Consider the following 64,239-nt stretch of genomic DNA (forward strand, 5'->3'; position numbering starts at 1 on the left):
AATTGGAGTTCATTAGGTCCACCAACTAAGCTCACCTTCTTCGATGCGCAAGCAGGATTTACCAGACATAGTTCAACAACTTCGGACAGGGATTTGGAAGGTTATATGGGGTCAAATTGAGTGGAGTTTTCTCCTACAAGTCCATTAAGAAGTCTAGTTTTGGGAAATACCTTCAGATTGGGCACAGGAGTTCATTAGGTATTTCAACTAATTCACCCCTCTTCGGTGCACAGATTCAAAACTAACACTGACAATGCTCTCAAGTGAGGGGCCTCATCGACAATGTCCATGGGCTTGGGTTCCAACACCAAATCATCAACCAAAAGGGTCTACAAGAAACAAGCTAAGATCGAATCAAGGTCCAACTTTAAGGTGTAACATTTAAACTAACCCTTCTTTACCCAAAATAGATAGGGTGCCCTGGCTAGGTTTGGGCTGGATTTCACATTCTCCCCCCCTTAAAATAATTTCGTCCTCGAAATTGGGAGAGTGCTTGGTTTCAAAAAGGCAGGGGTACTTTCCTATTATCCTGGCTTCCTTTTCCCAAAGTCCACGGAAAACAAATAACAATAAGTCTTTTGTAAGAAAACAAGGAGTAAATCTGACATGCTTTGAAATCAATCGAAAGTATGATCTTGGCTCCATGAAGATTTCACAAGGATCATAGCAAAGATTAATATGAAGATCATAAAACTTTAAGAATGAAAGGAGATTGTAGAAGAGATGGTTGTGAGGATCAATATGTTGCAAGGATGCGACATCTACTTCATCATCTCAATCTTAAAGAATAAATCATGGAAAGAGTAGATCAATACAACACAAGAGAGATTACAATTCTTTGATTGAAGAATAGGAGATGAAAAGCTTGAAGTCTTGAAACAATTAGAAGGAATAACAAATCATGAAGATCACACTTGATTTCTCTTCGAAATCATCATGTGGAGAATTCACAAGGTTATATAGTGTATGGAGATCCATTCTAGAACAACAGGGATAGAAGGATCAGTCATGGGAATGATTTAAGATCATCCTCCTATCAAAGGGAATGTAAGGCACAAGGAGAAACCGTGGAGAGAATAGATCAGCTTTGGGGTAAACTTCTACCAAACGAAACTAGGCAATTTGTACAGCAGAGAATAAATCGAACAATGCATATGGTATGTATGCATTCGGTACAATAGCAAGGTTAGGAATAGGTGGGATCTCACATCTAGACTCTTCCCTATTCATTGGTTTGATGGAATAACTTCTCTGAACTAACACAGAGAATAATGTGATAAAAATTAGGGTTTAGAGGAGGGACCTAGCATCCTTTATATAGGCAAACCTGTTAGATCTTCCATTAAGATATAACGGTCCCTATTAGCCCACACTAGTTAGTCCATATAAGAGTTTTAGTAACCATATATTACCCATATAAGACCAATAAAGAAACCAAATCAAAGTGTAACACAATCAATGAAGCCCATCTTATGTGAAATATTTAATTAATATTCTAACACTTTGAATCTAAGTGACCCGTGATAGGAGTAGGTGGCTAGTGGGTATCTAAAAGTCGGTTGAGAGTCGTGAGGAGACACAAACCTATTGGTGTATCATTCATGGTAAGGTTGCATATGGTATGGGATCGAGGGGCACCCAAAAGGCAATTAAGAGTAGTGAGAGAACACGAGAGGCGTAACAACTTTCTTCCCAACAAGAGGTTTGATTTTAGTGAAATGATTCCAAACACTTAATGCACTAGGGGGATTTGAAGACACCTCAGGTGCACTAGATTGATTGTATCTCCTTAGAGCTTGGCTAAGGATTCTTTACCCATGTCTAAGTCAAACTTAGGCTTTGTTGATTTGGATTTGTGTTTGATTCTTTACCCATGTCTGAATCAGACTTAGGCTTTGTTGATTTGGATTTGTGTTTGCTTCACCTGGACTGGATGTTGGTTGACTTGAATTTCCCCCCATTAGTACCTATACAAATTCAAAAATCCACGAAAGACAATAAGCATCATAACCAAAACATGAGAGCAAAAACAATGTTGTAGTACAATAATAAAATTGAAGATGATTTGATGGATTCATAAGGTGGGTCTCTCCACGAGTCCCTATTACATAACAAAATATAATCATAAAAAGAAGTTAAGTGTTACTTACTCAAGGAGTTAAACATTCTTACACTTACTCATAAATCAGTCAGCAACATTGGTGAAGTAATTATAATGTTTGAATTCATCACTGGAATGGCAACTTAAGAATGGACAAAGACCACAATTGCAGCGGAAGATTACTGAGACCCATTTTCTTTTGGGAAGTAAAAAACCCTTTTGGGTTATGGAGTGCAGAGGCACTTAAAGAAGATTTGGTGAACTAGCTGCAAAAATTGAATTCAAGCAATTATTTGGTTCAGTTGTTCTGGAAGCGTATGAATCAGAAATGGGTAAAGATTAAAGGTAGTTGAGGATTAAAGAATGATTGTTCAATGAGGTTATTTGATATGGGTGTCAAAGTAGAACAGTTAGGAATCATTGAGTGTAGAAGCCATAAATTGAAGACGACCAATGCCCAACATGCTACTAAAAGCTTCTCAAAGGATTTCTTAAAAGAAATTAGTTGTCTAGTAAAAGTGAGGTTCTCATCACCCAGGTGTTTGTTTCAACATTTAACAATGACTCACGTAAAGGTAAGTGAGATTCTATTCTAGTTCTTTTTCAAATATAAAATTTTTGTAAAGCTTAGAATCATACACCACATGTAATTCCAATTAAAGCAGGTACATACACATCACACACTCAAGGCACCATTCACAAACTCTTATGGTATGACCATTTTTTCTTTTGCTAAATTCCCAACCAAAATTTGAAATAAATAATTTGGGTTGATATGGTGTCATTGTCACACCGCACCCAACCGGATCCGGTTATACCCGAATACTCGTGGGGGTGATACATCTCAAGACTTAGGTTCAATGACAATTCCATACAAATATATGATATAACATAATCAAAAGACAAGAATAAATAAAGTTCAATTATCCAATTCCAAAATTTGAAAAATATCGATTACAATCATCCAAGATTCAAATCCAAAAGTTAAATATCGGAGTTCAAAGAAGAAAGAGTGTTTGCAGCAGAATAACCAAGGAAATTTTCTAATGGAAAGCAACTCCATAAGAACAATCCTGACACGAGCATGAAGCATCATGTGAGGCCACATCTCCATCAATCCCTATTTATTCTCCCCTCTCTTCTCCTCGCTTATTCTTTTATTCCCTCATTTTTTTTTTTTTGTTTGTTTGAGGTTTTTTTTGAAAAAAAAATCTTTTTGGTTTTCAAAAATCAAAATATTATTTCTAATTAAAAACTAACTCTTCATCCCTATTTATTCTCTTATCCCTCTCCCTCCCTTTTTTCCTATTTATTCCCCCCCTAGCGTGGCTTGTTTGGAAAACTCTCCCTTGTCTCTTTCTCTTTCTCATTTATTCTTGTTTCTTTTTTCTCTTTTTTTTTTTTTTTTTTTTTTTTGTTTCTTTTTTCTTCTTGCAATTTTTGTTTTTGTTTTGTATTGTGAATAAATGTCTTGTTAGTGGTACTACTACCATGATTTGCTCTCTTACCTTTTTTGGTTACATCTCCTCCATGATTTTGGTTGCATTTAACTTTTTTTTTGGGATCCTCCATGGGAGTGGCCCCCCCGGCCTCAGGGTCCCCAGGCGGTCCCCATAACTTGTAGAAAATTCTAAAGAACATATACAAATAAAAGAATGAGTTCCACAAAACTCAGTAGGTAAACTAACATTCATGTCATGCATTCAACCACAATTTCCACATCATGTCCACAAGATGATAATGTAAGTAATAAAATTAATATAATAATTGCATGATTATGATATTATGCTACTAACTCTATCATGAGGTCTCTATGGTAGACACAATTAAGTAGAACACCAATCTCCTTTGGGTGATCTCAATCACTCTCCCTCAACAAAAGAAGTTTATTAGGTTATTCGTGGTTGTTGGGTAAAGTCCGTCAAGCCATATTTTGGGTTATAAGTCACCACTCTCTCACATTACCGTTTGGTTTGAGATTTGGCACGTGTCAATGTTATACCTAGGCCCAATGCAAGGTCCTTTGGTCACGTACTACATATGGTCTGGATATCTCCCCTCATGCCTAGCGCCCTTTTTGGTTCGATACCTTTCCACCTATGAATGTATCCTCAATGGGAGGCATCTGTTGGATTACATTCATTAACCCAATGGTCATCCACATATAATGAATAGAATACTCTCCATGTCCTCTCACAGGTTGGTTCCCGGTTTTGAGCACCCAGGAGCTCTTATCTATTGTATGCAACCCTACCAATCTATGATGACAGTGGGTCTGCTTGACACACGGGACCCATCCACTAACATCACGAGTTAACCTGCTTCAATACCCTACTGGAAAGGTAGTAGCACTCATAAGGATACCTAGCCCAACACTTCTAGACACCTAGCATTCATGTACTTAGGTCTAGATGCAATCACATAAGGTCACTAGGGTAATGGGCGAACCCACAACCCCAGCTGGTAAAATAGAATAAGAGGAATAACCTCATTCAATGTCATTCATTCTCATACATTCTCATATTAATAATATAAGATTCAAAAGAAAGAATAATACACAATCATGTAACCTTACCTTCCATTCGCGCAAAGTCACACACAAGCATATCATGATAGATATTAATTTAAAGCAATTTATATCATCAATAGAATGAAAATAGTAATGCATAAGCATATGAGACATAGTTAGTCATTCCTCACCTTTCGATTTGATTTTTGTTCTTCGAAGTCACAAATTCGCTCACAAGTGTCAATGGTTATACTCAAAATAAACCTAATCATGGAATAGAATTAATAGATATTAATTAGAAGTCAAATGGGTTTCAAAAGCTATCCCAAAATCATCCCACAAAAACCCAATCAGTCATATGGGTTCAAACTCGTCGTTCTCAACCTAGTTTCGGCGAAAAGTCATTATTTCACCACCAATTCGAAATCGAATCAAAACAAAACTTTGGAAATGTCTAATTGGCAGTAATAGGGTTCTAAAGGTACCATCAATTTGACCCAATTTGTTCTAAATCAAAAAGGCCCAAATTTGACTCTCGCGAGTGCCCATGGGCGTCTCTAAGAGCCAAAACACGAAATCGTTTGCAACAATTCGCACAAACTACTCACAAAATAGAGGGAAGCATAAATGCAACTATTTATGAGCATTCATTATACCTAACATGCTTCAACTATTGAAATCCAACATTCAATGTGAAGAAACCCCACAAACCTATGTTTAAAGAAGAGGGTTTGAAGTATTCTTACCTTTTCCAATGTTCTTGCGACGATCCTGGTCACAACGCGCCTTCGAGTGGATGGAATCCACTCTTCTCTTGATTTCTCCTCTTCCCCAAGCCTCAGCCCCACTCTAGCATTAGAAAATGCGTTTAGAGGTGAGTTGAAACATAAAATAGGGTTTTTAAACCCGAATTCCTGAAAATGCCTCAAATTGGGCAATGGGCGGATTGAACCACCGTTCAACCGGCCGTTCAACCAGCCAATTGACCGGTCCATGCTTTCCCCACATCCGGGGTCCAATTCCTTGATTCTTGGCTTGACTGAAAGGTCTTTTGATTATCTACGTTTGGATATATTTACCTCGTTGATCAGACTCTCCATTGTCGGTCTACGGACATGCCAAAATCGTCTTTTAACACCATCGTGGTTGATCTTCTCTCTCCTCTTAAACTTTAGGAGAGATGTCGAGTCATCACAGGGTTTGTCCACAAGCATTAGGTCCACTTTTGAATCTTCAAGCTCAACTTGATTGCCCACAGTTCAGGCCTATTCGAGGCCCGGGTTCGCAGTCTTGAAATTATGGGTTAATGGGTTAGAAATTCGGGGGATTTCACAATCACTATCTTCCATTAAAAAAAATTAGAAAGCTAGCCACCAAGTATTTCTTCGAACCAGCATCTTCAAGAGAATATTTCTTAACCAAAGCATCCCATATCGAATAAGCATATTCTAATGAACTATACACATGGCATATAAGTCATTAGATAATGCATTCAAAATTCGCTTCTTGCATTGGTAGTCCTCTTGACTCCAAGCCACCCTTTTGCCCTCGTTTACAGGATCAATACTTCTTTTTGGCATGGGTTCCATCAAGGCAAATTGCACCCCAATTTGGGCTAGGGCAAACAACATCATTTTCCTCCACCGTTTGAAGTTTTGATCTCCAAACTGTTCGATTTAGTCAAACTCAATGACAATCCTCATCTTACCCAAATTCGGGATAAGATCTGTCACTGTCGGTATTACATTGGTGGGGATTGAATCTTGGGTAGCAAAGAATGGATATTCCATACCATCAAGACCAACGGATGTGTTGTCTCCTTGTTTGTTGACATTTTTTTCAATGGTATTGTTAGAAGGATCTCCTCTGTTGTTAACTCCATCAACAACCTCAATGTTGTTGATCTCACCTTTGTTGAAGCTTTCATCTCCAATTTGCCATTGGATCTTTCAGAAATCAATTACTTAAACTTGTTGGGTAATTGTATTGCAAATTCTTTAAAAAAAAATAATGCAATAATGGAATTTCAATACAATTGAAAAAGAAGATCTTTAGCTATGCAAAGAACTTGATGTCGAACCACCAACGAACAAAGTTGAGTCACACCTTAAGTGTTGCCTTTAAGGTAATTGATATACCTTACTACCAGGGGTTCTTCGTACCACCACCTCTAAGATAAATCAACCTCCAACTAGAAGATGAAGTAGTTCTTCTAGTCCCTTCAAGGAGCCAAAAGCTATAGCACAACACTAAGACAAATTCAAAGAAAATAACTTTGTAAAGTAATAAGCAACCAATAATGCAAGTGTGAGGAATGTATATGTTGCACACCATATACAAGGAAGAGGTTAGGTTTATATAGGCCCAAACCACACCTTACACCCCTTGAGATTCTCAAGGTAATGAATTGGGTCATTGAACCATAATCACTCACTTCCTCACAAAGGGGAGAATCAATAGATTTGTCACTTCTCCACTAATGAGAATAAACCACCTTGACCTAACCTCCCCACTAAATGGAGAATTAATTGTCATATTCACCTCTTTTGCGTGAATTGGATTTAATCCATACAATAGCCTTTGCCCCACTCATAGTAATGGCCATGAATGGTCTTAAAGGTGCAATAAGAATTTAAGGTCAATGGCTTGAATTTGAGTAAATTCCACCCTACAAGTATGCCTACCTCATCACCATGATCAAGGCCTTTAAGATTCTCATATCAATTGTAATTGATATTCATAACTACCTCACACCCCATGATCAATGTCATGAAGAGCCTCATAATCAAGGTCATGAAGGGCCTCCTCGTTTACTCAATGATGTTTCATTACCATCATTCACTCATAGGACCCACACACTAACAAAACAATTAAAATAAAAGAAATGCAAAAACTAAGTTTGAAACTTAATATAAAATAAATCTAATAAAAACCTAACAATTACTGTATATCTTGCCATGAGCTCAGTTATTAAAACATGTGCAAATCAACTAAAGTGCAAAAATCTGTGCTACTACATTTCTTTTCAATGATTAATCCCCAACATTTTTAAAATTGTCACACAAAGATGATATATGTTGATGAATGGGTTGCTACAAATTCCACGTATTGAAGAAGAGGGACCACACTCCTTGTGCAAAGCTGCATTTAATAAAAATATGATCTGCAGTGGCTTTCTCTTCATTACACAGAGTACATATGACATGTACTTGGAGCCTCTGTCTAGCAACAAGTCTAAAGTAGGGAGTCTTTTGTGTATCATTTTCCAAATTAAATGCTGGACTCTAGGTGAAAATGGCAAGTGCCAAAGACGCAGCCACATTTTTCCTTTATCACAAGTGTTCTCCTTAGAGATCAATCTCTAAGCAGAGGAAACTGAGAACATCCCATTCAAAAGAGAACTCTTCAAGGTCAATGCAAAGATACTTGGGAATCCCTTACCTAGGGGATCTTCTTACACAAGAACTCAATAAAGTAAACAAAAGTTACAAAACAACTTTAAATAGCGAGGTGAGTGAAGAAAGCAAGCCTCGGCTTAGGCTGTTGAGTTTCCCTGTTTGAGAGAGCTCCTTGGCCTAGGCTCTGGACGCAAGACAGTGAAAGGTACAATTCACACTCGCATGTTGTTGTCGTCTCCATCTCAGTCTCATTCCTTCGTTCCGTCAGTACAGGTATACAATAAAATACCTGCCTCGAAGTTCCATCAGTTGAGTGCCATTAGTCAGTGTTCTCAAATCCTAGATCCCATTGCAATGACATATTTTGTTTCAGGCATTTGCTCATATAATCTCACTAAGGAAGGGGCCATTTTCATTGTTAACGTGCCAACTGTTAAAATGAGATCCATTTGTCTAGGATTCAATCTTGGTACCAGTCATAATGATCAAAGTCAGATTGTGAGCCTATTAATAAAGCAAATTCAATAAAACAACAACTGGTACCATAGTGAAGAGGCCATAAACTGGAGAGTCTTGACCAATTTGAAAGATCATTCGATGTAGCTGAGAGTTTGCAAACATATTCATCCTCTTGTCTGCATAAAGGGATGTGAATGCTTGGAATTTTTGCTGATAAATTAGGGGGCCATAAGGATTCAATCATGTTTGTTTTTCTAGGTTAGAGTATCTTGGTTTATGAACTGTGAGACAGAGGTAAGGGGCTTCATTAGCTAGGGGAAATGGGGCATGAAGAGCTAGAATACTTGAGATCTAGTGATCAGTCCAAGGGTTAATTGTCCTACCATTACCCACAATCTTTGGAATGCCCTCCTTCATAAGGTCCCTAGCTTTAATGAGAGATTTCCAACCCCATGAAGATGATGGACTGGCAGAGGTTTGTAAGAAGTGGACTGATTTGAAGTACTTTTCTTTCACTAATTTTCCCCAAAGAGATTGACTGGGATTGAGGAGTTCCCATGCCTTCCGAGACAAGAAAAGCAAAGTTCATTGCTTCCAAACTTTTTAACTTTAGAAAAGAAATTTCTATTGGCTGTTTCCAAGTGCTAAAGTGTTGCTTTTGGGAGGACAAAGCATTACATGTAGTGACTTGGCATGGCAGAGGAAGTAGATTGAATGGAGATTGCCTTCCTTGCCAAACTGAGTAACCTAGCTTAACGTGCCTGCAATTTGTTTGTTACTCTCTGAACTAAGTTGTCACAGTGTTTTTTCTTCAGTTTACCACTAATCAAAGGAATGCCTAGATATAATCCAGCTCTGTAGTAGGAGTGATATGAAAGTGAGTTGGCAGTTGTATTTTGAGCTGATTTGGAGTATTGGGGCTGTTGTTTGCTCTAGTGTTCTGCACATTGAGTTGTCTCGAGAGTTGACAACTATTGCATGATAATATCTTCGCAACGACTTGCCTCTTTGTGACTTGCCTTCCCAAACAAGATGAGATCATCCTCTAATACCAAATGGGAGATGCTCTCACAACTTCTTAAGACAGTTTAATTCCTTTGATCTTCTTCTCTACTCTTGCCTTCTCAAGATGACCCGATAAGAGTTCAGCACATAGAATGAAGATGTAAGAGGATAGAGGATTTCCTTGTCTAAGACCCCTCAAGGATTTGAATGGTTGAGATGGAGAGCCATTAATGAGGATGGAATACCGGGTGGTTGAATAGAAAACATGACCCACTTAATCCAACAGGGAGGGAAGCCAAATGCCTAAAGAGTTTTCTCAATAAACTTCCATTCTAATCTGCAATATGTCTTGCTCATATCCAACTTGAAAGCCATTAAACCAACTTCGTTTTCTTGCTTGCTTTGATCTTGTACTTCCGTTCTTGAGCTATCAGAATATTATTTTGTATATCTCTTCCTTTGATGAAACTATTTTGATTGGAAGAGATGATTTTAGAAGGATAAGTTTGACTCTATTGACCATTATTTTTTAGATTATTTTGTAACTCACTTTATGAAGGTTAATTGGTATGTATTCTCCTACTGATGAAGGCATTTCAACTTTGAAAATGAGAGATATGTAGGTGTGATCCACTCCTGAAGAGAAGGTAGACGAATTGAAGATATTCATAACATAAGCAATAGATCTTTCTACAGATCTCCCAAGAGAAATGATAAAAACTGCTTGACCAACCATCAAGTCTTGGAGATTTAAGGCTACTAATGTTCAAGATTGCACTCTTGATTGCATTCTCAAATAAAGGAGCAATGAGAAAATTACAGTCTTCTAGGACTCTATCTCTAGTCAGATCAAAGTAGGATTCACAAAGATGTGAATTTGCTGTTTAGCAAATTGATATGAAGTGCTTCACGAAGGCTACTTTAATTTGATTTGAGGGTTGAAAAATCACAACCTTCAAAATTGATTCTCTGTTTCTGGATCTTCTTTCATGGTGCCTAGCTTTTTGTTGCCACACTTTGTCTTTCTGATTGAGAGTTAATCTCAGCTTAGCTAATAGGTGAGACTATATTGAATATATCCCAATCTTCTGAAGCTAAGTTCAGATGGGATATTGAGAAGAGTCTGAATGCTAGATATGATATGTTACTGCTTGACATTTAAGTTCTCAACCACTTATTTATTCCAAAATTTGGTTTGTAGACTCCCCTGTTTTCAACTTGGAGGGGAAGTCCATGAAAACATCCATCTCCAGGAAAGCAAGGCGGGCTCAAAGTGAGGTCTGTGGTTATGTGAGAGGTTTGTTGTGCAAACTGATTTGCAATTTCCATATTATCACAAGGTGGGACCAACTATTCAGAGTTCGAGGCATCAGTCAAAGTCCTAAATATAGGATGAAACAGATGAGGGAAAGGGTGGGATTTCTTTGCCTTGGTTTATAGGATGATCTATATCTAAAGCTTGGGCCAACTAAAAGAAAGTGGGTGCAGTTCATGAAACCTTTTCTTGGGGTATAATGCATTTGGTGGTGGACTGGTAAGATTATGGAGTTTAGTGGATCACTGGACAATGATCTTTCCCATGATGAAATCATCGTAAATATGACTCGCATCAACTAGCAGGTTTGATCTTCACGAAGGAATTGTTGATTTAGGCAAGAGAAGGTTAACAATTAGTATGAGGACTTTTTGCTGCTATGTTGGTCAACAAATCAAAGGAAGTTCTGAATGGACAATTCATATTTTTATGGCCCACTCTTTAAGCAAGTAGAGCAGATGGATGAAGGAAGGAACTCATAAGTGAAGTAGACAATAACACTAATATGGGTAGGAGAAATTTCAAAAAGAACTATAAGTAACAAGGTCTTGATTGAGGAGGACCCAACACGAGCAGTTGGGGTGTTATTTAGGCATTTAATGCACAAGACCCAAAGGAGACAGGAGAATTTTATTACCAAGCTTAAGGATAGACTGGGACATTGGATGACTGAGGAATCACAAACTCACTCTGAAATATGTTCTCATTTCTCATCTCTCTTTTCTTCTTCCTCTCCCCACCCTCCTCAGGAGTTTCTTTCAAGTACTCCTCCATGCATTACAACACTAGACAATTCATCTCTTTGCTCCCCTTTCTCACCTGAGGAAATTAAAAGAACCCTTTTCCAAATGAAGGGCACAAAAGCCCTAGGTTTTGATGGTCTTCCTGCTAGGTTTTACCAAAGACACTAGGACATTATTGGTTCGGACATTATCCATGGTGTGCAACATTTCTTCATAGGGAGTCATATGCTTAAGAGCCTTAACAAAACAATCATCTCCCTTATTCCTAAATGGCACCACCCCCAGGATGTATCCCATTTCAGACCCATCAGTCTATGCACCACTCCCTACAAAGTCATAGCAAAATGTTTGGCTAATCATCTTAAACCTATTTTGAGGTCCATCATTAGCCAGACTTAGAGTGCCTTTGTCCCATGAAGAGCCATTACAAATAATATTTATTTGGCCTATGAGTACCTCCATTTTCTTAAAAAATCAAAATCAATCACAGGGTTACATGGCTCTCAAAATGGATTTATGCAAGGCCTATGACATACTAGAGTGGTCATTTATTGAATATACTTTGAAACATTTGGGATTTGCTGATTTGTGGGTCTAGTGGGTTATGTAGTGCATCACCATTGTGAAGTTTCATATCAAAATCAATGGTGCTCTCTCTAGGAAAATTGTGCCTCACCGTGGTATTATGCAAGGATGCCCATTGAGTCCTTATATTTTCATCTTATACCATGAGATTTATCCCAAAGACTCACCTCTAATAAAGGCATTCCCATGCTTTCAGGCATCTTAATTGCTCGAAATGGTCCTGAACTTAATCATTTATTTTTTGCAAATGATTATATGTTGTTTTCCCCAACTTCAGTCTCTAATGCCTCACAGATAAATGTCCTCCTTCAGGACTTTGAATTAGTTTCGGGGCTACATATCAATCCAGAGAAATCTGCTATCCTTTTTAGTTCTAGAACCCCACAATCTTTGCGTGAGGATATAGTCTCTACCTTGGACATCAAGGAAGCCCACTCCCATGGGACATACCTAGGTCTCCCTTCCTCCATTCGGAAATCTAAGATCCAGATTTTTTCCTTTGTTCTTGATAGACTAATCTCCAAGTTAACTAGTTGGAAAGGGAAATTGCTTTCTCAAGCGGGGAAGGAAATTCTTATTAAAGGGGTGGTTTTTGCCCTACCAATTTATGCCATGTCTTGTTTCCTCATCCACAATGAACTATGCAACCAGATGAATCAAAAAATTCAGCAATTTTGGTGGAAAGATGACCATGGGAAAGGCCTCTTTTGGATCAAGTGGGAAACTCTTTGTAAAGGTAAGAGCGAGGGTGGCCTAGGTTTTAGGGATGTCCAGTGCTTTAACAAAGCCTTTCTGGCACAAGTTATGCATGCAAAATACATCAAAGACACCCCTTTTCTTGAACGCATTGCTTCCTCTTATAGCTCTTGGGGATGGCGAAGCATACTTGTGGGGAAGGAGGTCCTCAAACAAGGTTTGGTTAAACAAGTGGGTAATGGGGCTACCATTAACATTTACAAGGATCCTTGGCTACCTTCATTGCCTTTTAAAGGTATTTCCTCTCCTCCCCTAGGCCACAACCCAATGTGGGTTTAGAATCTTATTGGGTGGCCTAAAGTACAATAGGATATCCCATCATTACAATCCCTCTTCACACCCAATGAAGTCAATGCTATTTTGACAATCCCCATCCTTTCTAGTGACTCCCTTGATAGATGAATTTGGTACAAAAACAAAAATGGTGTTTTTTTTGTTAGATCTGCTTATTTCGAATGCTTGGCTATGACAGACTCTCAAGGTAATATTGCTTCAACATCCTCTTCCTCTAAATTTTGGAAACAAATATGGCACATCCCCACCCTCCCCAAAATCAAACATTTCTTGTGGAGATCATCTCATAAAGCAATTGTGACAAGCAATTCTTTATTTGTTAGACATATCATTTCAGCTCATTTATGTTTGGTTTGCAGATGTGGGAAGGAAAGTGCTTGTCATGCCTTATTTTTTTGCTCTCATGCAAAATGTTGCTGGGAACTCTCTCCTTTGCGCATTGACACATCAGAATTTAGAGGAAGTCATATTCATGATTGGATGGCTTTTATCCACACAAAATTTAAGGATTGCAATGATTTGCATAGTCAACCAAATTTGGAGTGCTTTAGCTTGGAGTATTTGGAACACTAGAAATGCTTATCTCTTTTGTGGTATTGATGCTTCGGTTTCTTGTACTATGAATCACTTTTCTTTTTGTGTGCAGATTTACAAAATCTCAACATAAGGATTGGCAATGACAGCGGAAGGCAACCGATTGCTTTAATTCTTCCTATGGAAGATGTTAGATATTTTTAGGTATCTATGGATGGTTCTTGGGATGGGGACACAAGCAAGGGTGGTTGGAGTTGCATTTTATGGGATTCAACTGGCATCTTTGTATTAGCACAATGTTTTGATTGCTTGGGTAGCTCGGCAACAATTCTTGAGCTCCAAGCTATTAAAGATGGCTTACTTCTTGGGCGGACTTTAGGAGTTTCCAATCTCCAAGTAAATTCAGATTTCCTGCCAACAATTTTGGTACTTCAAGGTGCTCATAGTTCCTTAGATTGGATTTGTCCTAGTTTAGTTTTTGAGATTTTTGCAACTCTCCCTAGAGTTCAACTATGTTCATTATAATTTCATCAACCGGTCATGTAATAGATTTGCTGATTTCCTTGTTAAGGGAGCCCGTCGTTTTCTCTCTTTCTAGTTCATGGTGGAATGTCCCACCTATTTTCATGATTGATCATTCATTGTTATTGTCCAGGTCTCCTAGCTTAAACTCTTTTATTTAATTAAGCTTTTCCCCTTTGACCAAAAAGAAAATGCCCAGGACCATCAAGCCGGCCATCAGATCAGATTTTCGGTCAAAATTTCAATCTTGACCTTTGAAATTCAACAATCGAGATTCAATTTCAACCGATATTTTGGATCTGACGGTCCGAAATCTCGGCTTGACGGTCATGCGCATTACATGACCCAAGCAAAATTAGTTATTTAAATGCTATTGGACCTTCAGGAGATTCTATTTTGGGACCTATCCCACCTAAGAGAAAAGGACATGCAGGATGTCTTTTTATGAAAAAACATCCAATGCAGATTTCCAACTGGGAAAGGTATCAGACATCCTCACACCTAAACAACAGCTTCAGAGGAAAAAGAAAAGGCACCATTGCAACTGACCAATAGTGGATGAAAAGGTCTGAGACCTACCAGAATAAGTAGTAGCTGAAAACGAAACGTGCATACGAATGGAAAGGTCTGCATCCCAGTGGACCAAAGGAATGTAGACTAAGTTACTCAATTCTAAAGATCAAGGTCTCCAGCTCCCTAACTTCCAGACAAAGGAAGCAAAAGGCCAAATAATCTCAGCGCGCATGTCCAATAATGCCTCAGAAAGGAATTAAAAACCCAGGCGCTTTGAAAACCATACGTAGCAACAATGACTAAGGCATAAAATCCAAGCAAACTTATCCGGAAATGCACCAATTAGAGAAGATCAACTGAAGGTGCAATGGTACAGAGCAACCTCGGCAAGGATGCACATGGCATATGGGTTTCCCCATGCAATCTTACCCCAGCAATCTTTGCTAAGAGATTATTCCATACCTCAACCTCAGGCTACAACCATGATCCACTGACAACTGCGCCGTTCTCTAATAAAGCAATAGTTGCAAAGCCAATACATAAAACAAGGAAAAAATAATTAAACAAATCAACTATACCAGACCAAACAGCTTACAAATAAAAATGAGTCAAAAAGCTTATGAAACAGGGTTCCCCTTCTGATTCTACAGAAGTTTCCAACACCTTTAGCTCAGTACTTGCTTCTTATCCATGTTACCATGATTTATAACATTAGCAACAGTACAACAAAATCAACCACATGCTTTAAATGCTAATCAACTATACAAAAAGCGTTAAACCCACAACTAATCAACCAATCTGATAATATAATTCAGAACTAGTCTGCTTCAAGCTCAGCAGCAAACTGCTCCAATCGAGCCTCATCGTCAGCTCGATCACGAACCAAAGCATGATTGACAGATCCATCATCTAAACTGGCATGTATTTGTCTCCCAGCGAACCTATAGAGCCAGCAATGTGAGGGAAAAATCAGGCAGATTCAGAGTTACAGTGAAAATGGAGGACCATAAAAACAGAGTGAACTCTATTACCATCATTTCCCTTTCAAAAATGAAAATTGTTCAGTTATATAACCGTATGTATGTCATTAAACGATGCTTGTCTAGTGTAACAAAAATTTCAGGTTAACAATACGTAAATCATGTATTTAGTAAAACTGTGACTTGCAATTGTAGAGTATACAGAGTTAAAAACAAAAAAACAAAAAACAAAAAAAAAAAAAGGTTAAATTCATCAAATAGTATAAATTAATGAAATAGAAAAGTTCCCAATGCATGTTTGAGCATGTCTTCCACTCAGGTTATTATATGATGAAATAAGTGACCTGGATGAATAACCAAAATTCCCACTCTAACTTCAAAGGGCTGGAAATCCTAAGGATTTCAGCCCATCCAAAATTACAACTCTTTCTCAGAAGATACAGTTGATTGTGTTAACCCGGTCTTCTTTCAATGGTAGAGGTAACTCTCCAAATGAGTGTTGCCCTTATGTATAACAATGGGTTGCAAATGTGCTGCCATGGATGTGTGAAATTCTGATTTACAATGAAAAAGAGGGAACAAAAATGCATCTTGCCTTTGGCTACAAAATGAGCACAATTCTCCAAATGAGTCCAAAGAGTCTGGCTTGCCTCCCACAGGTCTTAAGGAAGCTTAATTAAATCAGGATTGACAGAAATCACTGTATAGGTGCTTCCTAACATAAGACGAGAAGTCGGGGAGAAAGATGACCCAGATTGCTGTAATTGAGGTCAAGTAAGAGATGGAGAAATGATTGTACTCCAACAGAAGCACTTTAATATGATCATAGCTGTTAACAGAAACACCCACAATTGCACTGAACTGGCTCATGTCAAACACACATGGCACGCCTCCAAAATAGTTCATAACAGAAAACTTGAAATTTTGGAACAGTCAAAGAAAATATAGAGAAGATTCCCTAGATGTTAAAATCCACATATGCTTCCTTCACTTTGCAAGAAAATCAGATACAGCGCTAGTGGTTATTAGATACCATGCAAAATTTTATGTCAAGAATATGTCAAGAATAGGTCCGAGCTGTCTCAAGTATGCCCTACTGAAGTCTCTTTTGGACTCAAAAAAAATGGCCTACAGTTTAGAAGATAACCAAAGCATTTTGCCATGAAAGTCATTTTTCCTTTCATCAGACATTAATGGATTATGTAAATCTTTTTCACCTGCACTATGGTTTGTCAGTCATTTGTCCATGCAAGTTATAACGTCCTAATGGGAAAATAAAATAAAATATATTTTGGATTGGGCTTAACTCTCTTTTCAGGGATGTTTTATTAATAGGTACCTTAAAAGAAATGGTGAGAAAGGACATCCACAACTTAGCCTTGTATCTACTATGGGCCTCAAACAGAGCCAATTGGAAAGCAAGAATACATGTAGCTGACACCATTTAGTTGGGACAAGGCTTCTTGTTGCTGCTGTTGTTGTTGTTCATTAATAGGTAGATTATTTACTAAAAATGGGGATGTTAATGCTATTGTGTTGATAGATGACACACGAGTAGGGATTAATACCAATTTAGAATCATGGAAAGAAACTTTTGAATCAAAAGGCTTTAAACTAAGTAGAACGAAAACAGAACATCTAGTCTGTAACTTTGGTCTTGATTGGGTGGATGATGAGGTGGTGAAACTTGATGAGGAGATTCCTCAAAGCAATTGTTTTAGGTATCTTGGCTCAATCATAAACAAAAAAAATGTGATATAGAGGATGTTGTTTCCCAAAGAATTAAAGCAGGGTGGATAAAGGAGAAGTATGTCCGGGGTCTTGTGCACTCGAAGTATTCCTTCAAAGCTCAAATGAAAATTCTATAAGACCATTGTACAACCAGCTATAATGTATGTGGCGGAGTGTTGGGCTATTAAGAAGTATCATATAGATAACTCAGTGTAGCTGAAATGAGGATGCTAAGATGGATGAGTGGAAAAACTAGGAAGGACAAAATAAGGAATGATCATGATAGAGCTGGTCTAGGAGTAGCTCCGATAGTGAGAAATTGTGAGAATGTTGTTTGAGATAGCACAGTCACATTCCACAAAGGCACGTAAATGCATGTATGGAGAAGCAATTTAATCTAGATTGAAGGAATTATAAGAGCTAGGAGCAGACCTAAGATAACCTTAAGAGAAGTGCTCAGACAGGATATGCATAGCTTAGGCCTTATATCTAATATGGCATGTTTAGCTTAGGCCTTATATCTAGTATGGCCTTAAACAAAGCTGATTGGAAGGCAAGAATCCATGTAGTCGACCCCATTTAGTTGGGCCAAGGCTTGTTGTCGTTGTTTTATTCACTAAAAATGGGAATCTGGCTGGGATATTTTCTTGGGAGATGAGAGAAATTAAATGAGTCCAGAAAGCATTTGAATCAACTAGTCAGCTTGGTATTTGATTGCCTCTTTTTTGCCAATTGTACTTGACATTTGCTCATGTTGTTTCTATTTGATTGCCTATGTAAAAATGTGAACTAATCAAAGTTGTGTTGCAAGCATAAATGTTATTGTGTAAGAATGGCTGTGATGCATGATTCAGATGCTACTACTTTCAGGTTACATGCAACACCCTGGTTCAACATAAGAACTAACACAATGAACAAGAGAGGAACTCTGATGTTGCTGAATAACAATAAACTTTATGCGTTTCTAGCCCCATATGAACAGTGTTTAGTGATCAACAAAATTTTGAAATGCAAAGAAGTTCAAGCTCAGGTGTTAAGGGAGAGAAACTACCATCTTCCATTCATCAACTCTATGCAACTCTGAGCATCCTTTCTATCCTTAAATCTGACCAATACAACACCCTGAGGATGATTCTCACACACCTGCAACCCAAAGCACAAGAAATTTGTAAACAACATTAGGAGTATTAATTCGGTTGATTATAACTTAATAGCAATAAATGGCACAAAAAAAAGGGTATTAAAAACAAAACTACCTACTACAAATTAGATCACATTACATAAAAACTCTCCGTTAGCCATGGTTTAGAGGATCTGGATCAAGGGATGGATCACTACCAGCCAAGCCCAATCTAATCCAACAAGAATCAATTTGACCTTGATCGACCACATTAGGAATTCAGGGTAATCCACTAGCTGATTGAGATCCATAGCAGTATCAACAGATCCTGTAAACCATGCAGACAGCAATTCCTGATTCTGCTAGCCTGAGAGGAACAATCCACAGCTTACACATGTCATATGTCCATCGGTTCACAGCAAAAAAGTATTTTTACAATGTCCACTTTATCTCATTTCTAAGAATTAATCCCACTGGTACCAATTTAATTGATTGCTTTTCTCTTTTCCTTTACGGTTGCCACTCACCCCACCTCCAAACCAACCACTACTCCAAAAAGAGAAAGAGGAGAAAGGAAAGGGGAAATGAGAAATGGGAGCACTTTGTCAATAGATTAAGCATATAACAAAGTAACAGGAAGCAAAGTACAAAAAAGTATCCCCATAAACCATGGAAGGACCAAACAGAAACCAAACCAAGCACCTCAACTCAAAAGGTAATGTTGCACACAGAGTACAGGTGGTGCATGTGTTGCATTGTCATTGTTGTCAATACAGTGTCCACTGTGCATCACAGCGCAATCAAGTTCAGTCAAAAGAGCAGCAGTACAGATGGCAGCCACAAGTACAGAGGATACAGGCAGCATGCAAATCAAGGTGTACTAGCACAGCTAAATAGAGAAACACCGGCAATGCAGAAAATGCATTCGCAGAATCTGGACATGCGGCAGCATGACAGAGCTATTAAAGATGGCTTATGAATATGCATAATAAATCTGACAGGCATACTGTGATTGGCTTTATATGTTGCAACATCCTATGCAGTCTGGCATGATGAATGTGCCAGAGTACAGGATCGCAATTTAACATGTTTATATAGAGCATAGCATTCATACGTGATTTGACAGTGTAAAGAAGTGCACTGGTGAGTTTTCTTTCCACTGTTTCTGGGAGATATAGCAATGCCACTGGGTGACGAGTTACACGAGTCTTGACAACTGAGTGCTGGAGCAGCTCGGATTATGCAATAACAGTGATGCCTTGTTTACTGTTTCTTTAGTTCTTAACTAGGATTGCTAAGACTTCAAAATGTTGCATCATTGATTCATAGTAAAATAATCAATAGTGCAGCATTTTATTAGATATTCCATTGTTAAGGAAACTAAAGGAGAAGTCATGTTATTTCATAGTCAAGGCATGCACCAAGTCAGTTTTGCTAAGGTCCTAGGTGCTCGAGCCACCCACATGTAGTCTAAGTGCTTATGTCCCAGAAACAGTGGAAAGAAGAGGGGAAAAGGGTGGGTGGGTTTTTAAGATGCACCACTGCCAGCATGGTAAGAGGCATGGTTCAAGTTTTGAGCCAGATGGGCCAAATTTTCAGTTTAAATCTCGGTTTCTTATATCCCAGGTTTCAACAAGCTTCAACAAGTTTTTCACTTTAAACATTCAAGTGGTTTCAACCAATAAATGCCAAGTTATGACCAATTGCAGCCAACCCAATTTCAGCAGTTTCGACAAGTTTTGGTAGTGTCAACCAGTTTTGATGGTTTCTACCAACCCATCACATGTCGAGTTTTACCCCAAAATCCCTTTGTTTAGCCATATATTCAACACATCTCACCCATATCTCAGTCTCTGGCTGGTCAAAACCAAGAACTTAATCCTTGGTAAGAGAGGCAGACTTATCATCAACAGTCATAGATGTGAGATCTGTTGCTGCAACCACCACATTTCCCACCAGCAACATCAAGAGGAAACAAACCACTACGTTTGGATTCTCATTTGTTAAGATCGTAACTGAACTCTTTAGACATCATACAATGCGAGGCATTTATAAGTAAAATATTTTGAATTTTTAGTTTACATATCAGTCTCCCTCATAATTACAACTTAAAGGGAATATATCTTATATTAATATCTAACAGCCTTATTGCCTCAGTTCTCAGTACAAGAATACTTAGTTGCCTAGGCACCAATGAAGAGCCTGGACTTGCCTTGGTGCCATATGACAACTTTTGCCATATGAATGCTCAATGTTCTTTCTATTTATATACCTCCTTAAAGATGATAGACAATAGCAAGATTCTTTTGTGTATTCATCATGCTCCTAGAAGGGTTAGCTTAATGAATACCTTTATTGAGTCCACTGGACCAAGCTTTGTACATTCTTCTTCAATGTCAGCCCCCAGTTCTGAATGCAGATTGGGATCAGACTGCATACACAGAACAATGTGAATCCAAGACACTAGACTCAATCAGAGTTTGGAGATAAGAATCCAAAGGAGCCTACTCAGGTACTACTCTGGAAAACGATAAACTTCGACAAGAAAACTCTACATGTTATGACCACAAATTTTAAGGTTAAGAAGTGCTTACCCTCATTTCAGAAACTGTAAACATATAACGGAGAACAACAGTAGCTGGAATTGAAACTTTCGCATCATCACGGCCACCTGAAGGAGTGGGAAACATTCATAGTTACAGGAGTGAATTAGCCAAGATTGTGAAAATGAGCCCAGGCTTCAGAATGACAGAAGAATCACAGAAAACAGAAAAGCCACCAAAAAACTAACAAACATTAAGCCATCCATATGATTTGTCCCAGTGTACAAGAATATCCACAGAATAGGATTAGCACAAATATTGCTCATCTATAGCCCTACTCCTAATAAAATGAACTGTCTGGACCAGAAAAACTCACTTGATATGAAGTATTGAATTATGTTCTTTGAAATTGTATTTGAGGCTAGTTTAAGCAATTGAGTCACAGAATGAAACATTTTGATCCCAAGGTTGATCTCTATAGCTAAACCTCAGTGATAATCCTTGCTTGTTTCATCACCAAAACAATATCATCAGCAAAAAGCATACACAAAGTAGATCTTAAGTGTGTTTGGTTTGAAATCCAAGATATTTGGAGACAACTAAACCTTATAGCTAATCCTTGATGTAAGCCAAACGCAATGGGTATCCAATCTTCCTTGACCCCAACAATCTTAAACTACTCACTTTATTAGGGCAGGACGGTACCTTTCATCACTTTTATCAGTTTTTGGCTTTATCTAACAACCCTCCCCTCCCCCCTCTTTCCCAAGGGGGAAAAAATTAAAACACACACAAACCCAAAACGCATGGGAGGTATTTTATCCCAATTGAGTTTGTAAGGCTGATAAGCCTTCATATGGGCCCCAACCATGGGATGTACTGGTTAGATTGATTAACTGATATTTTTGTTGTTTTTAAAGCTTCTTAGACTGTGCCTTCATGTCTCGTGGGAAGATTGCTGCTGGAGTCCCTTTTTGGTGCTAGAGGTTTGAAACTTTGGCTCCTTGATTGATGGTTGGACAGTACTATGAAGCCAATCAACCAAGCAAGCACTGACTAGGGAAGCCAGTGACTCATGTAGGAAATCAAACCCCACCACCACCTTCTTTCCCCCTATTGGAATTTTACTTTGTTTGAAGCTCCGCTGCATCATTCAAAGAATCCTTACCCTAACCTGTTCACCTTCAATCGTAGCCATCCCACAAATAGGATGATCTGCTGATTCTTGGAGCAAGTCTTTAGCACCTAATCCTACCACTCAATCCAGATCTCAATCCCAAGGTCCTCTCTATCCACAAGTTCCACCAAACCCAGACTTCAGCCTAAAAACCTAAATACCAAGAAACCCTAGATCTCCCAAACCAGCCATCAGGAATCAACAAAACTTCCTACACTTGTCCCCCTACCTGAGAAACCTGCAAACCAAATCCCAACTTAATCCCCTCAGAGTAACCTAGGAACCAGCAACTTCTTGAAAATCTAAGATCTTGAAACCCTAAAATCAAGAAACCTTATATATCTTAACTACCAAGTATTACCTATACCTAAAGCCCTAAGACCAACCTAAGTTACAGCCTGATCCCATCTCCGAAAACCCTAATTTCCCATCTCAAGTATTTACCCCATATCACCTCATCTCAAGTATTTACCCCATATCATCTCATCTCAAGAAACCAACTCCTAGTTTTTAATTCACGGATCTTTGATTCCTATACCCATATCAATCCACTAGGCTTCATCTTCTATTACTTAACATTCAACCACTTACCAACTATAGTTTCAAAGTAAAACCTAAACACCCCGTTTGAGATCACCCATAGGCATCCAATACAATAAAGATGAACTGCCCTATTAACCTAGTCTTTAGTCCCATCTTAGTTGGCCAAATAAAGATGTTTGGCGTCGACCCTCATCAAATTGAGGCTAGACCACCTTAATAACGTCCACATACCTGCTTGAAACACTTTACAGTGCTTGCCAAATTAACTCCTATCATGAACAATATCTAGAGCAATAAAGACCCTATGAAGATCCTTGTAGGAATCTCTAAATCTTTCCATAAGCCCCTCAAACCAGAAAGCTCCTGTGCATCTTCAATGCATTAAGAAGGGTTGACAAGGATGGACAGATCTAGAGTTTAGGTGGTCAGATAGGGCCAAAATTGGGATTGAAGGTGAGAGGGATGAAGAGGAACTTAAGGCTAAAATATGGAGCTACACAGGGGATAGATTAGGGAGCTATGGTTGAACTAGGGTTTAGGTCCAAGAGAGAATGTGCACCTAGGATTAGGGTTTTAGAAAAGAAATCAAAAGCTGTTGAGGATGGGACTAAGAAGGGCTTCTAATAGTACCTGTTTAGGACCTAGATTGGAGCCTTGCTGGAGCTGGAATGTTGCTGTAGATGACGATGGTTGACGGCTGTCTCCTACAGCACTGTCAAGGATCTGAGCTGGACTTGCTTAGAACCTTACTAGGATTGATTCTTCAAACTAATTGAGAGAATCAGACTTCTACTACTTGAATCCTCAAACGAATTGACCAGTTTATCACTAAACACACACACACACACACACACACACACAGTGCTTGAATGGGAAACATTACTACTCAATAATCAGCACTGTTCTCTCCCCATATAGTGGAGGGGTCTTATTTATACATAATTTACTAGAGTCCTACTATGTTCTAACTCAAAATTAGAAAAAACTAGCTCAAAGTAGAAACTAATAAACTCAGTCTGGGAAACATAAAACTGAACTAAGAACATGTTGCCCTTATAACTTGGTCAAAATTTACATTAAATAAATTTTTGTACTTAGAGACTAGATTCTCAATTTTTTTGCCCATAGAATAGGCCTATGCACATAAACCTAACAAACAAAGGCCAACACCTATATCTATCAACCCTAATTTGATTACAAAGGATAATGGGCCAATTTGGAGCTAGTTGCATCATAGCGTCACATGGCATTATAGCAATGAAGGGGGAAAATCATCAAGAATCTTTTACCTGCACACCCCCAATGTTGCATCAATACCAAGGAAACACCCCCAAGGGTGCAAAACTTACACTTAGGTCCAACCCATTAGCCTCCGTTTAGAACCAGTTCCAATTTTAGACTGGAACTCACAATACTTTTTAAGTATGACCAAACTACCCCCTAACATGTTAAAATGACTAAAATATGCCCTTACATAAACCCTCTTCTCAAAGTTGAACCTTACATATAGAGATGGTTGAAGAAGGAACCCCTTCACCCATCTTTTCATTGGTTAAGTTGAGCCACCGGAAAATGAAGGGCCCTGCCGGAAATTACCCACCACCATCTCCTCTCACGTTGGATTTTATGGTTCTTCCGAGGTGTTGTGTCTTTTGTTCTAAAGATTTTTCTTGTCTTCGGAATTCAACTGATTGAGAGCTCTTAAAATAGGTGATAGTCTGCGATGGGTATCTCTTTTGGCAACTTTTAGGTTTCAGACTTTGAGATTGGCAACAGACTCTGCTTAAAATCTGCAGAAAATCACACCCTTCTGATCAATTCTCTGCTCCAATTACCCCTTCTGATCCATCTGTTACATCAATTTTTACCCATTCTAATCAATTTGCTGTTTCGAACTCTCTCTGATGCTGACCGATAGCCTGGTGGGCTGGTTTATTCTTCTACAATTTATTATTCTTGAATACTGATTGCAGAATTCGCTCCCCCTTCTTGTGAACAGTGAATTTAATCATATTTTGCTGCTTTATCACCAACATTTTTGCTACAATTTGGAAACCCTAAATTCTGGAATCATGAAAGGATTTGGGGGTTTTGGCTCATTGATGTTCCGTCAGAAATTGGGGAAAGAGCAAGGTTCGATTTCACTTCGATGATCCATCTTCTTCCAATTCTGAATTTTATGAGATCCCACCCTTCCCAAACAGGGATCTTCAACTTTCAGACAGATTCCAGTGGTGATTATGTCATTGGAAAATGTTTTGTCGAGAATCGATACATATTCTTTATTTTCCAATTCATTGTTAGGGTTCTTCCAGCTAAGAGTTCGAGCTTCATTTCTTAGTTCAGAATGAAGGCATTTAAAGTTAATGTTGCTGATAACCTAAATGAACAGATGTTTGGAGAAAGGAGCAGAGGAACAAATAAAAGGATTAAAAGACTAGCACCCCTTTTTGGTTGGCTTCGAAAACCTTAAATTTTCAGAGTATTTCAGAATTCTTGTGCGAGCCCTCGATTCCGTTTCCCAAATGGTGGTGGTGGGTGGTTTCCAACGGTGAAGGGTGCTAGTGATGGAGGTGCAAGGGGTATGGGAAAAGTGTTGGGTCGTATAAGTGTAAGGGTATGGGGAGGGAGGTGCATGTAAATTTCCAATTTCATTTCTAATTTAAAGTATTCCATTTTTTATTCAAGGGCATACTCGTCATTTTGCCTCAGTAGCCCATATAGCCCTCTTTAAAGTGATACTAAGATCATATACTTTGGAGTCAAAGTTTTGGTCCAAACACTACACGGGGGTCAGTCTACCAAAACAGAGTTTCAACTTTCAACCCTACTTTTCATTTCGTTCTAAAAATAAGAATTGGCCATAACCTTCTTGAATCCATGAAATGAACTGAGTCACTACATTCACTCACAGTCAATCTTAATCTCATACACAACTGAAGTCTAACCTTCGGTCTGAGCTCAAATCAAGCTGAAAACTCCTTCAAGTGTGTGGAATTCTAAATCCTTTAGGTTTAGCTTGCATGCCGAGTTCAATCTCTATTTTTCATGTCTGAATTTGCTCCTACTAGTCTACGATTCCCTCCTCCAGCTCCTCTTCCCTTTTCCTCTAGCCCTCAATTGTTCTCTCTCTTTTTCCTTTGCTAATAGAATGAGCTTTAGGGCTCATCTAAAAGACAAGTTCAGCTTATTTAGTCTAGTTGAAGCATGACCCAAACCATCCTACTGGACCCTCTTTAAATCAAAATTTGAATTGCACCCTTAAATGAACCATCTTTGAACCATATGGGCTACTTCAATCCAATTCTCCTTTTTGGCCACATTTAATCACTACTAACAATTAACTAGACTTGGGTCAATATAACTAAGGCTGGTTCACAACCTATGAGCCCACTTACTAGTTCCATTAAACAAAGTACTATTCCCTTCATTCATATTACCTGGTCATATGGCTTTGGCTTATTCAGTCCTCTTCTCCTTTGGAACCAATACCACATTCAGAATTATTAAAATAGTACAATTTAAAAACGGGGCTTTACATCCCTCCCCTGCTTAAAATAAATTTCATCCCCGAAACTTGCTTACCTTGTCAGTCAAACAAAGGGATATCATGTCTACATATCTCTCTAACTCCCATAAAGCTTTTGACTCAAGTGGTTACTCAATACCTTAACTAAAGGTACAATGTTCCTTAACTTTTGTTTTTCCTTGCAGTTAAGAATTTTTATACGCTTCTCTTCATTAGTGAGGTCTTCCTTTACTTGCAAAGGCTTATAATGCAACACATGTAAAGGATCAACAACATACTTGTCCAATGCAGATGCATGAGACACATTAGGGGTATAGGACAATTCTAGTGGCAAAGCAAGTCTATAAGGCCACATTCCCAATTCTTTTCATGACTTCAAATGATCCTTTAGAAGATTTGACACATGAAGAAAAACCATAAAAAATCCTTGATCGGCAAGAAAAGGAGCTAAGGAACAAATCCATATCACTTGTAAAGGTATTAAGGGGTAACCACTCAAGTCGAGAGCCATCTTAAGAGCTGGAGACAGATATGCAGACTCCATAACCTGAACTTTTTTATTGACAAGGTAAGCAAAATTTTGTGAACTTTTTTAGTGACTTAGGTAAGCAAAATTTTGAGGATGAAATTTTTTTTAAGGGGGAGAGGATGTAATGCCTCACATTAGTGGTGATGGGTCAAGGCATTGGAGGTTACAAGAGGTAAGGGGTTACATTAAAATTTTGGAATAAAAATTTATTTAAATTCTAGTTAATTAATTATATTTTTTATGATTTCTGGTGGTTTAATAACATAATTTTGGGTTGGTTTAGGACTTGGATTGCTCTAAAGGACTGGTTTGCTTTGAGTTAGTATTGAACCAACCACTTAAAGAAGAAGGTTATTTGGTAATTTTATGAGTATAAAGGGGAAAGAAAGAGAGAGAGAGAGAGAGAGAGAGAGAGAGAGAACAAAATGAAGAGCACGACTAGAAGAAAAAGGGAACCGTGAGATGAAGATAAGGGGAAAGAGGAAGGTGGATCGGGCATGAAGAAAAATGGAGATAAGGGTTGTTTTTTATGAGTTTAATCACCTAATCTGATTCTAGAGTTGCTGCTACTGTCGTTCCATCTTCCCTCAACCCCATTTTTCTAAGTTTTGGATGATTTGAGGTCTCAAAGAGGATTTTCTTCCCAGATTTCAAGTCAGTAAGAACCTAGCTTGATTCCTCTGTATTCATCTTTGATTAAAGTGTTTCTAAACCTTATATTAAGTATGCTGCATTTGAAGAAGTGTTTTTTTTTTTTTTTTTTTGTTGGCATCTAACTCCTTGATTTGGAGTGCATGAACTAATAATTTGCAGCTCAGGTGTTCATGAAAATGCCTGAGTGGCATTATCAATGCCTTAATTGCCTTGTCATAGTACGGGTTGCAAGGTATATGAATTCCTTTGTGGTTTAATGGTCTTAGCCATAAATACTGAACCCCCCCCCCCCAAAAAAAAAAAAAGGATAGAAAGAAAAGAGAGAACGATTGAAGGTAAGGAAGGAGCTAGGGATTTGGACAGCAGCCCTCTCTCCTTTCATATGGTTAGGATTTATTTCCCATAAATTAGCCACGGGTCTGATCTTTTTTTGAATGGCCATAAAGCTAAAAGAGTAAGACTGGGTTTATAATCCCAGCTGAAACTAATAGATTTAAAGCTTTGGTGAAAGCAAAAAATTGGATTTTATAAATGCAATATATGTTATGTAGGACAGGAACTCTAACAAGAGAAGGTGTGGGCTCTAATTGATTTTAGATCATAAGGAATGTGCGCAGAACAAGAACAAGCAAGTGATATCAACTAATTCATGTTTGTTGCAACTGGATGATGCTACTCAATAAATGGGTAATATCTACTAGTTAACTACGAGATCTTATTTCTTTCACTTGTGCAATCCATAGATGTATTATGTGTTGACTTTCCCACCAAAAAAAATGGAATTGAATAACGTATTAAATGATAACTTTAAGTACTTGACCAACATACTTGAATAGAAATGTTGATTATAGTATTGAACAGTCAAATTAGAAAACGAACTAATGCCCAATGCCTATACTTGTTAAATTCAGAATTTGCATGGTTTCTTTATTTAAATATGGGATTGTACTGATGGTTGTATGAACTGTGTCAAGTCCTCCTCAAGCAAAGGCTAAGTGATAACTGAAATGAAACAGGTACAGTAATGCCGGATTAGAACTGAGCATAAAAACGAGGAGAAAAAAGTAATATGCTAAGGTGTTGACGAGCACGCTTCTATAAGGCCTAGTACTTGTTGTACCCAAATGGGAAGGCATGAAGCGAGACTGAAAAGTGAAAAGATAGACTAGACTGATGATATTTGTTTGTGGAGGATACTTGGTCTTGTGCCAACTTTTTGAGTAGTTATGTTTTAGAGTACAATAATCTACTGTCTTTTTTTATGTAATTCAGTTTAGGAAAGTACTCCTAGACTGAGATTGGGTCTGTGACTATTAATAAAGCATGAGTAGGGAGGAGAGGTTCGTGTGAACTCTCTCCCCTTCACCAATTCTCTCCTCCTTCTCCACTCTTCTCTTCGTCATCTCTACTACTATGACTTTCTAAATTGCAGGTTCTGTTACTTGTCATTTATTGGAATTTAGTTTTGGTAGTTCTATTGTTTCCTATCCAGGACAAGAGACTACTTAGCTGCTGATTCTTACAACAAATAAAGGACTGCAGGAGACTGCAAAGATAACCAGCTCCGCTAGTTCTTTCCTTCTTCCATCAATCTCTCTTTCTTCTCCCTCTTCTTTCCCCATTTATTAGCGGTTTATTAATATGCTATACTGTCACCATGGCCACAAATCTCACTCTCGAGGGCAATCTCGCCCTTGAGAAAAAGCAAGATCTCACTCGAGTTGGCGAGATCTTGCTCGAGATCTAATATTTTCTCCCAATCAATCGAGTGAACTCGAGGGCCCATCTTGGGAGGTTTTAACGGACATTTTGGGCCCAAATTTGGTATTCAGCCTATTTTAAGCCTTCTAAACACATTTGTGGACTCAAGTTTCTGATAAAACAACCATAAGTATGAGTTTTAACTTGACCCTAAGTTTGAAACTGGAATGATGCAGGAACAAACATGTAAGGTTATAAAACATCAAATATAGAACCATTAAGACATACAAATGAAAAGAAAGTGATAAGATATATCAAATAACTTAAATAGAAACAAAATTTCATCCCTATGAGTACAATAGAACATTACATTCTCAATTCTCAAGATCCAATAATACAACCACCATAAGTTCATAACAGAAGCGTTGGGTATGGCTCATGCATCACATTTTGTTATCACTTTGGGCCTTAGGGTTCTCTTAGCAATTTGGGCTTGGGCCCATGAATAGCTATTGTGGCTTAGGGAAGCTGTCGACTAGAGGAGGCAAAAAATGAACTTGGGAAGATATAGGCGACTTAGGAGGCAAGATAAGTCAAGATCTCAACATGTCTCACTTGAAATGTGGGATTTCAAACTAGTTGATGGACCGAGATCTCTGTCAAGTTATGGTATTTCAGAGGTCTCGCCTAAGATCTCGTCTCGGGACCTCAAAAAAGAAAGACCTCGAGTGAGATCTCGCAAGAACCTGTACCATGACTATCACACATATTAAAAACAAACTAATATTTTCTCAATGGTTATTGTACCAGATCCTAAACAATGAAATAACTAACGTACATTATCAACTACAGCATATATATGTACATGAGAACTTACTCCATCCAAGCATCCTTTCTTCAACTTTCTTCAGTTTTTTTTTCTTGTTCTTATCTGTTTTCTTAGCAATAAATGTATCCCCTGTATAGAACATGTAGCAAAAGTTAGCAACGTACTAACAAGAATATCTTAACATGTAAATCAAATTGAATGTAAGAGATTCTAATGGAACAAAAAAAACATTTTCTACCCCACTAAATCAAGAACTATTACATTTTAGACATTCTGGAGTTACTCCTATATAAAAAATTATTCTGCCAGTATTATTCTCTCCCAAAAAGGGTTTTCAAAAAAAATCTTACCTACATCATCATATACAACCACATGACAGATTGGACAAGGGCCAAATTTTGGATAGACAGACCCCAGGTCCTCGTCACACCACTCAAGTATTCGCCAAAATGAATAGGCCATTTAACAAAACAATGATTTAAAATCCACGACCACTACATGGGTTCATGAACTACCAAAGGGTGCAGTCCAATACAGAAGAGAGTATATGATTCAATTAAGCTCTGACGGTTCAGATGCAGCCAAAACAAACCATGCAGCATTTATCCAGTGGTCAGATTGCTGCATCACCTTTCCGTGGAGTAAAACAAAGAAAAGCTACACAGGAAAACCTTTCCAGAGGACACTCAGCAATACCAAACTGGGTTTTCTTTACCTTCTGTTTGATCTTCCATGATAGTTTTTCTAAATCATGTAGGTACAAAAAAGCAATAGCATAGAAACACATTTCCATTGATCAATCAGAATTGTTTCAAAGGACCTCAACAGGTCCAATAAAAAAACACTGTTTGACATTTTGAATAAGAATGAAGTAGATCTTATGGAAATGAGAGATCTGGCCTAGAATATCTGAAAAACATAGTAAGAATTCCAGGAAAAAAAGAAATCTGATATACCAATGGACAATAAGGTTTTGAATCTTCAGCAAATCAGTATGTACAGAAAGATCCTAAATTATACTGTGAAATAGACAGGTCTATAAGAGCTAAATTACCTTTTTGCTCAAACTTAGCCTTTGTTACTGACATGGGAATTTTGCCACCAGGTCGGAGAGGTGCACCATCCAAAATTTGGGTAGCTAAATCAACTGAAGGTTCCTAGTGTATAAGAAACATAAAAAAATATATATATTTAAGACATAAGCATCTATCATTTTAACATCTCGGTAGCAAAGTAATAGCTGTAAAAAAGAATACCTTTAAGAAAGTAACAAGCGCATCTCCTTTTTTAACTCCTGTTTTTCTATCAACATAGATCTTCACTCGGGGCTTTTTGGTGTCAGGGTCCTATATATTCAATCTTCTAGTTAAAAAGGAATATAATAACATGAAAATATGAGTTTCATGATGCCTAATGAACATGAAATACTTGTAAAACAAACAAATAACAAGTGGCTTCATAGGGGAAAACATGATTCCACAACGCAAGTACATTAAAATAACTAAGTAGCTTACCCTTCCCCCACCCCACTCCTCAACCAAAAAAAAAGTAAACAAAGACTTACTAAGAAATAGAGCAGTGCAGAAGACATCACATACAGAGAATAAGCAGAAACTTCAGCCTTTTGCTCTGCATCATATACTTGTTTTAACCAGTTTTTCAATCTTTCATAAATATTTATCCAAATGTTCAATGATGGAGATGCATCACCCGATTGGGCTTCTATCCTTATGAATAGTTGAGGATTGGATCATATATATTTGGCTTTGATTCCATGAGTTTACTTTGTAAATTCTTTTTTTGGTAAACGAATTTACTTTGTAATTGGCCAATATGGTTAGAACATAAGAAAACTGCATTTATTTCGTCAGTCTAGTTAGAATTTCATTCTAAGCATATTGTCCGGCTAGGCCTTCTCAGTATCACAATTGTCAAGACAACAAGGCAAGGCCAGGCAAGGCAATAGAGGACAGCGAAAACCAAGGTGACACACAGCAAGGCAACAATGCGTCGCCTATGCGACAAGGCGACACCAGGACGCCTAGACCCAACGAATAGCCGATGCCTAGGAGACGCTTAGGGGACGCCTTGACAACTATGCTTCGTATAGGAGTCTATGTTGAAGTCAGTTTCTAATTTTGAGTCTTGTTTGACTTGAAATTTAGTCGGTAAATGTGGCTATAAATATAGATGTGATTGATCAGCTGTTTTCCTTGGAACATTGCTACCAGTAAGATACATTTGAAAAGCATGGATACATGACCCCTTCTTTCTTACTTGATTTCTTCTCTTTGCTTTCTCTTTTCTTCCTTCCAAGAATATCTTCCATCACTCAGGCTGCTGTTCAAGAACATCTTTGACAATAGTACAAAAAATTTATCCCAACCTGATTTTCTTTTTTTTCTTTTTCCCTTCTTTTTTTTTTTTTTTTTTTTTTTTAAATAATTGATTCTTGCATTATAAAGAGAGGAGATACAGAAAAACCAAACCTCCTTAAGAATTGCAAATGAGGAAAGAAAACTCCTGTAAAGGAGGGCATCCCCTCCTACCTCGTGAGAAACTTCCACTACAATTACATCCTAAAATAGACTTCAGCATTCACATCCTTCTTAATAAGCTCCCATAACTGTCTGGCAAAGTCCATAGGTTCCCACTCCACTTGGGCATGTCCCGGCTGAATATTTGTCATGTAATCTGCTGGCTGGTCCTGTTCCCTCCACACATGCACAAATTCCTCATCATAAAGGGTGCCTACAAACTGCTGAATTTGCCTTTTAAAGGTTTACCTTCCATGGCCCTAGAGTTCTCCCATTAATTATGTCAACTGTTATCTTTTGAGTCTGATTCTAGAGATACATCCAAAAATCCTTTCCCCCACAAATCTATAGCCCTTATATAAACTTGCATCTCCATTCCTAGCACTGATAGTTCTCCTTTTCCTGTGAAAGCCATTATTGGTGCTCCCACTTCCCTCATTAATCCTCCATCAGTTGCTGCCCAATTGGCTATGCCCCTTTGCAATGCAACACAACCACATGCTATGGAGGCCTAAACCAGGAGCACACTGCAGGTATTTTTGTCTTCCACTCAAATTGTATGTTCTTCTCAGCTATGTAAGAGGCCTTAGAATTTCTCTCCTGATAACAAGGATAGCTTCACAGTTTTCTTGACATCATCCACTATTGTTGCCACGGTCTGCTCTTTCATCTTTGATTTGTTTCTAAAAGTTCAAGACTACCTCTCATTCCACAGGTGCTAAATGGTAAAGCCAGTTTAGCTAAGCTCCAGTTGTCTCTTTTGCATATGTGTACTTCGCACATAGGGCAGCAGCTGTACTTAGTAGTTTCTATTATTTTATTATTCTGTTTTTTAATTCCCATTACTTCAAATTAGAATCTGAAACCAAATATGACCTTGTGACTGAAACCTAATGTATACCCACTAAGTTAGGGGTTGAATGGTGATGTTCCTGTTTCTTGTTTGTTCTGCTTTTTTGCATTTTTTGAACAGAGACTGCCCAATCATGTGTAATCCAGTCTGTTTTTCTGTGTGGTGTGTGTTTCTTTTTAAACGAGCCGGTGCTGCCATCTTCCAATGAGGGCATTCTTGTCTTTTTGACATTAAAACATAACTTCCTATTTTGAAACCTTAAAAACTCCAAATTTCTTCTCTGCTTTGCTCCTCTTTTTTTTTTTTAGTCATTACAGAAACGATTTTGTTCCCTATGTAAACCATACATGATTTTAGAACCCAGAAATGGCAAAACACAGAACAAGAAAAATGGTTTATTACCTAAAACAGGAAAATGGAACAGAAACATTACCCTACAACCCCTTAGTAACTGAAGTAGAACTGTAAAAATTATAAAATCCTTTTTCCAATTGGTAAATGGATATTTTCCCGTGCAAGAGGAGGATTTTGGAATCTATTCATAAATGAAGGACCGCACTTAAGTCCACATGATTTGAGTTTGTGATATACACACTTTCACACACGACAGTGGAGAAATAAAATTGAAAAAGAAATGCAGTAAAGAAATAAATCTTGATTTTACTTAAAGTCAAGTGCTCTCTAGCAGAAACCTGCTACCAGTACACCAACATTGATCTTCCTTGCCTCACCTGAGTGCTCCCCCTTTCCCCATATCTGAGTTGCGTAGGTGATTGATCTACCCAACCACTGCTGTCCACGTGTCGGTCACTTATCCACTTTATTTTCGTTTAGTTAGCCTCCAACTCTCCTCACTTATTCTTGGATAACTACTACTTATTAATGAAGACAACTATGAAAGTCAACCTAGGAGGGGGGTGAATAGGTTGAGACTAGTGATTCGTGCAATAATGAAATAAAGCAAAGAGACAAAACAGGGATTTATAGTGGTTTGATTCATCTGAATCTATGCCCACTCCCTTCTAGCACCTCTAGAAGGATTCTAATAGTATGTTCCCTTTTAGTACAGTGACTGGGGACTGGGGAAACAACACATTTTACACAACCATTGGTTCCGGGTAAGGGAACCCCACATAATCTTTGCTTCCAGGTAAGAACAACCAATACTAAATTAAAGTAAAACAATTCAATGCAATCACTTACAAAAACCTCAGAAGAAGAGAGCACATCTAATTCAAATTTGGAAATTCAAATGAGACTACTAATAAATCTCCTAAGCAATACATTATAAGATCTTTAAATTTTATCGCATAAGAGACAATGAATACTCATAGTTCATTGACAAAATTTACAATAGCTCTTGGAAACTATAAATTCTCATAGTTGACAAGGCACTCCTGGATACCTAGGCATGTTTTGCCTTTCTGTACTTGTGACCTAGGAGAATGCTGTGTCCTACTATTTGTTTTATCTTGAGAATGCTATATAAATTTTTCTTTTTCCTTTTCTTTTTTTTCCCAGACTATTACTTTTGATTGTGTACAGTCTTGATAAGGAATGACGTGCACGAAATCATCTACGGCTCACCGCCTTCGGTCACAGTGTTGCCTTGATAACTCCACTTCTCCAAAGGCACTCAGCAAGAAATAAATCTCAACATCTTATTATTAACTTGAAAAAGAGAAAATGGCATATAGTTGTATCTTCATCCAACTCATGTAAAACTGTTTTTGGAAAAGAAAAAACATGTGAGCATTCATGTGCTACTGGAGGAATAGTGGTAAGTACACATATCATTCTCCTAATGCAAAGTCAAAAATGGAAACGCATGGAAACTAATGCATGTAAAGATGATGACAGCAAAAGGGCTTGTCTGTACCTCCTTTATAATACCACACTTGGAAAAGACTTCCACAACCTGCAAGGCATGCCCATATCAGAAGTCAGCATCAACTAAATAAAAATGAAAATGGGCCACCAAAAAATATTCAGTTAACTTCCGAGCAAATATTATACCCCTAAGACGGTGATAGACATATTCATGGAAATTTGATTGAGGGACAACATAAAGAAAGGGGTAGAGGGAGTAATGCAGAGCTAAGGATACCAGTGTGGCAAGAAGAAGAAGAAGCCCATATTTAACGCCCAGTAGTTTAAGAGCCCACACTCAGGCCCATACTCTGATTGTATATTATACTCATTAGTGGTCATTCACTTGCAGTACACTGAGGCCCATATCTTGTCTCCTAGCAGGCCAACAGTTGATAAGAGTTTCTAGACACTATAATTTGTTACTCCCATTTAAGGAGCATCTGCCTTTATAGTATCAATATTTGTTTTGATGGATGAGTCAAAAGCACAGATTAAGATCAAGTTAGAGTTGTGGATATCAACCTTGGAACCAAAGATTTTAAGCTATGTACAATGAAGGAGTATCTGGTGTGCAACTTCAGTTACAATTTGATGGATAATCAAGCGGTGAAACTTGACGATATGGAGCTTCCCAAAGTAATTATTTTAGGTATCTTGACGCAATCATAAATAAAAACCATCACATACACGACAATGTTTAAAATAGAATGGGTGAAATAGAGAGATGAATCCAGAGTTTTGTGTGGTTGATGCATTCCTTTAAAACTTAACAGAAATTATTAAAAGACTATCATACAATTGGCTATAATGTATGGCATAGAATATTGGGCAATTAAAAAGCATCATATAGATAAATTCAGTGTAGCATGAATAAGGATATTGAAATGGAGTGGCACAACAAGGAATGACCATATTTTAACAAATCTGGGAGTAACTTCACAACATGATAACCTACAGGAATTCCATTTGAGATTGCATGGCCACATTGCACAAAGGCTCTCAAATCCAAGTATGGAGGGGTAATCAGTATGGATTCTAAGCTGAAAGAACTAAAAAAGCTAAGGCCAAACCTAAGTTTAGCTTAGGAGTCGGTTCTTGTATCTATTATGACCTGAAATACAGCTGACTAGTGGGCAAGAATCCATTTACCAACCCTATTTAGCTGGGATTTAGTAGGGCTGTGCATCGTTAGGCCAAGGAATTCTTGATTATAGCTGGGTTGCTTAGAGGATCATTCCTAGGCCCTTATTTTTATGCACTTGTCTTGGATGAATTAACCTAGAACATCCAGGACAACATACCATAGTGAATGTGTTAAGAAACCAATACTAAGGGGAATACCACTTCTTCTTCTTTTTCTTCTTTTTTTTTTTTTTTTTTTTTTTTTTTTTTTTTTTTTTTTGGGGGGGGGGGGGGGGTATGTCGTAAAGGAACTGTAGGGTATCAAACCCAAATGACCATGCACAAACAAGGACAAGGGGCTCATTGGGGAGCCGTCACATTTCAAGCTGGAGCTGTTGAGAGGATATGGCCTAGGTGGAAAGTAGTTGGTTAGGAATTTGATTATATACTTATATTAGAGGGAAGAGGGCCGGGTAGGGGGGAGACAAGAAGTGACTAAGAGAGGGGTGAGCTAAGCTCATGGGGCAAGTAGAATAGGATCAGCAGGTTTTTGAGGGAGTTATTGCATTGCATATAGGCTTTAATCGAATGGCAACGTTGAGTTCGTTAGAGAATTCCCTTTTGCAAATTCCTGTATATTCCATTCAATCACAGTGTGCTGCATGGGCTGTGATTTAAATTGAGGGTGGCTGCCATGAGCCTATATTCAGCATGACAGTTGCAGGAATATCGTACCAAAAAGAAGCTCAGTTGCAGGGTCATTAAAGAATTATATAGGGTTCTTATCAACAGGTATCAAAGCGTCTACAACCCACAGATAGGTTGCAGAGGTTATACTACACTGTTTGGAATATCAAATCAATTATGAGGGACGGTCAGGAGTGGCTCTCCAACACCTGGAAGAGTCGCCTTGGAGTGGGTCTGAAGGAGAAGCTGGCCGAAATTTGACTGGACAAGCTTTATGGAAGCCCTACTACTCGATTTCAGTGATGGGAAGAAGACCACCCGAGCTTGGGTTTGGACCCTCACCATATTGAAATTAAGGCAGTAATAGTTCGATTGAATCGGAAGGCCAAGCCATTAAATCCACTGGAAGTACACCTGGAGTAGTACTGAAAGTGAACAACTGGTTCCCAAGGGAGTTTTCACACCGCATTTGGAGAAGAAAGCAAATGCAAGGCAGCAGTCCTCGCACCACCAACCCTAGGTTGGTTGGTGGGCTAGGCTCAACTAGTGGAACCCAGAAACCACGTTATACGAGCAAGTCAAACCCTCTTCATCTCAGGCCCAAAACCCAGGTGAAAATGTGACCCAAAGAAACGCCATGGGTAGGTCATTTCGAAGACCTACCAAATGATGAATCTGGCTCATTCAAAAGAGCCACGTCACTGGGCTCTAAAGAAGAATGCTAGGCCCAGCCCAACAGTTGGTTAAGTGCCCACAAAAGCAGGGTCTAGAAACTATAAGGCCCATTTGTTAAACATTACGATCAGGGGTCTTTTCAAAAATCCTCTGTTCCTTCTTCTTCCTTCATTGGAACCAAATCTGCAAACCAAAGCCACTCATGGTGGCGACAAAGGTTGCATCGATTCAGACAGCACAGCATTGCATCTCACGGACAAAGACAACCCGGGAGGGGTTGTTGGCAACTTCTCCAAGGCTTCCGCTCACTAGGAAGCTCATGAAGTCTTCCTCAATACAGTGTTTCAGGCAGCATCAATTTCTGAAACTCTCCTCTTCTTGGTCTCGTTTGTGGTATTCTTTTGGTAAAGGCAGCGATGAATTTCCTGAAGTAGAGGTTTGTCAATTTTTGACAATAGATCATAAGGCACGAGTTGCAGCAGTACAGATTTGGGGGCTGGGGGTGTTCAATAGCACACATGGTAAACAGGGGACAGCCTCTGTTGTTTATACGAGGGTTATGGCAGTGTTGAAGTTGCTTGGCGGCACCTATCGGGCTCCAAGCTTCTATTCTTTGGTGCTTCCATTTTTGGAGAAAATGTGACAATTGGAGGGGTGTGTTCATTTGATGCTGGGCATGCATTTGGATTGATGGCAGCAATTCTATATTCCCTGATTGAGTCAACTGGAGCGTATAAGGTAGAATCTTAGTTAGCAAGTGCCACACCTCTTCCAACTCATGTCCTTACTCGTGGTATCGGCTGGCAGGGAATAGGAATCCTTCTTGATGGACTTTTTGGCAGAGAAATTTTGCAGCAGTGAGAGTTATCCAGTAACAGAGGTACCTCTATCAAATGGAATGAGTTTGATACAAATGCAGAGACTTTCTTGATGATCAGGTTCCCTTCATGGGTTTTACATAGGGTATCTATCTAAGCCTGCAAGTGGAAATTTTAGAATTAGTGACAATCAAAAAGGGAAGTTCAATTTCACCTTGCCAAGGGGGAAGTATTGTTAAGACACCAATATTGAGGGGTATATTGTTGGGGGATAAAGGAACTTTAGGGTATCAAACCCAAATGACCATGTGGGAGACAAGGACAAGTGGCAGGGACTCACTAGGGGGGCAGCCACATTCATGCTGGAGGATGACCTAGGTGGAAAGTAGTTTGTTAGGATTTGGTTACATTAGAGGAAAGGGCTGGGATAAGGGGGAGCCAAGAAGTGAGTAAGAGAGGGTGAGCTAAGCGTGCAGGAGAGAGGATGACTTAGGTTTGCAGCAAGTAGACAAGAATATGCACGTTTTAGGGGGAGTCATGTATTGCATTGACTTTAATTGACTTGTAATGTTCAGTTAATTACAGTATTCCCTTTTGCAAATTCCTGTGTATACAATTCAATTGCAGTATGTGTGCGTGGGTTGTGATTTAAATTGAGGGTGGCTGTAGTGAGCCTACATTCAGTTTGATAGTTGCAGGTATATCATACCAGAAAGGATCTCGGTTGCAGGGTTCATTAACGAATTATGTAGGGTTCTTACCAGTATGCTCTTTGTTAATGATGTTGTTTTGGTGGCTCAGATAAAGGCAAGGATTAATGCTAACTTATAGGAGGCTTTAAGATTAGTCAATCAAAGATGGAAGTATACAATGTGCAAATTTAGTCATAATTTGATGGATAATAACATTGTGAAAATTGAGGAAAGAGAGATCCTACCAAGTGACTATTTCAGATAGAGGTATCAACAGGTTGGTTTGCTCTGGTTTCAGATTAAAGTCCGTTTTCCATGTAAGATTGATGAAACTGAAACCAAACCAACAAGGAAAATTCGGTTTTGGCTTGGTCTAGAATCTACTTGGTTCCACTTCTTCTAATAGTTTCTTAGCCAGGGAATCTTGGACTTTTGGTTCCAGTCCAGGTTTTTAGTCAGTTTCAGTTTGGTTCAGGCTCTTTTAGTTTTCAGTAAGGCGATTCGGTTTTCTTACCACAAAGTGACAGAACAAGTCAAATACGACTACAATTCAATTTGTGCTATGCCATTTCGATTTGATCCGGTCAAGTTTACCCAGTTTAATCCCAAGATTGACACCCCTTGATTTTACATTTCGAGGGTCTATAATAAACAAAGAAAGCACCATAGACAATGATGTTTTACAAAAAAAAATTGAAGTGGGATGAATGAAATGGAGAGGTGCAACGTAACACATTCCTTTAAAGCAAAGAAAGTTCTATAGAATAGAAATGCCGCCCAACCAGCTATGATGCATCAGGCAGAATAAGAAAGGCCACATACCAAAGCTACGGATTGCAGAGACGAGGAGGCTCAGATGGATGTGTGGCAAAACCTAGAAAGGATAAAGTGAGAACGAACACATTAGAGCTTATGTTGGAGTTGATTTGATCAATTACAAGCTCCAACGATGTTATCCGAGGCAATTTGACCATGAGCAATTGAGGCCTGGACATGCCCCCAATAAGAAGTGATCTGACTGTGATTCCTAAAAGAGCCAGGGCAGGCCTACAATTAAAAAATAGGTGAAGTCACAGAAGAATGACATGCAAAGCTTTGATCTTGTACCAAGTATGACCTCTAATCAAATCTATTGGAGAGCAAGAATCCAAATTCCGACACCATGTAGCTGAGATTTTCTGATTTCCTACCTAATACAGAAACCAAGAGGACTACTTCCCTCAAAAGAACTAGGGTTGGCTCATGTATGGTGGGCCTTCATTAGCTGAGTCTACCATGTAATTGGCCAACTTCATGGACCTAAACAAGGGTACATGGGCTGAGTACGAAGACTTTCCACACTCGGGTCATTTTTAGGCCTTATTTTATGCCTTTCTGCTAGTTGGTTGAACCAGCCTCTTGGTACAAGTTGATTTTGACAAGGGATCCAATCTAAGGGATTTGAGTCATTTTACTTTAAAAGGTGTGAAAAGGCTATGTTAAGCCTCCATGCTTCTCTCTTTCTTTTCTTTCTTTTCCCCCCCCCCCCGGCGCCCTTTTTGGCTGGGGTGGGGGGTTGGTTGCTAATAAATTGTTTTAAAAAAGTCCAAAGTCAGTCAGAGATTAGGTAGCTTATTTACTTGATAATTTGCAAGGGATTAGCGCAACTTGTTTGCCCAGAAAGTCTTTCTTATCTGTTTTCCAAGTACATAGAAGACCCCATTTTCAGGCTGTTAAGCCATAATAAAAGTCCCATCAATGAAATAATAGAGGCAGTTTTTGAATTTGGTAAATCAATTTACTGAGGAAGCCATAAAGGCTGTTACAGTTTCCTATTTGGGAGAATGAAGTGTACCAGTGTTGGACTCCATTATCAATCAGGTGTGAGACCTGTAAAGCAGCTGGGCAGCCACCTTTTGTTGGCCAACCAAGTGCTCCACAGGGGAGTACTCAGGCAGGCAACAGTCCTTAGGTCTTGGACCTTCTTCTCCTATTTTATTTTTGTTTTCTGTTGAAAGCCATTAAATGTGCACCTCAGCATCCCCAAGCACTGTCCAATTCAAACCCAAACTTCTTACTTGTAGAATTAACTGATTTTAGGTTGTGAAAGTTTGGACGAAACTTTCACGACCCTCAGTCTAGCCTCATATCCAAATCACAGCCTCATCTGAACCCTAAAACCTCATTGACCTACAATCCCTAGAATCTCTCAACAAATCCTTAGAAAAGTCAATTTTCCAAAACCTCTCCAAACTCTACTCAGTCTGAGGCTTCTCCTCCAAGGCTATCCTTAAAGCCACATCCCAAACAGAATGTCCTATTTCTTCCAAATTAACCCTACAGCCATATGCTAAATTGTGCAGAACTGATCTTTAGAGAATCCTGAATTGCAGCTGCTTGCTTGGACTGACAATACTAAGGCTTCATTATCCTCTTTCCTCTTACTATCCATCTTCCATTTTCAAATTCCCATCTCTCATTTTTCTTATCCTCATTTGTTTTCTTGCCCCAACTTACTTTCCTTCCCATGTACGAAGGCCTAGTTCTCCCTACCTTGTATTGAAAGGATCTATGTAGTCAACCTCATTTAGTTGGCACTTGGGATTTGGCTCAGTTGTTGTATATGTCTATGGTTTCTGTTTTGTATTTGAACTAAATAAGGGCATACCCAACAGAAAAAGCTATCACTACTGCAAGGTCTGCAAAGGTCATAATATATGCAGTCTCAAGCCAACTTCAAAGAGCGGCTGTTTCCTTACTTCAACTCACAACCACTAGGACACATGAAGCAACCTACAGCTGTACCAAGGCCCACCCTCATTTCGTATTTCAACTATTCAAGTTAATAGATAGAAGAAGGGTGACCCACTCAAACAATCTGGCAAAAAGAGACTAGCATAAATGGTGATGTAGCAGCCAAGGTTCCAAAAGCTTAGAGTGGTGGGTATGAAGCCTACCCAAGGTCTTGGTGTTGAACCAGACCGCTTAATGTAGTACTACTGTATTTGATTGATCAAAACAGTAGTCAAATAGGACCTTTCACAGGGAACCAAGTTCAGATTTGATAGACTTAAGATGAAATAGAATTTAGATGTGAAAGAAGGCTGAAACTAGAGTAGTAATATAAGGATAATAGCATAACAATCCGGGCTGAATAGATCTTCAAAACAGGGGCAGAACTATGATGAAGAAATTGAAAGGACAATATGAGAAAATTGAGAATAACAATGTAACACCCGAGCTTCACACCGCAAGGTGGATCAATTGGATCAAACACCAACCTACCTTAATCAAACACAAGGATTCTCCATAGAGAAGGAATGCAAATAAAGCAATTTGATTTCAATTGATGAGTTGTCCTCACTTCTTACATAAGTCTCTTTATATAGTATTCTAAAGAGACATAAACATTAATGGTAACATCCAACCACTAGCTAACACCACCTACCTATTAATAACTCAATTATTCTTGACAAAGGAAAACTCCTTTGACAATGAGTTCTTTTATTTTCAAAGCACAAACCCTTTTATTGTTTTCAAAAACTAGACTTGGGCTTAGGTCTAGACCATGGAGATCAAAATATGTGGGCTAACTTTAACCACTAAAACAGTCTTAGCCCATGAAAGTCATGGTCTGATTTGGGTGATAGCTTTAAGGCCTTTGCTAGTTTGATGGGCCTGACCCAATGGGCTTCTTCTTACCTAAATATGTTTTAAATTTGCATCAACTCTCCCCGGGTTGAAAACATTTGTCTCCGACGAATGAATGAATGACATGTAACGTTCATACAAATCGAGATCGAGTTTCTTGAAATCATCAGCATGAATCCAAGTACTATCATGTCATGGACGATTCTTCCATTTGACGAGGAAAGCATGGTATCCAATGCCACGACAAGTAGTTTTGTAAGAGTCATCCAAAAACTCCTCAATGATGTCAGTGATTGGTGGCTGGAGTTGGGGCAACTTCAACATTGGTTCAGTGTCTCCATCATCAGAGTGGTGTCCTTGTATGGACCCATCTTCTTTGGATGGAGTTTGTTGTTGACCCCATGTTGGAAACTTTCTGGATTGACAAGAACCATCACCATGTCTCCCGGTTGAAACTCCACATATCGTCGATAACGATCTGCTATAGCCTTGTAGACATCACTGTTGAAAGCTATTCTGCGGCGAACATCAGCATGTACCTCTATGATATGGCGTAGAAACTCGTCATCCTCAATACTCACGTGCTTGTGGTGGTAGTGGGATGAGGTCTATAGGCCGTCGAGGTTGAACTTCAAGTAAAATCTCAAATGGAGTATGACCTGTCGTATGATTAACTGAGCAATTGTAAGCAAACTCAGCTATGTCGAGTATGGACGGCCATCTCTTCTCATAATCACAAACCAAGCACATCAATAAGCTTCCTAAGCTTCGATTCACCATCTATATTTGTCCATCAGTTTGTGGATGGAATGCGGTTGAAAACTATAACTTTGTGTTAGTTTTCAGCCACAATGTCTTCCAAAAGTAGCTCATGAACTTGACGTCACGATCTAAGACAATGCTACTTGGTAACCATAGTCGTACAACCTCCTTAAAGAATATCTTCGCAATGTGAGATGCATCAAAGGTCTTGAGACATGGTACAAAGTGAGCCATCTTTGAGAATCGGTCAACCACAACCATGATGGAGTCATATCGCTCTTTTGTTGAGGGTAGCCCAAGTACGAAATCCATACTAATATCAATCCAAGGTGCATAAGGAACTGGTAATGGTGAGTACAAACCTGTACTTTGGTTGGTTCCCTAGGCTAGCTGACAAACTCTGCATCTTTTGATTACATTATCAACATCCTTCGCAATATGAGGCCAATAATACCAGTCAGTAAATTGTATGATAGTCTTATCCCTGCTGAAATGACCTCCCAAACCTTTGCCATGTAGCTCCCGTATGATGTGATGTCGTAGGGAAGAATTTGGAATGCATAACCGAGTTCCCAAAAACAAATACCCATCGTGAATTGAGTATTTATGGTGTTGCCTACCTTGTTGTCACTCCTTGTATGGCATGTTGAAATCTTCGTTCGATGCATACTCATCAAGTATCTGATCAATGCTAACTGCATGTGCTGAGAATGTGCTAAGAGTAAGTATTTTTCGGCTCAATGAATCACACAATATGTTATCCTTTCTTGCTTTATACTTCATTGCGAAAGCAAACTCTTGTAGATAAGCAACCCATTTAACGTGCTTGTTGTTGATCGACTTCTATGAATGTAGATACTTGAGGGCCTCATAATCGGTATAGAGAATGAACTCTTTGCCGATGAGATAATGTCTCCAATGGCGTAACACCTGGACAACAACATTGAGCTCCGGAACATATGTCGAATCGCGTCACTTGGCATCATTGAGTTTCTCGCTATAAAAAGCGATGGGTGCCCTCCTTGCATCAATACACCTCTTAGACCAATATGTGAGGCATTAGTTGCTACCTCAAATATACGGTCAAAATCTGGCAGGCGAAGTATTGGAGCCTCTATCATCTTTTGCTTGATAAGATGAAAGGCTTTGGTTGCCATCCCTGCCCACTTGAACTCACCTTTGCCTTGCTTCAAACACTCGGTAATAGGTGCCATGACTGCCCTAAAGTTCCAAATGAATCTCCTATAAAACAATGCAAGTCCATAAAAGCTACAAACCTCGGTGATTGTCTTTGGTGTAGTCCATTCTGTTATAGTTTTTATCTTCTCTGGATCTACTTCAACCCCCTATGATGAGACAATAAAACCAAGGAACAAAACCTTTGGCAGCATAAAGGAGCATTTCTTGAGATTGATATATAGCTTCTTATGACAAAGCACTCTCAAGACTTGCCGTAGATGATCGATGTGATCATCTAGATGCTTGCTATAGATCAATATATCATCAAAGTATACGACCAAAAATCAACCAATAAAAGGACGGAGTACCTGTGTCATCACCCTCATGAATGTGCTAGGTGCATTCGTCAAACCAAAAGACATGACTTTCCATTCGAATAGTCCATCCTTGGTCTTGAAGGCAGTGTTCCACTCGTCTCCAGGCCGAATATGAATCTGATGATAGCCACTTCTAAGATCCAATTTAGAAAAGATCTTAGCCTCAGATAACATGTCTAACATGTCATCAAGTGGCGGTATAAGAAACTTATACTTGATTGTAATCTTGTTGATTGCTCTGCTGTCCACACACATGCACCATGAGCCATCCTTCTTTGGAGTGAATAATGCTAGTACAGCATATGGACTTAAGCTCTCCTGAATCAATCCTTTATGTAGCAACTCATTCACCTACTTTTGAGTTCATTGTGCTCTATTGGTCTAAGGCAATAAGCCGGTAGGTTCGGTAACACCAAACCCAGCACCAAATCAATGGCATGTTGAATATCACACAAAGGAGGTAGCTCATTAGGCAACTCATCAGGAACCATATCAGAAAAATTAGAAAGTAATTCTTTGATGGGTGGAGGGAATGTCACCTCAGGTGGAGGGCTTACTTCCATTGTAACAAGAGCCAATACCAACCCTATATCATGGCTAGAATGAATGAACTCCTTCTGAGGAACAACCAACAACTTCTTTGCGGTATGGACAAGTGACAACAACTTTTGTGTTTCAATGGTCCCCTTTTGGTTGGTCCTCAAGGACCTCCGCTGACGCATTTCAGCTGGGACATTGACTGGGTGGAGGACAATGTGAAGTCTTTTGAACTTGAATACACTAGTTTTTCTTCTCCCCAACCATAACATCGTTATCATATGGTCGACCAAACAGAACATCAGTAAGATGCATAGGGATTACATCACACCATAACTCTTCCTCATATCGATGGAGCTTTAGTGGTACGGAACACCGTTGATTTACCTCTAGAGTATTCTCATTCAGCGAGAATACCCGATATGGTTGAGGGTGCTTCTCCACCTTTAAGTTTGCTTTCTTCACACAAGTGTCTGAAGTAACGTTGACGCAGTTCCCACTGTTAACTATCACAAAAGCAGTATTATCTCCAAACTTCATACGGCTGTAGAAGATACAATTGCGCCGCAGTCCTACCCTTTGGTTTCAGCCACCAAGATGCGGCTTACTATATGAATGCCATAAGCATCACATCTATTAGCATCATCCTCATCATATGCAGCTCCGTCATAGTCGCCATCATCAAGCAAGTATGGGAATAGATCAACAAGATCTTCTTCCTCTATTGACTTTTCAATCTCAGCAACAACAATAATCTTTTGACGGTGTGGGCAAATATTTAACATAATGTCCAATCTCTTGACAGTGAAAACATTGTGTTCGGCTGCCACAAGTCATAGGAGTCTTGCCCTTATCTTGTCGGGTAGGAAATGTGGGTTGAGTAGCGGTTGTTGTAGTAGGTTTTGGTGCTGGAAAATTTTGCCTAACCTCCCCGGCTTGGTATCCAAACATTTAGTTGTTGGATGCCAATAATTCCTCCGCACATAGGGCTTTTTCAAAACAATCTCGGACATTCTCCACATCCACAACACCAATGGCCCTATTGATTTCAGGCCGTAAACCCAATCCGAAACGTGACAAGATTTAGATCTCCCTCTCTCGAATTCCTGTACAAGAAGAAAGAGAGCCAAATTGTTCCATATATTCTGCAACTAACAAGTTCCCTTGACGAAGCGAATTTAACTTGTCTTGTAGTTGCAATCAAAAGGTAGATGACAAGTACTTTTCTCTCAGTTCTCCCTTCATTTCCTCCGATGTAGTAAGAGCTCTACCACAATTTTCCAACTCATATTCGCGAGTTCTCCACCATTCATGTGCAGCTCCAACTAGCTTAGTACATGCTAGCTTCATCTTCTGTACCTCCGATAGTTCATACGAATCAAAATAGTCATCCAATGCTGCCAACCAATCAAAAAACACTTAAGGATCATGCTTACCGAAGTATTCTTTGAGTTCAAGTTTAACCCTGTGAGAGTCACCAACATGTTTATTGAATGTAGGTTGTTCTCCAGCAAAATAACTTCGTAGGCATGGTAAAAAATTCGAGGGAAACTCAAGTTTTGACCGGGTGAAAAGGGGAAACTTAGGTGGAAACTTGGGAAATTTCAAGGAAACCAAGGACTTTTTTGTACAAGTTTCAACATCAAGTTTCGACAGGTTTTAGAGAGCATTTTGGGGTGGGGTTCTGTATTTAAGCTAATTAGAGTATAAAGAACACATTGGTTGTATTTTGCTAAACAAATCAATGTAGATATGTAATTCAATGTACATAACATCAATGTAGAGTTGTCCGAAAAGTATATTATAAACTTAACTACTTAAGCACATAACATTCAATATATAATTTCTAACTTCAAAATAGTTGGCAATAAAAGGAAAATACAACTTAGTGCTAAAAGGAGTGCCAAGAGTGGATTCATCTTGTGAGCTAAGTAGTACTATGCCTGTAACATCCTCTCCTCCAACCAACGAAAATAGACATCCCATGACATTTTATGCCTATGGTTGTCAAGGTAATCAACAACTGTAATTTTATAAGTCTGGTCATCAACATGCTTAAGATAACCAACCTAAGGGAATACGCACTTTGGATAGGGAAGTCCTGATGGAGGGGGTATTTGTCGTGGTATTTGGGGAAACATGAAATAAACAAAAAAATTGAAAATTTGGGAAGCCACAAAATTTACAAGAAAAAGTTCCAGGTTTCCACGAAATTTCCCAAGTTTCCCACAAAATTTGGGATTTTTTTTTTCTCATGAACCAGCTAGTCCAACTGGGTTGAACCAAGTTTCGATAGGTTTTGAGGTTTCGACGAGTTACGACGAAATTTTGACAATTTCGATCGAAACGTGGACTTTTTTTCGGTCCTCATGAATTTCGTTTCACATTTTCCAAAATGCGAAATTTCGATCGAATTTTGTACCATGTTCGTAGGTGCTCCTCAAAAGTTGGTTGCACAATTGGAATCCTCTAGGGTCCTCTCCCTATATTTCTCAGAGTAGGAAAATTGGCTATAGAATGAGCTGGATGGGATTCTTCACCAAGTGGAGGGTGAGGAGCATAAGCAGAGGTAGCAACTTTGGCCTCCATATAAAGAACCTCTTGTCCATTTGCTTCTGGCTCGCAGTGATTTGGTTGCTCAGATTGTAGAAACATCTTCATCATTGCCGTCATAGGATTAATTGGACTAGATGGTCCAAAATCTTCACTCCCTGTCATGGCTCTGATACGGATACCAAATAATGTAGTATTGTATTTGATTGATCAAAACAATAACCAAATAAGACCTTTCACAAGGAATCAAGTTCAAATTTGATAGACTTAAGATGAATAGAATTTAGATGTGAAAAAGGGTTAAAACTAGAGTGGTGTTATAATGATAATAGCATAACAATATGGGCTGAATAAATCTTCAAAACAAGGGCAGAACTATGATGAAGAAATTGAAATGACAATATGAGGGAATTGAAAATAACAATACAACACCCGAGCTTCACACCACAAGGTGGATCGAACACCAACATACCTTGATCAAACACAAGGATTCTCCATAGAGAATGAATGCTAACAAAGCAATTTGATTTCAATTAATGAGTTGTGTTCTCACCTCTTACATAAGTCTCTTTATATAGCATTCTAAAGAGACATAAACATTGATGGTAACATCCAACCACTAACTAACACCACCTACCTATTAATAACTCAACTATTGTCTAACTTTTGACAAAGGAAAACTCCTTTGACAATGAGTTTTTTTATTTTCAAAGCACAGCCCATTTATTGACTTTTCAAGAACTAGACTTACGCTTAGGTCTAGACCATGGATATCAAAATATGGGGGCTAACTTTAATCCACTAAAACAATCCTAGCCCACAAAAGTCATGGCTGATTTGGGTGATAGCTTTAGGCCTTTGATGGGCCTGACCCAATGGGCTTCTTTCTTAAATATGTCTTCAACTCTGCATCACCCCCCCCCCCACCCCACCCCACCCAAAAAAAAAAAAAAAAGAAGAAGAAGAAAAAGTGCCTTTCTTTCCCATCTTCTCTCTTTTCTTCTTATTCTTCTTTCCTAGTGTTATATCAATTTCCCAGCAACCACCTCTCCTCTCTACTGTTGGGTTGTATTCCAACAATCTCTGCTTCCTACGTTTGATTTGCTTTCTCATCCTCTACTTCTCTGCATTCTCTTCTACCCTATCTATTATTCTGCCATAATTTGTTCACAGTTCTGAAGCTGCCATTCTTCGTACGGTCTCAGTTATTGTTATAGTTCCACCCAACCTAGTGGCAGGCCTTTGTATTTCTGGTCCAGCCAGTCCAGCCAGTCCAGCCATAGGATTGGTCTAAGTTTTGGGTGCGATTAGCTCCTCAGTACACCTTACCTTCAACCAGAATGGGAAGTCAACAGATTCACAAACTTTTATCTATCATTGACTGTCTTAGAAGTTATTAAATCTGTCTCTTCTGAGTTTCTACTTTCTATAATCCGCTTTTCCAGCAGCCAGTGCAATGGCTTGGCATTTAGAGGGTTTAACAACCCACTGAGAGGTCTAGAATTTTAGATATCATACTTCTGTTTCTTAATTAAATTGATGTGACTCCGTCTCATGATCATTGTGTTTTTTAAATATTACTTTGCCTACCTAGAACAAATCAGAAGGCCAAAGCACAAAGAACAAGGAGAGACTTACTTCCTCAGTAGTAACATCATCTGGCAACCCAGTCACATAGACATGTGTATTGACTTTCAAATCAAACCAACTATCAGGAGGTTTATTAGCTTCCTGTAAAGGGAAGAATCAACAATATAAGAATCATAATACAGCAATAAGCATAAATATTCAAATTACAGTCAATCAACAGATTAAGTAATCAAGGTATTCGTAAGCCACCAAGCAAAAACATAAAAAGAGGAAATTTTCAGGCCACAGAAACATTAAAAAACAAAACCGAAAGTTATAATGTAGTTAGTCTTTCTTTAATCAAAATTAGAACAGAAAACGTTTTAAAAGTTGTGAAGGAAAATAAAGTAAAAATTTTAAAAGCATAATGGAATACCTTCTTCTCAGCCTGCTTCTCAGGCGACTTTCTCTTTAGATCAGGCTTTGATTCCCCAACATCCACAAGCTCTGCATCCGGCACGCCATTGGACTTTTCTTTTACAAAGGTCTCCTCAGCCGTTAAGTTGGGAAACAACTCTTCTTCTTGCAGGTATGTCATATCTTCTAAACCGTAATGCTCACTCCCCCTGACTGAGCCGTCCTAGAAAAGAAACCAGAAAAAGGAAGAGAGAAATTTAACAAAAAATCAGAATAAAGGACAACCAACCACCCAAAAAGAATGCAATAGCAGCAACGCCAGCACTCTGGGAATCCAAAGTTAATAAAACACACCTCCACCAACAGCCCCACTACCCCCTTAATCTTGACCTGAAAAGGAACAACTCAGAACAGACTCAAGCACTGCTTCTTTGGTCAGTGTACTTTTTCAACACCAACCAAACCAACAGCTTTAGTGGTTCCCCATTCCAGGCCTTCAAACTGCATTAGCAGCAAACCTAACCAAACCTCAAATCTCCTCAACATATTATTTCAACAATCCTGACTCTCAAGGGTAAGAAACCAGAAAGAGCCTATATATATATACATACACACACACACACATGAGAGACACTCGAGTGAACAAGAACAGGGTCCTGTTGTAGATGAAGAACTTGACACAATCTCAGAATTCAAATTTCATCCAAAACAACCATAGGAATATAAGTTCCACAAAATTTAAATAAAATTTTCAATTCACTGTAGTAGAGTGTAATGTTGTTGCTGTAATTCTGCTACTGAACACCACCTTGTAGAACTTTTTCCATTTATTTTAGCGAAAGCTCCATTACAAGATGTGTGGTGGGTTTCCTACCATATTCACCCACCATGTTGTACAATGGCAAGTTGGCAGTAGATAGGGTCTACCAAGCATTGTAAGTTAAAACAGGACCCACAAAATATGAGAGAGAAAAAAGTGCCATGTAGATATCAAATAGTTATCTATAAACAAGAAACAGATACTTGTCAAACACAATACAGCACCATTTAACATCCATTCTCTTTAAACTAAAAAGGAACAAAACTGAAATGCTAATATATCCAAACACCTACTTGAGGAACCCACGCTCTCAAACCATGATCCCACTTGTAAGTAGTTCCATCATCATCAGTGAATTCTTCCTCCCCATCAGGTGGTGACACAGGCCTCTCACCAGCATCTCCATCCGAGTGTTTCAACTCATCCAAGCCAGCAACATCAGCAGATTGAGTACTATTTTTCAACAATTTTGCTTCCAACTCTGCCTCTCGGACCTCCTTCTGATATTTTGCTAGTTCGTCATCATTATCGGAAGCTACTGCACAGTTTGGCACATTGTGAGGTACATGACACTGCACAGTTTATCATAAGGTGAGCTGAGTGACATATTCACCTGCAGCAGAATTATCAGGTCCCTGTAAAGATATTGCACTCTGTAACTCAGGAATTGATGATAATGGCTCCCAATCGCTCCTCCCTTCTGACCATACGAGTGTGTTTTCAGCAAGGTATCCGTTCAAGAAATGCTCTGCCCAGGCGAAGCAAATACAGCTAAGTAGGTTGTTCTATAGCTCATTAGACCATTTGAACATGACATAGATGGAACAATTGTCCTGAAACCCTGCTATATTGATTACTGGCAGAACTGAAATTCAAAAGGAGGAAAAAGAAACACCTTAAAAATCTGCAATACTATGAAGAAACAAAATAATTATCTGTAATTAAACATTGAAATCCTTAATCCAATCCTATACGGGCATTAAGAGGAAAGGAGTCAATTAAGCCAGTAATGGATAAATATACAGCATCTAACTAACCATTAATCACTTCAAAAATGATTTTTTTTTTTTTTTCAAAATAAGAATGTATTAAATCACGCAGGATTCCAAAACCCCTACTGCATGCAGTGCCTCAGCTCAATAAAGCAAGTCGGATTGGCTAAAAGGAACTACCATTTACAGTCGACAAACCGATGCAGGGGAACAGAGACCGCAGCTAAAAAGACACATTGTGAATCCTCATTTAAGCTAGAAGGACCCAGAGACTAAAAGAGAAATTTGTGTAAAAAATGCGTGGGTTTTATTTTATGGAAGGTTTACAAGTCCAATAGATATTGTTCCATGAGCTTTAACAATTCCGATAGCAGAGACATAATATTTTGTTCTAAACTTTTTTTTTTCCTCCTTTTCTGGTAAGAAGTGGGAACAACTATACTTTGAAGTGAGAAAAGGAAAGAAACATGTCTGCACTTCTACTTCGAAGTTGATTTGGCTCCTTTTTTTTGACAGAATACTTTTTTCTGCAAAATCATTTTGTACCATTTTATTAACTTTATCCATGAGAATGAACCAAATTGGGCATGACTGCTCAAGGAAAACTTTCCAACCAAATGATGCTCCATAGGTCTCAACTGTATGAACAACCAATATGCCATTACTTTTTTTTGGACATACCAACCAGAAATTTAGAAGTGCAAGCGGTTTCCCAAATCTTTGTAATACAATGCAATTCTCCCTTTTGTTTTTAAAGTGCTCATAAAATTTACATCCAGCCTTCAGGACAAATCCTGTAAATATTTTTGGCTGAAATAATCAGAGCTTTCATGGGCAAGACTATCAAAGTGGTTATTCCTTCTTTCATGTCCGTAGCTTTACTAGTTTGAATCGATCATGCAATTTCCAAGAATATTGACAGCTGAGATTTCATCCCCCCCCCCCCCAAAAAAAAAAAAAGCGAGAAAAAAGCAGAAGATAATATCACACAGCAATTGGGGGAAAAATTCCCTACATATAGACTGCTGCAAACAAATGAATGATGCACCAAAACAAGAATAATAACATAATGTTCACTACCAATGGCACCAAACACATATGTGTTAAGACATTAATTATTATCACTAATCACTAATCATTTAAAAGCAGCAACAGCAACAAGCAAATTCTTATGCATTGAAATGTTGACACTTCCATACAAAGACCAACTTCTAGCACGGGCAATAATCATACCATCCATAGCCCATTAAAAAGTCCACTAGCTATAATAATAAATGGCAAGAGCCAAATACCTAACCAACAAAAAGAATCGAACTAATCATGTTTGTTCATAGAAAAAAGTAACAATTGCAATGTGCTGTTTGGTGAACTTTGTCATACTTGAAGTCAAAGCAGGCCCATCTTCTGGACCATGTAGAAGGTAAAACTGAGATCAAGAGAGAACGAGATGCAACGAATATTGTAAATTCAATCCAAGATACAAATGCCACAGAAAAATACTCAAAAAAACCACCTCGAAAAGATTATAAGACAAAACTCACCTCTTAATTCTGACAAGGCATAGGGGCCAACATATTCTTGGGTTTGACCTAAAATGTACCACCCTACTTCAGAAACACTTTCAGAAGTCGCCCCTCGGGTGTTCTCTGAACCACAACAAAGATGACCATGTTAAGAAAGCACCTAAGTTAGTGTTGAGGGAAATCTAGGTAGTTTGTAACTAGCTATGCAGTTATAATGTTTGTTGTACATGAGTATCTTTTATAAATAAACCATCGATGAACCATTGGGTTCATCCGATTGCATTCCACTTGGTTCTGTGGGACCTCATTCTTTAGGTTTTTTGCAGAACTTGTTTCATGAATCTAACAGTTAGAAGTTGTTCAACCCTGTTCGCAGGTGAGTCGTAACAAAACCCACAACCGCAACTCACTATAACATTGCACAAGTCAAGGTTTCTCAACTTCTCCTTTGCTATAACCAAAAGAAAAAGTTATTAAGCACCCAAAAAAATTTGAAGATAATCTCACTGTGTTTTCTGGGGTTTTCATCTCACACCATATGGAAAGACAAACTTCCCAGGAGTTTGTCCCCTGGTTGTTAATTCACACGAACTAATACAAAAAACCTTAAAATCCTTCCAAGGGAACAAAGAGATTACTAATAAATACAACCGTTCAGTTTCAGGGATTTTACTCACCGGATTCCATTTAGTAATCAGTTGCAAGCAAGAAAACGTTCTCTCGCGCTTCGTCAAAGGTCGTTTCCTAATCTCCTCTTTCACGCAGAAAGTTCGAGAAATGAAACAAGCGCGACTTTGGAAGGCTGAAACAAATGCAGACAATAGCATAGGGCACACCCGAGGGCATTCTAGTGAAAATAATTGTCAGATCCCCTTTTGGCCAATGAGAAATCAAAGCATATATTAATTAACTATGATATGAGACATGCCATAAGAGTGCATAATGATTAACTATGTTATAAGATTTAACAGAAGCATACTGGTCAATTTTAAATGATTAGGTAGAATCTACTATCACCTCTAGGGATTTTTATTTGTAGCAGCCACTGCTGGGTGGTGATTGTGCCACATAATACAAATAAAATCGAACGGTTGACAATCAAATAACAGGAGTTTATTTGTAAAATTATTTTTTCTTTTTACATTTTAAAGTTTAAAGTTTACTAATTTACAAAATCTACCCTCCATTCACCCGACTCTCAGTTCCCCATTTTTACGGAAAGATGCTATCGTGCTTTACCATTCTCAATTCCAATGTTATTTTGCTCAATTAGACTTGAAATAGGGTTGCTTGCAGAGAAAATGCATTTGCAACACCGGGACCACGAACAAATGGGACGCAGGGTTCAGGGACTTGGAATTTGAGAAAGATGAGCAGAAATGAGGTGAACAGTTGAGCCGAACTTGAAGACATAATCTAACATGAGGTAAACACGTAATTCCCCCTGATCTTTGGTTTTTTGCTTTTCGAAAAGCATTTACAAGGCCCAACAAAAAGGCTAGAAACTGCCAGAGATTTTGTTCTTCAAGTTTTGGTAAATCCAATCAAACAAATGAGTGGGTGCTGTAATATCATACTGGGAACAGAACATATTCAAGCATTAGAGAAACTGAGACTCCAAATTGATATGGTTATTCTTTAGTGTACTTCGGATATGGTGATTTTTCAAGTTTATATTCTTAGATGTTCTAAGCAACCTTTTGTCGAACACGTATAATGCATCTAAACGACAGAAGCACTTACAAAGTAGTTAAGTTCTCGGTGTCTGAATGGAGATAGTCACTCCACCCACTACTATAATCGATGTGAAAAGGAATGCGATCGCCTGGTTCTCGTCGCTGAGTTCTTTGACTCTTTCAATCTACAGGAACCTCAGTGGCCACCGGAACGAAGCAGGGGAATGTAGGGTATGATTTTGTAGATTAGAAAATTTTAAATCTTAAAAATGTAAAAAATAATAATAATAATAAATTAATTAAAAAAAATACAAATAAACCCCTACTATTTGATTCTCAACCGTTCAATCTGATTTGGATTACGTGGCACCATCACCATCGTGCAACAGCCAACAGTGGCTTCTGCAAATAAAAATCCCACCTCTAGCGAGAAAATCAGTAAAATCATAGCCAAATCTAAAAATATAATTAAAAGTAACCCTACTAAACAAATAATACAGTCTCAAAATGTCTAATACTAAACTAGAACTCATCCAATCTAAAAATGATTGGAGACCTTAAAAAGTAAAAATAATAGATGAGCAATCTGAATGGATATGCAAAGCAAATGCTTCTAAAGACGATCCAAGGAAGATGCCATTCCTAATGGCTTCAAATTTGCCAAAGAACTATGTTCATGTTTGCTTTGAACAGTCACAAAACCACAATTGTAATCCCACATAATGCATCTTCTACCTCCTTTGTGTGAAGTACTATTCCATGATCCATCTACATATATTTGAAAGAAAACAAGCTCTTCAATAATGGCATGACTTGGCTTTTGGTAAGAGTCTCCATGACCCCTTTGAGATTCGATGACGTGGGATTGAATATCTGCACATAAATAAGAGAATGTAATCATGGTATGTAGAAGAAAAGCCTCACTTCCTCTAAAAAGAATTACATTCCTACTATTCCATATACACCAAGCTAGAGCACTCCACAACTGACTTACCAAGGTTAGATTGTCACAACCCATGAACTTCAATTTGATGAATTCCATCCAATCAAATAAAGTTGTCCCTAGAAAATCAGATAAATTAATTCATAGAGGAGATAATCTCCAATACTCCTGTGCATGAGAGCAAAAAAAACAAAGCATAAGATTATCCTGACTATGGCCACAAATTAGACAAAAGGGGGTAAGTGAAATGTTATTTTTTAAAAGAAAATTCTCTATTACAATAGCCTCATATGAGGATCTCCACAGGAAATGCTTAGTGTTTGGTAGGGTAGGGATCTTCCAAATATGTTTCCAATATTCAAGATGAGGAGGAAAAATAAACTACATTACCTTGGTCATCCACCATAACTAAATATAAGTGTAAGCAGACTTCATAGTGAACTTACTATCCTGCTTTGTCCCAAATCCAATAGTCTAAAGTATTAGGAGACAATATAGGGATAGATAAAATAGCTTGAATCTCACCTAGAGAAAATAAAGATTGAAGAAAAAGCAAAAGCAAATTTCAATGATGAGTATCCCAATCAAAGGTCATGCACCCAAGTCAGGCTATGCCCCAATGGAGTGCTACTAATACAATGGAAAGGCAAGGACATGCTTCATGGGTCTCTAAAGATATTCACATTAACACCATTACCCACTTGTTTAACAATGTCCTGTTTGAGGATATCCCTCCTAGATATAATACTTCTGCAACCCCATGAACAATTACTTGGGACACAGCATCAAAAGAAAGGAATATCCTTTATGTAATTAAGATGCATTACTTGGGCCCATAATGAATTTGGGTAGGTCAAAAGTCTCCAACTTTGTTTAGCCAAAAGAGCCTTGTTGACATAATGTATTTCCCTAAACCCCAAGCCTCCATCTCATTTGCATTTGCAAAATGTTTCCCATTTAACTCAATGAATTCCTCTACCTTGGTCATTTTTCCACCAAAATTGTTAAATCCTTTGATTCATTTGATTGCACAGTTCTTTAGGTAACATAAAACATGACATAGCATAGACGGGAAGGATAGGGGTGTCAATTTTCAACCCAAACCGTTAAAATCGGACCGAACCGGCCTGTTATAGCCCCAACCGGCCCGAACCGATCCTTAATGGGCCGTAATTGGGCTGAGGGTCTTCAGCCCGAACGGTTTCGGGCTGGCCCGGCCCAGCCCGTGTGCGGCCCAGCCCGTTAGTCTTTTACATAAATAAAATTAAAATATTAAATGTAATTAATATTTTTTTGGTATTGTTTAAATATATTTAATGATTCATGAATTTTGGTGTTTGAGACATTGAGACTCGAGTTTGAGTAGTTGAGAGTTAAGTATTAACACGTTTAACGGTTTAAATTTTAAGTTTTAACTTTTTAATTTTCAAATTTCATTTAGTTTTATTATTTTAAAACTTAAAAGTCTTAATTGATAACTCTTAAGTCTTAATCTTAATCGTTAACTTTCTAATTTTCAAATTTCATTTAGTTTTATTATTTTAAAATTTAAAAGTCTTAATTGATAACTCTTAACTCATAAGTCTTAATCTTAATCGATAACTTTTTAATTTTCAAATTTCATTTAGTTTTATTATTTTAAAATTTAAAAGTCTTAATTGATAAATCTTAACTCTTAACTCTTAATCTTAATCTTAATCGTTGTTTCACCGCCTACACATGATAGAAAAATTTAAATTCTTTATTTCTTTAGGGTGGAGGGTGGTTTGGATCAAGTTAATGCCATCACTTATCGTTGGATCTACTTGGAGTCTTCATCCTCTATCTTTTGTAGTTTTGTGTGTGAGAAACTAGAATTTGGAGTTGAGGAAAAAATAAAAATAAATTTCAATATTAATTTTTTATTTAGTCCAAACCGTTAGCCAAACCAAATCCAAACCATTAGGCCAAACCGTTAGTCAACCCGAACCGAAACCACACCGAAACCGTTATCTTTTAAATGGGCTGGTTTGGGCTGGGGGTTTTTCAGCCCAAAACCATTAGGCCCGGCCCGAAACCGCTCCAAACCGCACCGTTGACACCCCTAGGGAAGGATTAAAATTTCCTTCATAGCTTGGGATAATAAGTTTTCCTTTCACCTAGACAATTCAAAATCTAGATGCTCCAAAATGAAAGAAAAAGTATGTATTTTAGATTTCCCAATAGAAGAGGGGAGACCTAACTAAGTTATACGAGAATTGAACTCCTTAATATCAAAGATGGATACTATGTCAGTTCTAAGATCATGTGGAGTTTCAGTGCTAAATAAAACATCAAATTTTTTGAGATTGACATGGAGGCCAGAGCCTTGTTCATAATCTTGCAAAAGAATATTTATGTATTTGCATTGGAGATGGATGCAACGGAGAAGATCATGCTACCATCCGCAAAAAAAAAAGTGGTTGAACTCCATGGCCAAATGTGAGAGCCTAAAGCCAAGTAGCCTAGGGATTCCTATATTGGAACTCAGCCTTTATGAGAGGGTTTCCTGGCAGAGAATGAAAATATAAGGACTTAATGGACTGCCTTGTTTGATACCTCTTTGTGGCACAATGTTTATGGAAAGGGCACCATTGATTTTGATTTAATATTCAACAGTGGTGATGATTGCATGACCCATTGGACCCGTCTATCACCAAACCCCAAAATTTTCAAAGTGTGTTTCATGTTTCACCACTTTAATTTGTCATATGCCTTGGAAAAATCCAGCTTAAGAGCCCTATACCCAGATTGTAGCTTGGATTTGTGCATAAAATGCAGATACTTATGAGCGAGGTAAATGTTATCTGAAATGGCTCGACTTGGAACAAAGACACTCTGTATGAAATCCCCCGAATTTATGACCCTTTAACCCATTTGTTACAGGACGTGAACCCGGAGTACAAGTAAGCGACAACTCTGGACCATATGAGTTGAGCCCGAGTGTTCAGAAATCAAACCCATGGAGGTGGATGACCACGATGAAGACCCGATCATTCTAATGGATTTCAAAAGAAAAGAGAAGATCACTCTTGAAGGCATAAAAAGGAGGTTTTGGCATGTCCATAAACTCATGCTAGAGGACTCGAAATTCGAGGTAGACTACACCAATGATCAGCCCTTGAAAGAACCTTTTTACCCTCCAAAACCCGTCCCAATCGGACTTCTCATGAAGGAGATATAGGGCTGGTTGGTTGGAAGTAGTTGATTGGTTGGACCAATTGCCCCAGCCCAATTTCGCGGCAGATTCGGGATTTCAGGTTTTAAACCCTATTTTATGATTCTTTAACCCCATAAACACATTTTTTATGCAAAAAGGAGGTTAAGAACGTGGGAGAGAAAGGAAGCTCGTGATTTTGAAGTTTCTTCACTCTTTGGGTGGCGCCGGAAGAGGGAGAAAAAAGGAAATCGTGCGATAAGGTAAGGATCTTCAATAACCCTTCACAACCTCTCTTATGAATGCAATTATGATGAATCCTTTACATGGTTGCAATGGTTTTCATTGTTGGGATTCATTGAATGCTTCCTATTGTTCATTTAATGCTTCCAAATCTTTGTGAGAATTGGTTAATGTAATCCTTTGCATTCAAAACCAATTCAAACCTCTCAGAGTCGCTTGCGGGCATCTGTTAGAGCCAATTTTAGGGGGTTTTCATTTGAGAACCAATTGGGCTGTTTGAAAGGTAGTTTTGGGACCCTAATATCGTCAAATTGAACATTCCAAAGTTCTGTTTATCTAAAGCTGTAGTGCAAGCAAGAGTGCTATGAAAAAACTCTTGGGGAAGGATAAGGGAAGAAGTAGTGAAGAGGGAAATTAAAATGGGACCATATTTTAGAACGAATTTGAGAGTCCTTAGACAACCAGTTTCTAGTATGTCTTTAATTCTTGAGATAGAGTTCTCCTGCCTCCTTTGTGCGATGGAAGCATGGAAAAACTTCGTGTTTCTATCACTTTCCTGCAACCATTGGACTCTAAATCTCTGGCACCAAAGTTTTTTTTTTCTACTAGGAGATGTTTCTCAACTTATCTCTTTAGTTCAAGTTCTTCCTTAGCAAATTCCTAGGAAAGAGGTTTGGTGTCACATCCACCCTAAGGGTATCCTATCTGGATTACCCGGTGGAGTGATCCACAGCCCAAAAGATCAAGTTTAGGAACGATCGTATCCATTTAGCACAATAATTTAATCAAAAGCAAGAACAAATCAAAATTTTCAAATAGCTTAATAGTAAAAGTCAAGGAAGAATCTCAGAAGAATCACAAAGAGCATCAGAGTGCGGAAAGATACTAATAAATTAATTAATCAAAATGTGAAATGAGGCAGTAATCCATTCTACAAAAACAATGGAAGGTAGATTGAGATAAGGTGCAGGTTACAACCAGTTCTTAAAAGAAGGGAAAGGAAAGGTAAACAACTAAATTTCAGTTTCTTCTAACTTATACAATATTTCCTAAATAACAAAATTATAAGAAACTAAGCCGCATCTGCTCCTGACAAATATCAGATTGGACTGCTAATCTTTATCAACGTGTTCACCGCCACCAGTGTGGTACGAGTCACCAACTTGGTCTTCAGAGTGTTGACTGTCACAGTCAACAATAGTAGTACCTGCAGAAAAGTCTAACAAAATATGTTGCAAAAAGGAGTGAGTTCAAAAGAACTCAGCAAGGTAGTCATTCCATAAAACATAAGCCATATGATACAAACAATAACATGATGCAATATGATATGTAACACATGATGCAAGTATGGTTCTAACTCTACAAATGTTGGTCTCTAAGGTAGACATGTTTTAAGTCATAGCACCATACTCTTTAGGTCGTCTGTCAGTCCCCCTCAATCATACAAGATATCTTGGGTCCGCCGAGGTAATTGGGTAAAGTCCTCATCAAAACCACGATTGGGGATTAAGTCACCACTCTCTCACATTACCATTGGTATAAGTATTGGCGCATGTCACGGCGAAGCCTAGCCCAATGCAAGTCATCTACTCAATCGTATCATGTCAAATCCGGATACTTTCCCTATGGCACCGACCAACTCAGTTTCGTATCCTTCACACTAGAGTCAGCGTATCCTATGGCACCGACCAACTCGGACTACGGACTCATCAACCCTATTGGTTATCCACAAATGGTAAACGGGAAGCTCTCACGTCCTCTCACGGGTTGGTTACCGGTCTTGAGTGCCCGTGAGCCCAGGTCTATCCATTTGCAACCCTACCAATAAATGGCCCCTTTCAGGTATCCGCAGTATGGTGTAAGTCCTCTCACGGAGTGGTTACTGGTCTTAAGCGCCCATCAACCATACTCTACCACGGGTCGTTCGGTCTCAATACCCTTCCGATTCGGGTCTGATACAACAAGGATAATCCTAGCCATACACCTAGACAATCCTATATATGTCATCCAATAACCTGGGAAAGTGTCGATGGACACCTTCGGAGAATATTCCATACTATTCCCTCTAATGCCCAAGGACAGAAGCGTCAATAGGACACTCCCCAATCCCAAGTTATACGTAGGCAATCACATACCCAAGTCCATCATATCTCATACATTTGATACATCATCATGATAAAAGTTAAATCATAACATCAAACTGATCCATCATATGTCAAGTACAAGAATGATAACTCATTATAACAAGAGAGTATGATATCGTATTACTACAGTTCTAAAAACATGTATAGTAGTCCTATAATATTCAAAAGCAATTAAGAGACTATGTTCACTAAGTATAAACACCAAAACAAAAGTTCATAGCCTATGTGTTTATGGAGACAATCATCCTTACCTTAATCGAGTCGAAAACTAATCCCAAAGATCACCAAGAATAGTCTCAAAAATCAGTGTTGGTACCGTAGACAACATACAAGTAACATCAGAGAAGAAAACAATCGAATCGGAGGTCGAACGAAGCAATTCGACCAAGTACAGGGACGTTAACATCTCTTGGTTGACTGGCTTGGTCGACTGTCAGTCGACCAAGGCAGTTGACCAAGACTTGTTAACAATGGGCAGAATTGAAGATTTGGCCCGAAACTGACATTCCGGTGCTCCGATCGACACGAAATTTGGAGAGCATGATTATAACAATATGAGGACACTACACACCAAATTTCATGACGATCCAACGGTCCAATTGAAAAACCCCCAATTTGAAACCCTATGTTCTATATGCTAAATATCAAGAATCGAATTGGAATTGATTGAAATTGTAAAGAATGATGGGAATCAATCAAGTGAATATTAAGAATTAAATTAGAATCATGAATTCATAATAATCTAGACCTAACATGCATCTACTTATCAGTTTTGAATCAAGAATAGGTTGAAATGAAAGGAATCAAAGCAATGAAATGTAAGCAATCCTAATGGGAGCATAACATAGCAAGAGTGGGGTGATAATCATGGAATTGAAAGGGGGAACTCATGGCCAAGTGTTTGCAAGGTTGCAGCACTTCAACCATGGTCTTAAGATCATAAATTGATAGAATAATGAGTAGATTAGAAGAAGAATAAGAGGAATCATACCTTGAGTTGATGATTGAGGTGTAAGACTAATGATTGGAGTCAAGGAGCTTCACAAACACCAAGGGGAGCCCAAGAGAGTGTCACTTTTCGTTCTCTGGAGTGCCAATGATCAGGGTAAACCCTCATTCATGAGTTCCAAAAAGGTAGGGTCAAAATGGTAAAGATTTTTGTGATTTTCGAATTCCATTACTGGCTTGGTCAAGCATGGCTAGTTGAGCCGTGGCAACACGATCGACTGCGATCGACCAAGACATGAACAGCAACTTCGGACAAGGATTCGGAGGGCTATACTGGGTCAAATTGAGTGGGGTTCTCTCCTACAAGTCAATCAAGAAATCTAGTTTCGGGAAATACCTTCAAATCGAGCACAAGGGTTCATTAGGTCCACCAACTAAGCTCACGTTATTCAGGCTGCAGATTCAAAACTAACATTGACAATGCTCTCAAGTGAGGGGTATCATCGACAATGTCCAAGGGCTTGGGCTCTGACACCAAATCATTAATCAAAAGGGTCCACAAGTCTCTATTTCCCCCACTTCGGGTCAAACACCATGTCTTCCATAAAGAGGGCCCACAAGGACAACTTCCATCATTTCGAGACATGGATCTTCACTAAGGGAAAGATCGGACATGATTTCCTAAGGCTCTCAAGGTAATAACACTGAAATCAAGGTCCAACTTCAGGGTCTAACATCAAACAAGCCTTTCTTCACCCAAAACAAATAGGGTGCCCTGGGCTAGGTTTGGGCTGGATTTCACGTTTGGTCTAACAAACTTCTAACAACTGGGATAATCGGGCAACTCCTGTGAAAAAGATGTGGTGGCGTCAGTGGGTGACGGAGATGTATGTCATGAAGCCTCCTGCAGATGCTTGGAGTGCGCTTATAGCACCCATTGACGGCAGAAGGGGACAGATAGCTCGACATTTTGAGAAGTCTTTGAAGCAAAGCTAAATAGCTCCCATCATTGCTAAAACTGAAGAAATGACTTTAGCCCTCGAGAGATCTAAAAGAATTAAAACTGAACTAGTATAATTTTTGCTTCCGCTGAACTCGATAAATTTTGGAACTCGGTTAATTTATTTCCTTTATCTTTGATTCTTCTCCTTGGAGTATTTGGAGTATTTGGACTCTTGTAATCCTTTTTATTTAATTATTCGAATTTATTCTTGCTTATGATTATTACTGCTTGCATTTATTATTATTGAAGATAAAACCGTGGATCTTATGATGGATCGCACCCATAGGTTGTCGGGCAGGACCGATACTGTGAAATCTCACCTAACCCTAATCCGAGAATCCATAATATAGATTCGAAGACCCTATTTGTTTTGGTTGAAGAAGTGACTTGAATGAAGTTTGACTTGGAAGTTGGACCTTGAG

The 64,239-nt window shown here is 38.6% G+C and overlaps 1 protein-coding gene across 3 annotated transcripts; it reads right to left on the reverse strand.

Moving 5' to 3' along the window:
- Positions 1-14,589: 14,589 nt before the first annotated feature.
- Positions 14,590-54,497, reverse strand: ELF9 (RNA binding (RRM/RBD/RNP motifs) family protein). 3 transcript variants are annotated; one of them, XM_089150408.1, is made up of 14 exons: positions 54,363-54,497; positions 53,704-53,808; positions 51,784-51,918; positions 51,464-51,705; positions 50,370-50,573; positions 50,003-50,095; positions 35,340-35,378; positions 31,327-31,416; positions 31,125-31,227; positions 30,119-30,199; positions 21,160-21,236; positions 20,916-20,996; positions 18,497-18,588; positions 14,593-15,675 (listed from the first exon to the last, which is right to left on the reverse strand). In XM_089150408.1, exons 1-14 carry the CDS (start codon positions 54,370-54,372, stop codon positions 15,552-15,554), a joined length of 1,476 nt encoding a protein of 491 aa, XP_089006534.1. In that variant the 5' UTR covers positions 54,373-54,497; the 3' UTR covers positions 14,593-15,551. The 3 variants fall into 3 exon arrangements, with proteins under 3 accessions (XP_089006535.1, XP_089006534.1, XP_089006533.1); XM_089150407.1 differs by having other exon boundaries at positions 51,464-51,708; XM_089150409.1 differs by lacking the exon at positions 53,704-53,808 and having other exon boundaries at positions 14,590-15,675; positions 51,464-51,708.
- Between the last annotated feature and the right edge of the window lie 9,742 nt (positions 54,498-64,239).

The sequence above is a fragment of the Hakea prostrata genome, chromosome 3 (assembly GCF_041222555.1).
Source record: "Hakea prostrata isolate BN-2017 chromosome 3, UWA_Hpros_2, whole genome shotgun sequence".
Taxonomy (NCBI): Eukaryota; Viridiplantae; Streptophyta; class Magnoliopsida; order Proteales; family Proteaceae; genus Hakea; species Hakea prostrata.

Bases quoted from the DNA above. Each gene is read 5' to 3' on its own strand.
- ELF9 (XM_089150407.1), bottom strand. The intron at 31,417-35,339 runs GTACAGACAAGC...TTGAATATATAG, and splicing joins AGTGTGGTATTATAAAGGAG to GACCCTGACACCAAAAAGCC. The intron at 30,200-31,124 runs GTAATTTAGCTC...TGTTCTATACAG, and splicing joins GGCTAAGTTTGAGCAAAAAG to GGGATACATTTATTGCTAAG.